This window comes from Berghia stephanieae, chromosome 7, assembly GCF_034508935.2.
Source record: "Berghia stephanieae isolate SIO BIC M18660-M18661 chromosome 7, UCSD_Bste_1.3, whole genome shotgun sequence".
Taxonomy (NCBI): domain Eukaryota; kingdom Metazoa; phylum Mollusca; class Gastropoda; order Nudibranchia; family Aeolidiidae; genus Berghia; species Berghia stephanieae.
Window position 1 is genome coordinate 7137387 of NC_088366.1, and position 70265 is coordinate 7207651.

At 36.8% G+C, this 70265-nt stretch overlaps 2 protein-coding genes across 3 annotated transcripts; both read right to left on the minus strand.

Moving 5' to 3' along the window:
• Positions 1 to 6385: 6385 nt before the first annotated feature.
• LOC144976436 (uncharacterized) lies at positions 6386 to 7757 on the minus strand. The gene has a single exon (XM_078920726.1). The coding sequence runs from the start codon at positions 7755 to 7757 to the stop codon at positions 6516 to 6518; it is 1242 nt and encodes a 413-aa protein (XP_078776852.1). The 3' UTR covers positions 6386 to 6515.
• A 21540-nt stretch (positions 7758 to 29297) lies between these two features.
• Positions 29298 to 56947, minus strand: LOC144976433 (D-aspartate oxidase-like). Of its 2 annotated transcripts, none has more exons than XM_078920723.1 (11): positions 56686 to 56947; positions 46771 to 46990; positions 45018 to 45129; positions 43351 to 43445; positions 42300 to 42365; positions 41823 to 41877; positions 36284 to 36385; positions 35498 to 35559; positions 34017 to 34134; positions 33108 to 33209; positions 29298 to 29551 (listed from the first exon to the last, which is right to left on the minus strand). In XM_078920723.1, the coding sequence occupies exons 2-11, from the start codon at positions 46965 to 46967 to the stop codon at positions 29432 to 29434; spliced, it is 1029 nt and encodes a 342-aa protein (XP_078776849.1). In that variant the 5' UTR covers positions 46968 to 46990; positions 56686 to 56947; the 3' UTR covers positions 29298 to 29431. The 2 variants fall into 2 exon arrangements, with proteins under 2 accessions (XP_078776849.1, XP_078776848.1); XM_078920722.1 differs by lacking the exon at positions 56686 to 56947 and adding an exon at positions 51203 to 51250.
• Between the last annotated feature and the right edge of the window lie 13318 nt (positions 56948 to 70265).

The window sequence follows — 70265 nt, forward strand, 5'->3', positions numbered from 1 at the left end:
AATTTCAAAAGAGAAAAGAGAGAGAGAGAGAGAGAGAGAGAGAGAGAAAAGAGGAAAAGAGAGAGAGAGAGAGAGAGAGAGAGGGAGAGAGAGAGAGAGAGAGAGAGAGAGACCTCGCGTGTGGCGAATCGGTGGCACAAAACTCTCTTCCCAAGTCAGCGGGTCTTAGAGGACCCGCGAGTGGCGAATTAGACGTAAGAAATAAATCTCTATTTAGCTATAGGCGGGTCTAAAAGACCACACATGTGGTGAATAGGGTGCGTTTTAGGGAGTGGCGGTAAAGGTTAATTCCATCTAGATAAAATACTAACTTCTAGCAACGAGTATATAATAATATATAAGGAGTCTCAACTCCGTCGGTTTCTGCACGTTTCTTTTAGAGTGAAGTCCCTTTGTTCTCGCTACTTACTGGAACAAAACAATTCGAAATCACAACTACATGATTAATATTCCATCGCATAGCCCATTCCGATATAATACCGTTTTTAGATGGCGGGTAACAATAGGGTTCAACAGTCATAATACCGTTTTTAGATGGCGGGTAACAATAGGGTTCAACAGTCGTGATGTCACTTCCCTCGTAATGACGGATGGTAACTGGTTCTAAACTATCGGAATAATGGCAAATGTCAGATGCCATTATCTCCATCACCGCACTTAGGAAATACTTCTCCGACAAGTATAAAAGTGTATCCAGAGGAGAAAAAACACTATAAATCTGATCATGTTTTCACTTTTATACATTCTGATCACATGGCATGTAAAAAAGTTCTTGCCAGCATGAAGAATAAAATGTAAGGATTTTCTTTGTTTAGAAGCAAACTGCTGGTTGCTGGGTGGACGTGACTTCAGACTATTGAATCCTATTGCGGTGCTAGAGTTGTGCTTCTTTCCTGTGTGTGCTGATTTGGGAAAACACATCGGAAGTCACACAAAAGCTAGTTTTAAGATAGGAGCAAATAAAGGTTAAAAAATCTTTAACTACATAATTTTCGTCTTTTCACTTCATTGTTTTTATTACCCATTTTACATTTTAAACTTAGAGATAATCTTTTTTTTTCTGAGCTATATCGACGATGCGAAATATCAACAAAAATTGACCTAAAATCTGTCTCTAAGGTAGAGAATTTCAATTCAACGCTGAGATCCAAAACTTAAAAAAAAAAAAAACAACGACAAAAATACAAAAACAAACCAACCGCATAATATAAAATTCTTTCATCTCTTTGTATTTATTAAACGAGTTATTTCTACCGTGCCCAATAACACAACGAGCTTTGGAGTATGTGTTATTGCACGATAAAAATATAACGAGTCTAATAATAATAAATACAAAGAAATGAAAGAATACGTTTGTCCCACTCCTACAAGTAAGATTATTATTTTGTAATTAAATGGTAAGGTATTAGTACTTCTTTTCAGCATAATTATAGTCAGATTTTAAATAAGTGGTGCGTGTTTTTCTTATTTTTTTTTTTCAGCTGTCCCTCAATGCAAAGCTGCAAAAGTTTGTACGACCCTCTGAATCAATTTAATTGTAAAACAATAGGAAAGGATTTCGCTTATAACAGCTATATTAAAATCGATAACTGGTAAAGATCGTAACTCATAGATGATTTACAGTATCAAAATTATGGATTTTCCGCTTATCCATTTTGAAGGAATTCATTAAAATGAAATGTTTGGTTAATTGAAACTTAAACGATATATCGTACAGTATCTGAATATGGAACGAATGGCAATCCTTAACTATCAGGCATCTACACTTTGTTTGTTTGTTTGTTTGTTTTTAAGGGTTTTACGGCGCTTGCAACACATTGTCATATCAACGCCAGTAAAAAGGAAGATAATGGGATAGTGAAAAGTTATAGAATTACAATTAAAGCACCCAAGAAAAGGTAAGACAAAGGGGAATTGGTTCAAATAGGAAATAGATATAGATTCCAAGAGCACACTATCAACGTACTTAGCTTGAGATCACCTAAAAGTCTCATCCAGACACAAGCACAGGTCCCAACTAAGAGGAATACACTCAAATGTTTACCAATCATATAATATAATATGTAAACTAAACATAAAACAATGTGTAATGTCGTCGCCAATTGTAATGTCGTCGCCAAGTGTATTGTACTGATATTGTTTTATCAATAATAATTATTATATTTAAGTCAAACCTCAAGACTCAAGAATCAACACAACAAGATTGTTAGATGATGATCAGAAAAAGGTTCTATTCAACTCAAACCAAAACAATGTGCAGTGTAGCCAGTTTGGCAGTTTACAACTAAACGTTAAATAAATACAACTAAACTTATTAATCGATATATTACATCCCTCCATCCTATGTTGAAGACATAAGGGGTTCATTTATAATTGAATCAAAATCAGAAATTTGCGATTTGGGATTACTGATTACAATACAATGGTGATTTACCATACCAGTAAAAAATCAAAATTTTATTACTTTTTATACAGTGTAACATTGTCCTCCATCCCTGTTAGAAGCATTTACCAGAGTGGTACTCATTTACTGTGAGTGTGAGTGATACAGTAGTGATTTACTACTCATAAATATAGCGTATACATTACAAGTCAAGTTTCTTAGGGGGTTTACGAATCCTTTCAGATCTGCGTAATGGTGGCAGATTAGGGCTGCTAAGCCTTGATTCTTTTTCAGTTGGTCTTGAAATTAATTTGAGATGGATGGTAATCATTTGATTCTTCTACATCAACAGTTATTTTCTCGCATTGATTTTCAGTAAAATCATCAGTAGGATAATTTCTAGTGATAGGTAATTCACTTTGAATGGGAATAGGAATAGACAAGTCATGGTTCTGAATTGGAAAGTCATTTCTGATAGGCATGTATTGCTCATTTACATCAGTAGTAGTAGGACTAGAGTATCTAGCGCTATGGATTTGATCTGCGTGGAATCTCTTGAGAATTCCATTTGAAAGTACTTTATAGGACACGGGTCCTGCTTGCTCAATAATTTTGCCTGGAACATATTTTGGAACATTAGAAGAATGATTTTTAACAACTACATCTTCACCAGTGTTGAACTGTATGAATTTTGATTTCTTATCACGGTGAACTTTTTGTGTATTTTTATTTTTAGTAACATTTGCATGTACAGAATCATGAATTAGGTCAATACGAGTCTTAATTTTTCTGTTCATAAGCAATTCGGCAGGTGTCATTTCAGTTGTAGATTGTGGTGTGGAGCGGTATTTTATGAGGAAACGATTGACACGATCTTGGAGTGTTCCACCTGTCAGTTTTTTCATTGAAGTTTTGAAAATTCCTACTGCTCTTTCAGCAAGCCCATTGGTTGCTGGATGGTACGGTGCTGTTTTGATATGTTTGATGCCATTGAGAGTAAGAAAAGTTTGGAAATCGTGTGAACAAAAGGTAGGTCCATTGTCTGAAACGATAATATCAGGAAGTCCATGAGTAGCAAAAACATTTCTCAGTTTAGAGATGGTGCTTTGCGTCGTATATGTATCCATGATATGGACGTCAATCCATTTTGAATGTGCGTCAATGATTACGAGGAACATTTTTCCTAGGAATGGTCCGGCGAAATCGATGTGGATGCGGTGCCACGGTTTGCTGGGCCAGATCCATTGATGAAGAGGTGTTGATGGTGGTGCGTTGCGCATACTTAAACACTCGAAACAAGATTTTGACACGTTTTCAAGAGCTTTGTCGATGTGAGGCCACCACACATAGCCACGTGCTAGTGCCTTCATACGGACGATTCCGATGTGTTCTTCGTGGAGAAGATCAAGGATGCTTTTGCGGAGTTTTGGAGGTATGAAAACACGAATGCCCCAGAGGAGACACTCATTGTCGATGCTGAGTTCTGCACGACGAACGAAGTAAGGTTGCAGCGATTCATCATCTGAAGATGAATTATATGTTGAAGGCCAGCCATTTAGGCAGTAGTCGTAGACTTTGCTAAGTGTTGGATCCATCTTCGTTTCGAAGGCGATAGTTCTCGTCACTGGTGTTGAGTCGATTACGTTGAAGACATGTAGAACATCCTCGGGTAGTTGCGCTGGTTGCGTTTGTGTACAAGACGGTAATGGTAGTCTGCTGAGACCATCTGCATTGTTTCGATGACCTGGTATGTGTTGTAGAGTGTAGTCATAGGCGCTCAATATAAGTGCCCATCGTTGTATTCTAGAAGACGAATGCTCAGGAATTGGCTTGTGTTCGCCAAACAAACCTAGCAGTGGTTTGTGGTCAGTTTTGATAATGATGTGTCGACCATAGAGAAATTTGTGGAACTTTTTCAAGCCGAAAATGATACTGAGGGCTTCTTTGTCGAGTTGGGAATAATTCCTTTCTGCAGGGTCTAATGATCTCGATGCGTAGGAAATGGGTTTTTCTTCACCGGTGTCAAAAATGTGTGCGATTATTGCAGAAATACCATGCGGTGATGCATCACAAGTCAGAGTTATTTGTTTTGCAGGGTCAAAATGCACGAGAAGTTTGTCAGAAATTAGAGCTTGTTTGGAGTTTTCAAAAGCTGTTTGTTGTGATTTTTCCCAGTGCCAAGGAACGTTTTTCTTCAGGAGTTCATAGAGTGGTGCTAGTTTGTTTGCAAGGTTGGGTAGGAACTTTGAATAATAGTTAACCATGCCCAGATAGGCTCTTAGTTCCTGTAAGTTGTTTGGAATGGGTGCATTTTTAATTGCCTCTATCTTCTCTGGTTGTGGAAGTAAACCATCCTTTGTGAGCTTGTACCCTAAAAAGTTGATTTCATTTTTCATGAACTCACATTTCTTTCTTTTGAGATTTAGTCCTTTTTCTTTGCATCTTTGAAGAACTTTGCTGAGGGTATCTAAATGTTCATCATCTGTTGAACCAGTTAAATACAAATTGTCAAAATAAATCACTGTATTGGGAATGTCTCTGAAAATGTTTTCAATTGTCCTTTGAAAAATTGCTGGACAGGAAGAAATTCCATATGGCAATCGTAACATAGCGTACAGTCCACAGTGAGTGTTAATTGTTGTTAATTTCTGGCTAGCTTTATCCAAGACAAGATTTGTAAATGCATGACTGAAATCAATTGAACTGAATTTTTGTCCATGAGACAGTTGGAAAGCTAAGTCTTCTGGTTTTGGAATTGGGTGATCTTCCTTTGCGATGACTTTGTTTAATGTCACTTTGTAATCACCACAGATTCTAAGTGTTTTGTCATTTTTAATCACTGGTACTATGGGTGTTGCCCATTCTGAATGTTCTACTTTCTTTATGATTTTCTCACGTTCTAAACGATCGAGTTCATCTTCGATTTTCTTCCTCAAGGCAAAAGGTGGGTGCCTTGCCTTTTTAAAAATAGGAGTGTTGTCCCTTAAGTTGATTTTTGTTACGTGGTCCTTGAGTGTTTCTGCATTGTCATTGAAAACTTCAGTATGTTGTTGCAGTATTTTATCGAGGTCATCCCTGGTGTTATTGATGTTGTTGATGCTGTTGTTTCGAATCAGTTGAGGCCAATCCAGTTTTAATTCATGCAGCCAGTCTCGCCCCATCAAGGGTGGACCGTTTCCTTCAACGATGTGCAATGGTAACGTTTTGGTTTGATTTTGATATTTGATTCTTCTTCTTCTTCTTCTTCTTCTTCGTTCCTCTGATGGACATCTATGGCTGCAGTCCGATATCTGCTATGAAGTCTGTGGTCCGCTTTAGGTCCTCAGCCTCACCATAGAGCTTTGTGTTGAGTGTTGTAGGGGTGACCCAGTGGTTCGAACGTTGCACGTTGTATAATGGGCAATCCATAAGCACGTGTAAAGTGGTTTCATGGTCGGTTCCACATGGGCAATAAGGGGTTGTTCCAATACCTAGCTTTGTAAACATATGTCCTCTTAGTCTATTGTGTCCTGTTCGGAGGCGGAATAGAGTGACTTAAGGTCAGGATAAACCCCCAAACAGAAATAATGGTTAAATATTGTTTTAAAAGGCATATAATGATGGAGTATGGTTAGTTATACAGAAAAAATAGCCCTTTACCCAAAATTAATGGGTTTTTTGGCACCAGGGACCCAAAAAATGTCATTTTGGGGGTCCTATGAGCCGAAAAATGACATATTTTGAAATCAAGATTTCTCAAAGAGATTTAAAGATAAGTCAATGAAATTTTGTACATATAAAGTAAATCATAAAAGTAACACTGTGTACTAAAATATTTAATATAAAGTAATTACTTTTGTTTTTAAGGCAATTTCACTCCAAATATGTTTTCGGACAGAAAATATAAGAAATAAAATATTTTTTAAAAATCATAAATCCTTCATTAATAAATTGATGATGTTTATCTTAGAAGAAATGATGTAAAATGAGGCCAGCTATATGTATGCCAAATTTCATAGAGATATCTTTATAACTTTTTGAGAAATCATGATTTAGCTGTGGAGCAAACCGGTGAAAATGACATTCAGAGAAAACGATGAAAAAGCAATAACGAATGACTGTGACAAGATGAAAACCACCCACCTAAGTGAAATTAGTAGGCTCCTCCCTCATAAGACTTATCTTCATTTGTTTCTCTTGCTTTGGCAATGGTTTTCTCTGCCCTTTTCTTCTTTGATGTGGTTTTACTATCCTTTTCCGCAGACTTGATCCTACGTAAATCCATATGTCGAAACGCGCTTTTTTGAAATTCACCTATATCTAGTCCTAACTTCCGAAAAACATCAATCCTTCCCATCTCACCTTCATTGAATACAATAGTTGCATCACTAACAGCAATTTCTAACCTATCCCTGCCAACAAATATTGATTTTGGACATCTATCCCAAACTAAGTGATGGTAGCTTTCATTAGCATTCTGTGTTCCGCCGTGCAAGCACTTGGTCAACAACTCTCCACCTGACAAATCCTCAAAAACACTTTTGATCTCCTCCATCACAAAACTGGGCAACCTATTCTTATCCGATCCATTACACCAATCAAACTCACCACATTTAGCATGCTCTCCATTGCGATGATGCCATATAGCCCATATTGCCTTCTTCATCTTCTCCAAGTCCCCAACATTCTTCCTGATTGCACCTCCGTAATGACCCTGTATCCTCTTCACCGCACTCTTTGTTAATTTTCCAGCACCACCTATACCCTTCACATTCTTGCCATCAACTGCATAAACTTTACCCTTACACTGGCTGATCTTGTCCAATAATCTCTTTCCCATTCTTTTCTGCACATGTCCACAACACTCCAATTTCTCAATGCCAACATCCTCATAGATAGGCGGGTCAGCTTGGGCTACATTCTTGTAACTTTTGGAGTCACCATCTCCAAGGTAACCTTTATACTTAAGATTGTACCTTTCCTCCGACCGCCTAAATATTTTTACCATTCCTGCTGGTTCCATACCGCCTGCTGCTCCAGTGTAGTTTTTTTTACAATCCACCTCATGCCGTTCTTTCAACTTCTCCAACTCCTCGCCAGTTTTCCATGCCTCCAACTTTCCACAAGAATCACAATGATTCGTCATTACTTCCGTATCAATCACCTTTGCCGGTACCTTCTTACTCACTGACAAACAAGTCGCTATACCATTCTTACTTGAGAACCCTCTCCGCTGCCATGAACCATCACAAGACACTGTCACCTCATCTCCCTCCGCTGGGAGGCAGGATTGGATTATTTTGATCAGTACTGATCCGCAACCCATTCCAGCTCGTGTCAGGGTCCACGTAGGGGCATTCTTCCCCGCCCGCCTCCTGGGCAACGGTTGGAGCATTCCGAAAGGAACTTTCTAACCGGCTGATGACACGAGTTTCTATGTGTCTGAGGTGACGGATGAAGGGAGGAATCAACCGCCGTGGCCAGATTGCCCTAGTTCACGCAATAAGCTGTGCTAGCCCCATGACGCTGGTGGGGTGAAGGGAAACTGTCACTCTACAAAGATACCCTCCTGGACTCCCAGCCTAGACACCATTAATGGGTGGACAGAGCTCATAGCCTTGGAAAGCAGTCTGTCTAGGAGAAGGAAAACTCCAACTTCAAACCACCACTGCCTTGTGGATCTGGGAAGACGAAAGGCTATGGAATCACATCCAGAGAATAAAGAACCGCTGAAGTCGGAGTCGCAGAGCCGAAAGGCGCAAATAGTCTGGAGAGGGAAACCAACCCAAAAATTAATGTGACACGCATCCTCCTCACAATGATGGACAACAAAACTGTCGGACGATATGGCGCGAAGTCTGGGGATTCCCGCCGGACGGACCTAGCGTCGAGCCCTGATAAACAGGGTTCACCCAAGCGATCTGGTGGTACCTTGCCCTCCTACTGTGGAACCAGGGTAGGAGATGCAAGGTTACGGACTACTGGAACTATCAAATTGCTACAATGGAATGCAGAAGGGATACAACATAAAAAGACTGCCCTCTCCAAGTTTCTTCAGGATGAGAAGATAGATATTGCCTGCATACAGGAGACACACCTCACAGAAAACATTAGGTGTTCAATAAGGGGATATCAACATTTTAGGAAAGACAGAAAAGAACGGAACAAAGGTGGAGTAATCATCTTCGTCAGAAATGACATAGCGACAAATGAAATAACGACAGATGAATCTGTTGAAATATTAGCTGTAAAAATTACCAAAAACAAATTGCAATACACAATATATAACTGTTACAGCCCACCATCAGAGAATCTGCCAATTGAAAACATAAGAAGTGAAGAAGAACAGTTCATTGTTGTGGGAGACTTCAATAGCCACTCCCCAAGCTGGGGATACAATGACTTAGACAGAAAAGGTGAAACCCTTGAAAATTGGCTTACAGACAGTAAGCTTCAAATTGTCAGAAATGAAGATGACCCAGATACATACTTCTCAAGAGCATGGAAGACAACATCAACCCCAGACCTAACTCTCATATCTGAAGATCTCACCGGAAAAGTCAGTAAACAGATAAAGGAACAACTGGCAGGAAGTGATCATCGTCCCATTCTGGTTGAAATAACTGAAGAACATGCAAAAGACAGAAAGGCACCACCTCCGAGATGGAATTATAAAAAAGCAGACTGGACTCTGTTTTCAAAGTTGACTGATAGTTATACAAAAGAGATAAACTGTAAAACAAGGAATGTAGAAAAATCAGCCAAAGCTTTCACAAAATCAATCATGAAAGCTGCAAAAGAATCAATCCCCAGAGGATCAAGAAAGGACTACTGTCCAGGATGGACTGAAAAATTAGGAAGTCTCAACAGCCAAGTCACTGAACACAGAAAAAAAGCAGAGAGAGAGCCAAATGATGAGAATATGGAAATTTACAAAGAGGCTGAAAAAACTCTCAGGAAAGAAACAATAAAAGCAAAACAGGAAGCATGGCATGAAAAAACCAGACAACTTGACTACGACAGAGACGGAAGAAAATTATGGAACCTAACCAAAGCTCTAAGTGGACAAGAAAACAGATATGCTGCACCATCAGTAGAAGATGATCAGGGGAGGATTCTCAACAAAAAACAAGCAGCAAACTGTTTTATGAAGCAGTACTCAAGTGTTGGGAGTATACAGATTAGAAAAGAACGAAAACGAGAAGTCCACAAAGAATTGAGAAAACACAAGGATACACCCAAAGAATCTACAGATGATGTCATGTTCAGTTCGATTAAAAAAGAAGAAGTAGAAATTGCCTTGAAATCTCTAAAAACGAACAAATCACCAGGTCCAGATGATGTTACTAATGACATGTTGAAACACCTAGGAACCCTCACAAAGAGGAAAATGAAACAACTGTTCAATGCAAGTTGGAAACAGGGTAAACTTCCACTCAAATGGAAACAGGCAACCATGATACCAATTAAGAAGGATGGCAAGCCAAAAAATAAAACCGAAAGCTACCGGCCAATAAGTTTGACAAGCTGCTTGGGTAAACTGATGGAGAGAATTGTTAATCGCCGTCTCCAATGGTATTTAGAAAGCAATAAGTTGATATCAGATGAACAGGCTGGTTTCAGACAATTACGCTGCACAGAGGACCAGATAACATACATCTCGCAGCTGATCGAAAATGGTTACCAAGAAAAAAAACACACAGTCACAGTTTGGGTGGATATGGAAAAGGCATTTGACAAAGTCTGGACAAAAGGACTACTTCTCAAACTTAAGAAAGCCAACGTTTCACACAACATGTTTGCATGGATTAAAGATTACCCCCAAAAATCGAAAAGCAAGAGTCCAATCTCAAAACTCTAAAAGCAAGCTAACGAACATGACAAATGGAGTACCACAAGGCGGGGTTCTCTCACCAACCCTCTTTGTCGTTTTTATCAATGACATCTGCGAAACCAAATGCAGAGGAGTAAAAGCAGCCATGTATGCAGATGACCTTGCACTGATATGCACTGAAAGAAATATTGGTACTGCAAAGGCCAGGATACAGATGACTCTTGATGCTTTGAGCAAATGGACAAAAGACTGGGGTATGAGAGTAAATGCTGATAAAACCACATACACAACATTCAGCTTATCAACCAAAAAGCAATCTATGCGATTAACTTTAGATGGAAAGATTCTGAGAGAAGACCTTATGCCTAAGTATCTAGGAGTGAAATTTGACCCTCGACTCACTTGGAAACATCAAATAGATGAAAGTCAACAGAAAGGGTACAAGAGAATGCAGCTTCTCCGAAAACTTGCTGGAACGCAATGGGGAGCAAACTCAAACGTCCTGAAGAAGACATATCTTGGATATGTAAGACCTGCAATAGACTATGCCATATCGGCATGGGGAACGTGCTCACAGGCTCAATTTCAAAAGGTTGAAAAAATCCAAAACCAATGCCTACGCGTGATCACTGGAGCAATGAAAACAACACCAATTCACAAGATGGAAACCCACACAGGAATAAAACCTCTCAAAGAACAACGAAATTTAAAAATAGTGACACAATTCTCAAAGATAAAATTCATGGAATCCCAACCACTGCATCCAAGTACAATGGAAAAGAAAGAGAATCGACTCAAAAGGGAAAACTTCATCGCCTTGGGACAAAAACTAGAGAGCGAATATAAAGTGACACCAAAGGAAGATATTGCCCAAATCAATGTCCCAAATCTCAAACCACCACCGTGGAAAAAGAAACAAAAATCCATAACCATCAACAAGAAAAACATTCGAAGCAATAATGACAATGCTCAAACCCTAAAGATGATCGATAAAAAATACCCAATGACCAACTGGATAAGAGTTTATACAGATGGCTCAGTTTCCGGCCCCCTCATGAATGGAGGTGCTGGTGCACTCATACACTGGACAGATAAAACAGAAACAAAAATATCTGTATCAGTGGGTTCAATGTGCACAAGTACTAAAACTGAAGAAAAAGCCATCCTCAATGCAACAAAAGAACTATCCAGAGATCACAGAATATACGGGAAAAATGTGGTTTACTTGACAGACTCTGATGATGCTCTCCGGTCTATTGAAAATTACCAGGACTCTGAAGCCGCACACACTGTGGAGGCCCTTGAGGGCTTATCTGATAAAACAGGAAAAATTGTGCTGCAGTGGATTCCAAGTCATGTAGGTATATATGGAAATGAAATTGCCGATCAACTGGCCAAAGAAGGAGCCCAGAAGGAACAACCGAAGTCGTCAATCACTTACCATCAGCAAAAGAAAATAATAAAGCTAAAAATAGACAAAGAAAGGAATGACACACACCTAGAACACAACAAGCAGGATCCAATCCATGCCATTCAGCGAAGTAGCCAAGTCACTCTATTCCGCCTCCGAACAGGACACAATAGACTAAGAGGACATATGTTTACAAAGCTAGGTATTGGAACAACCCCTTATTGCCCATGTGGAACCGACCATGAAACCACTTTACATGTGCTTATGGATTGCCCATTATACAACGTGCAACGTTCGAACCACTGGGTCACCCCTACAACACTCAACACAAAGCTCTATGGTGAGGCTGAGGACCTAAAGCGGACCACAGACTTCATAGCAGATATCGGACTGCAGCCATAGATGTCCATCAGAGGAACGAAGAAGAAGAAGAAGAATCTCCCTCCGCTGCTCTCAACTCCTCTGCCGCTCTCTTCATACTCTCCTTTGCCACCGATGCTGACGCAGCCCTTATCTTCTCTCTAAAAATGCAAGATCTTGTCACTGACACGGGTGGTGGCATGTCCATTGCACCTAAAAACCGCCTGCCCTTTTTATCATGACACCCAACACCATACATAGCTGCCTGAAACCTCAGATTAACATTTTCAGTTTGTCCCAAGTCTGTCACCTGTTCTTTACAAAACGCACAACTCACCGTCATCTCACTGCTTATGCCAGTCAACTTTTCAACAACAACAAATGTCTCTCCTACCTCAGCTTTATATAAACACACAGGACAGGCTAACCTCTGGATGCATGACACAATAAGTTTCTTTCTAAACAATCTGTACCCCTCATAATCACTATTATTATTATCATCACCTACTTGACCTCCTCTCTCCTCACTCTCTTCATCTAAACATTCAGTAAGTTTCATGAATGATGCTGATTTACTTTCATCAACTTCTTCTACTTCTATCATTCTTTTGTCTACAGTCTCAACTTTATCATCTTCAACTGCCCTCCGACGATTCTCAACTGTCTCAACATCATCGTCATCATCACAACCACTTCTACTCCCACTCGCCTTTGCTTTCGTGTACCTATTGCCATGAAATTTTCTCTTCTTGGGTCGATATTTATTTGCTTTGGATTTCTTTCCTTCCATAATGAAATATGAATGAGAATAATCAAGTAAAATAGCACAGAATAATAATAGAATGATTCAAAACATGTGTGATTCACAGAAAAGAATAGAAAATGAAAGTAACTCGCTTTGTTTTCATTCTGAGCAGAAGTGAAAGTGGTGGTTTGGATGAAATGAAAGCAGCGTTCTGATTGGCTGATATTTTTCTCTTCAAAGAGATTTAGACCAATGAAATTTCTTCTTATATATCTTTTTTTTCTCTCATTGGCTTTGAAAGATCGGAATGTAGCCAGAAAAATTTGCAGTTTTTTGGTGAAAAAAGTGTGAAAATCGGCAAATTAGAAGCTGAGAAATGAATTTTTCAATAAACTAAGCTCTAGTAACCATGGACAACAAACAAACACATACAATTTATAAAAATTAAAATAAAATATTTCTAATAAATTTTTTACGATGTTTTTCACATGAAAAGATGCAGAAAAGGTTGAAGTTTTATATTGAGCAAAAAAAAAAATTACCTCAGATTTTTTTTTTTTTGGCTAGTTCAGGGGGTTTATCCTGACCTTAACATCTCACATTTCCCAAACACATGAACGTTTTCACCAGTGTACGTTTGTAGTTGAATTTCTGAAAGGGAAAAGTTATGATCATTGAAATGTTTATCGAATTCTTGCTTCGTTATGACAGATCTGCTGCTGCCCCGGTGTCTAGCTGAAAGGTGATATTTTGTTCATTGCATTGTAGATCAACCGTGATTGGCTTACTGGTTTTACTTCTAATCGTTTGAGATTTCTGAGTCAGCTTCAGGATGCAGATAATATGATTCATTGGTATTGAGTTTTTCCAAATTGTGACATCTGTTTTGATTTTGATTATGCTGTAGCCTACGTTGTCGATGTTGCCCTTGTGTATTTTGCTGATGTTGAGGTTGCCACTGTTGCTGTTGTTGTTGACGTTGTTGTTGCCGATGTTGACGAAATTTTTGTTGTTCAAACGGACGACGTTGCGTTTGATTTGAAGGTCGATGGTTGAAGTTTTGTTGTTTTCGTTGTAAACAACATTTTGCCAAGTGTCCCGTTTTATGGCAGAAATGGCATTCGGCGTTGATAAATTTGCACCTTACACCTCGGTGGTCGTTACAACGCATGCAGTACTTGTGTTGATTTTGTTGAGTTCGAATGAGGTTTACTGTTTGTGGGAGGTTTTCGTTTAAACCCTTTGCTCCCTCGTACGATAGTTTTATGGCTTGACCGATTTCGATAGCTCGTTGCAATGTTAGATTTGGTTCAGCGAGTAGTTTTCTTTGGATTGTCTCATCGTTGATTGATCTGACTAGTTTTTCACACAGCCGATCTTCCACCTGATCACCAAACTGACAGTATTGTGACAGCTTTCTTAGTGCGGCCACAAAATCACCTATTGACTCTTCCTTCCTTCTAATTCTTTCTCAAATTCTGTCCTTGCTACGAATTTCTGCGGTTTTGGCTCAAAATGATTTTGAAGTACTTGTCTTATCTCTTCGAATGTTCGGTCGGAAATGGAATTTGGTGTTACTAAATCTCTCAGTAAATTAAATGTTTTTGGGCCTATCACTGAGATAAAGACTGCTTTCTTTTTGTTTTCGTCAATAATTTCATTTGCAATAAAGAAATAGTTTAATCTCTCCAGGTACTCCTCAAAGTAACAAACAAAGCTGAGGGTCAAACTGTTCAATCTGCCCGAAACCGAAGGAATTCATGATGATAAAATTAACATAAAGTTGAGAAAGTCGGTGATTTTCAGAGTTCACCTCGTCGCCAATTGTAATGTCGTCGCCAAGTGTATTGTACTGATATTGTTTTATCATTATCAATAATAATAATTATATTTAAGTAGTCAAACCTCAAGACTCAAGAAACAACACAGCAAGATTGTTAGATGATAATCGGAAAAATGTTCTATTCAACTCAAACCAAAACAATGTGCAGTGTAACCAGTTTGGCAGTTTACAACGTTAAATAAATACAACTAAACTTATTAATCGATATATATCATGGAGCTCTTACATACCGGACATAGAATACGCAGTGAAACCTCGTTTTGTCAAGGCTCAAGATTTCTACTTTCTCTTTCTCATCCAATGTTATCAGACATGGCATGTTTTGATGAGAGTCTGTTAAATTTGATTTTTTTTCCCTTTTTAGAATGATTTCTATGAAATGATTCTTATTTCCACAGCATTCTAACATTTCAGGATTAATTTGTTTGTGATTTCCAACAGGATTTAATATAAAATGGGAAGGAAGTGCTCAGTCGTAAATTGTCGAAGTGGATATCGTCCCACTCGCGATAATCCACCATCCGCATCAGATGAAAAGATTTCTGTTTATCGTTTTCCAACTGACGATGAAACAAAAAGGCTTTGGATTTCACGTCTGCCTAATGTATTGAAATTTGAGGATGTGACTGTAATGTTTTGATTAAAGGAATGACAAGCTGAAGGTTTAGTATGAAACTCAAAGCAACATGTTTATTTCTTAGTCCGATAAAAAGTGTTGCGTAACCAGAATACAGTTCCAACGGTAGCAGTCTCAATATAAGGGACTTAACCAAGTTAAATTGTACTTGTTAATATACTCAGTTGCAACCCTTAGTCCATGACATCTCCCTTGTTTTCAAATGAAATAGAAATTTTAAAAATAAAATAAAAAAAAAAAAATAAATAAAACGGGATAGAGTACATCATAATAATAATGATGATAATAATAATAATAATAATAATAATAATAATAATAATAATAATAATAATAATAATAATAATAATAAGTAGCGATAAGTGTTCTCATTTGGTTGACACACTATATTGTTCGTTTTGTTCTATACATAGTCATCAAAACGGCTTGGTCTCCTGGTCGTGCGAATTGGGCGAGATTTTGTTTGTTGTTCATTAGGAGTTTTAGTTTGAGCAGTAGGCTCTTTTGAGTTTGAGGCAGATGGGGATTCAATTTGGGACAGGTCTTTGTAGAGAGGGGAATAGCGATAGTTTTCTGATATTCCTCTGGGGCAACGGCGGAAGAGGCAGGTATTTCTCTGATGTGTTGTCTGTTCCTTCGGAAGTTGGTCCCGTTCGCGTCTTCGAGAACATATGATCTGGGATCATTCTGAATTTGGCGCATAACAGTTGCAGGGAGCCATTTATGTGTCTCAGGGTGTAAAACTCGTACAGGTTGTCCTGGGTAGAGGTGTGAGAAAGGGGTTGTACGGGCGGTCTTGTCGAAATAGAACTTTTGTTGAGCTTGACGTTGTTTCAGGTTGTTGTAGATGTCATCTTGGTTGTGTATAGTATTGGATCTTTGTTTTGATGGGATTGTTGTCTTAATTTGTCGACCCATAAGTAGTTGTGCCGGGCTGCCCAAAGACGGGGTGATGGGGGTGGACCTCCAGTGCAGAAGGGCAATATATTGGGATCTGTTTTGGCCTGCATAGCCTTTTTGATAATGTTTTTGACAGTTTGGATTTGTCTCTCAATGAAACCATTTCCTTGTGGTCTGTGGGGGGATGATGTGACGTGTGTGAATTGCCACGAATCGGCGAATTCTTTGTACATTTGACTCGCAAAGTGTGGGCCATTGTCGCTTATAACCTTTTCAGGTATTCCGTATTCGGCAAATATATTTTTTGTGATATTTACTATTGAACTACTAGGTGCGGGTTGAGGAAGTTTTCGGATGATCGGAAATTTTGAGTGATAATCGGCTATGATGAGGTACTGTTGGCTTTTAATCTCAAAAATATCTGTACCAAGGGTACACCAAGGTCGTAGGGGAATGTCATGAGGTTCGAGTGGTTCGGACGTTTGGGCATTTTGATGTTCTTGGCAGGTTTGACAGTTATCAATTATTGCGTCAATATCTTTGTGAATGCCTATCCAGTAGACGGTGACGTTTGCAAGAAGTTTAGTTTTTACCTTGCCAAGGTGGGCGGTATGTAGCTGTTGGAGAGTTTCTTGTTTTTGACTGGTAGGAATCATAATGCATTGACCTTTGAGAATAAGACCATTTTCAGCAGACATTTGGTCACGTATGCTCCAGTAGGGACGGAGATCTGATGTCAGTTCTGATTGTTTGTCTGGCCAACCGTTGATGATGCAATCTTTGAGGCCCTGAAGGACAGGGTCCTTTTGTGTTTCTTCTCTGATGATTGTTGAACGATCATTTGACATGTATACTATATCAACCCTCATGTCGAGGTCGATGTTGTTTTGATTATATTTGTTTGGAAGACGACTGAGCCCATCTGCTAGTTTGTTTTCTGATCCGGGTCGATGTGACAATGTGAAGTTGTATCCATTCAGGGAAATAAGCATTCTTTGAAGACGAGGCGGTGCAGCAGTGATTGATTTGTTGACAATCATTTGTAATGGTTTATGATCAGTGATGATTTTGAAAAAACGTCCGTAAAGAAAGGTATGGAATCGTTGGACTCCGAATACAACGGCAAGAAGTTCACGTTCGATGCATGCATAGTTACTTTTGCTAGCAAAAGCAATTGGTTTTAGTTGGTTGTTTTCATCAGGTTGGAGTAAGGCTGCACCAATGCCACGAAGGCTGGCGTCACAATGTAGTTCTACTGGTTTGGCAGGATCATAGTATTGAAGGAGGGAGTTTACTGATACTTCACGTTTTAGGTCTTCAAAGGCTTGTTTGTGGTGTCTTTCCCAAAGAAAAATAGAATCTTGTTTTAAAAGATCTCTGAGGGTAGCTGTTTTCTGGCTGAAGTCATGTATAAATTTGGATAGGTATGTTGCGAACCCAATAAAGTGTTGTAGTTCTGTTTTTGATGTTGGCTCTGGCATATTTTCTAGGTCTTTGATTTTCAATGGATCTGGTTTAAGCCCATTACTGGTATATATATGTCCGAAAAATGGTACCTCAGACTGTTTGATTTGACATTTGCTCGAATTTAATACAAGGCCTTCTTCATTTGCGATTTCCATGAACTTGATCAGGTTTTTGTCATGCTCTTCTTCTGTCTTTCCATAAACAATGATATCGTCAGCTATCCCGCATGCATTTTGGCATCTTTGTAGTATTCTATCCATTTCCATTTGAAAAATATCTTGGCTTACTGATAAGCCAAAAGGAAGGCGTTGGAAACAGTATCTTCCAAAAGGGGTTTGGAATGTGGTGAGAGGTTGGCTCTCAGGATGAAGTTTTACAGACCAGTATCCAGATTTAGCATCCAACTTTGAAAAGTACTTTGCACCTGCGAACTCGTGATTGAGTTCCTCCACAGTAGGAATTCTATGGTGTGGTCTCAGAAGCGCTCTGTTTAGGTGTTTTGGGTCAAGGCAGGTTCTCAGACTGCCATCTTGTTTTGTTACATAGGTCAATGAGCTTACCCAACTGGTTGGTTCCTCTATTCGACGTATCACGTTTTGTTCACACATATTGTCGAGCTCCAGTTTGATTTTTTCTTTTAGAGCGATGGGGACTTTTCGAGGGGGGTCGATGCGGGCAGGTACATTTGGGTCAATAGTTAGTTTGTGTTCAGTTTTGAACTCGCCGATGCGGTCAAATTGCGAGGGGTACAGCGCTTTCAGGTCGTGGATGTTTCTTATTGTAGTGTTTTTGTTTTTCGTAGCATGGAGGGGGCAGTGGAGGGTGATGATTTTGAATTCTTCGCAGCTCGGGAGACCGAGTATCGCTGGTCCAGCAACATCTACTATGTAGAATTGGGTGTTTATCCATTTTGATTGTCTGTGCTGGCATGGTATGTTTGTGGTGCCGAAGCACTTGATTTCTGTTCCATTGTAAGCAGTGAGGTTTGTGTTTGTATGTTTTAATGTCCCTGCCACCGGTTTCCCTTTGCTGTCAATGTATTTTGGATACATTTGTCTATAAATTCTGAGAGGTAGTTGTTGGCCTGTGCTCCTGTGTCCAATTTTAGTTGTAAATCATGGATACCTGGAATATCTGAAAGTTCGATTTGTAGTATTGTGAATGCTTCGTTCCTACCGCGTTGTTTCGTTTTGATTTCTGAAAATGAGAAGGAATGTAGTTGTGAATTCATGTCATCTGTTTCTGATTCTGCACCGGATTCGTCTCTTTCTATTGTGTGCATATTGTTTTGCGGTTGTCTTCGGTAACTACGTTGTTGTGGGTTAGTTTGTTGTTGATATTTAGTTGTTAGGCAAAGTTTTGCCCAATGTCCAAGTTTTCCACAAGCGCCACATGTCGATTTGGCAGCTGGGCACTGTCCCCTGTTGAAGGGGTGATCTCGGCCACAGTTTTTGCAAACCGACCGTTGTACTGGTTTGTTATGGATGGGTCGTTGTGCTGATTTGTTACGTGGTGGATGGATAATATCGATTGATTTCTGGTTCGTGGTTGGATGCTCGATTGCTTTCAGTGCAGTTAGATGTTGTAGGGAAGCTTCGTGCGATCTTCCGAGTTGCAGAGCCTCATCTAAAGTATACGTTTGGGGTTTGGTGAGGAGTTCTTTTTGGAAATCAGCAATAGGTGTTGCCGCAATTATTATCTCGATTAGTCTGTTTTGCAATTCATTGTTTGTAAATTTACATTTGTTTGCGATTTGCTTGGCTCTATTGACAAAATCATCCAATGATTCTTCAGTTTGTTTTCGTAAGGTAGAGAGTTTTAGACGATTGATTCGAAAGTTATCAGCGGGATCGAGCTGTCTTGCAAATCTTTCCCAGATTATCTCTGGGTTTGACTTCTCTTGCTCGGTAAGATTCCAGCTGTTGAATCTGGTGAGACCTTCCTGTCCTGATGCTAGGAGTATTGTTGCCACTTTTTCCTCGTTTTTGAGCTTGGAATTAATTATGAAGTAAAGCTCCATTCTCTGTTTAAATAGTCTGAAAGCATCTGACAAATTGGGGGCACCCCAGTCCATTGTTGGAGGTTTATCGGCCATGACGAACAATCAGTTGAATGCCGGTTTGAGGATAGAAGTCAGTACTTCTGACTCGGTAGACCACGGGTGAAAAAATGAAAATAAAATGCTTGGTGGGAAAATACTAAAGTCTTAGAAATTTAGAAATACTTATCAAATGGGGAATGAAGATTCGCTGCCCCCATGTAATGTTTTGATTAAAGGAATGACAAGCTGAAGGTTTAGTATGAAACTCAAAGCAACATGTTTATTTCTTAGTCCGATAAAAAGTGTTGCGTAACCAGAATACAGTTCCAACGGTAGCAGTCTCAATTTAAGGGACTTAACCAAGTTAAATTGTACTTGTTAATATACTCAGTTGCAACCCTTAGTCCATGACAGTGACTGATAACATGGGCGTGTGTTCTTTACATTGGCCGAAAGACACTGAAATGATTCGAACCGTCGGAAGAGCCTTTCGACCTGCTAATCCACCTTCTATTTTCCCTAACGTTCCAAAATCTTGTATCCCTCTACAGGCTGGCAGACATACTTGTCGTACTACAGACAGAGCAACAGCAGAGTCAAGAGCTGTTGTTATTGATGAAATGGCTGAATTTCGTGCAAGAGATTCGCTTGATGGAAAGGATTTTCATGAACGCTTTATTGACATGCTTCTTGGCCATCCTGTAGGAGGAGTTGTTGGATTTGAAAAGGCAAGAAGGCTCTACACTTTCTGTAGTATACGTAGAGATGGTCCAATCTGTGATTTTTCTATGTTTTTAATATATTATCTTCCTCAGGTTCTCTGGCTTTATCATTGGAATGCTACAAGGGCGTCAGAAAAAGAAAGAATTATCCAGACTTTATTTCTAGTGACAAGCAAGTGAAGTGTTGGAGTAGGCTTGATGCATTGATTAAGTATGTCATTTCCAATGATGAAGATGTTCCACAGGTGAAATTTCTACAACGTAATGTTCACATTCTTAATGCCTCTAAAAATAAACGCATTTACTCCACAGAGGACCTTTTTACTGCTTTTCGTTGGTATTCATTGTCTCGTTCTCTATATTCTCTATTTATGATCCAGTTCACCTGTTAAAGAACATACGTAATAATTGGATTTCAGAAAGAACTGGTACCATTGCTTTTTCACCTTTAGATAGTCCTGACCCCACAGACAAGAAGATGGCTAAATGGTCTGATTTGATCGCACTATATGATCATGAAACATCTGAATTTTCATTGCGCATGTCTAAATTAAATAATGTTTGTCTTAGGCTTTCTAACATCGAAAAGCAGAAAGTTTCTCTTGTTCTTGATGTCTTTTCAGAAAAAACAAGTGCAGCCCTCAAGTCTTCATCAGCTTCGACACAGTCATGGAAAGATACGGCTATATTCATTGATAATGTGATATGTTTATGGAAAGTTTTCAATACAAAAGATCCTCTCCGACAGACTCGACTTCGAGATCCTGATATGGCAGTAATCAGGGATGAGGAGCATCACCAGCTGGATATTCTGAACTCATGGGCAGATATCGCATTACGTCTTACTCCCCTTTCTAATCCTCGTATGCATTCTCTTACAGCAGATACAGCCAAGGCTTTCTTCTGGACCTGCAAGTGCTTTATTGATTTGGCAAATTTTCAATTGTTCTCAGATAACAGTCTCCATCATGATTATGTCGCTCTTGGTTTTTTTCAACAGGATGATATTGAAAGCCATTTTGGTCACTTACGCAGATCAGCAGGGTGTAACTATTACATTTCAGTAGAGAATGCCTCACATACCAATACCATTGATCGTGCCAAGCTCATGCTGGAGAGCATGACAACAGATGTTGATTACAGTGGAGCACCGCATGCTTGTAATTTATGTGACCTTCCATTTTCTGACAATGATATTTTGCTTTTAGATTCACTTCCAGACTTTCCTAGTAAACTGTCAACTGATGAGACAATGCCTTTTTTATATTGTAGGTTATATTGCATCGAAACACCCTGATCTCCAAGGCAACATGTCATCGTTTCCCACTGAGACTACTTCTTTTACAGCAACGCTTTCTCGTGGTGGTTTGAGCTGTCCTTTAGAAGGGCTTTTTCAATTTGTTCTCTTGTGTTTTGGATTTTTCAGACAGACAGTGGAGCTATCATGTAGGCGTAGATACCTCAATTTATTCAAAGAATTTCCTCGTTTTTTCAGATTGGACTGTTCCATACCAGACGCTGCAATTTCAAGACTCGTTAATATTTTGCTAAAGAATTATTGCAGGGAAAATGTTGAGGAAAGAAATGTTGAGCGGAGTGCAAGGAAGATAAGAAAGCTGACATCAACATAAGACATCGTTATCAAGCATCCTTTCTCCCCCCCCCCCCCCCCCCCCCCCCCCCTGCCCCAATGTTAAATTTTTATGTCCATGAATGTGAATATTAATTCTCGAATTTCAGAGACACTCTCAAATAATTTTCTTCTTATATCCTCAGAATCGCCAATATTACTTATAGGGCCATGTATGTATTTCTATGTATTTATTTATTTAAAAAAAAAAAAAAAAAAAAAAAAAAAAAAAAAAAAAAAAAAACCTTAATGCGGCCACATTTTGATTGTGACGGTCACAAGCCCGTTAAACGCAGAGTGAGGTACAAATTGTATCATGAAATGGAATCATCTGGATTATTCTTCCAATGGATTAAGATTATGGTGTGTTTCTTATTTGGATTTTCTGAGGATTAATTTGTGGTTGTGATATTCATGGCATGTAAGTAGACACCCTTAGATTTGGATATTTTTCACTTTCTTTTTCTTACTAGACTACTTGTCAAGTTGTATTCCAACAATGTGAATAATAGCATTTCTATCCCTCACTACTATTACTCTTAAGTTAATAGACTTAGATTAAAAGTACATGTCAGTGCTAATGGAGAATATGAACTAACAACTAATAACAATGAAATATGAAATAGATATAGTCTTCTTAGAAATAAGTAGTAATCATGTCATGATAATCATCCTTATTATTATTATTATTATTATTATTATTATTATTATTATTATTATTATCTTATATATAATAATAAATAAAATAATAAAATAATAATAATAAATAATAATAATAATAATAATAATAATAGTAGATCTTTATTGTCCATAAATATGGCAATGTGTCATAGAACTAGAAATATTCAGATTTTATGGGGTTTCTTCTTGATATTTCGTACTGTTTACAAAATAATAACTATCAATTTGAATTGCCCTTAATTAACCCATCTGTGATTTAAGCAATTATAATCAAGGTTAGCTATCATCAGAGTAATATGTATTTAAACTAGAATCATGAAAAATATAATTTCTCAATAAAAATAGTTGTAGAGAGGCACTTTTAAAAAGCGTTTTAAACGTTTCGTAATTCGTACAGATTCATTGAGGCCCAGTTTTTAGGCCCCCAATAGAATCGATTCTCTTCCGGGCTATGTGACCTACTGTCTGTTCACCTAGATATATATACAAATATTATGCATTGCATAACAGAGAGATGATTTACAAGGAAAAAAATATCATCTCCCAAAACTATAACTATACATTCGACTATTTCCCTCCCAGCCAAGGAACTCCGGCAAGGATCAGGACAAAACAAAGTAATCTCATTCCAAGACAATGACAGGATACAATTGGAAAACGGGTATGGGGGGATAGAAGACACAGCATGTACCTCCCTGCCCACCCTGGGAGGTCAGGATCCCCACCCAGCATCTATATTTTATAACTATCAATACACATTACTAATGAAAATTCAAATGATAGTGAACATTAAGCGTTTCGAACATTATTTTGATTGCTAAATTAATAGAAATAGCTTGTGTTTATGGAGCGTTCACATATTACGTCATCAGCTAGGGGGGGAGGGGGGGTCTACCAAATGTTGACATGTGTTGACATGGGGGAGGGGGGGGGGGTCAGACCCAAGATGATGTCATCAAAACATAGGCAAATTAGGCCTATTTTATTAAATGCAAGAGCTTCAAAAATGGCATTCCAAATAAATTAGCAAAAAGGTGAAAAATTAATTAAACTTCAATTTCAAGAAACAGATGATTGGAAGATAAAACACATTCGTCAATCCCAATATCTGCTGCAAATAGTGAAATGCAGTGACAACTCATGCTGCAAACCTTGGCGTACTAACTATTCATCTTTTTTTCCAGAGCGTTTTCTGCCACCACCTGTACCACTTGCTTCATGTGATGATGGTTTGGAGATAGGCAATACTGGAAGATTTGGAAGCCTATTTCAAAGTTTGTTCCTTTCAAAACAGCTAAAGATAAATTGCTATGATGAGTATTGCCCATCTCTCAAGAAACAAGATGGGAAAGGGGTATCACTTCTCAAAAGGCGAACTTGCCCTAAATGTTCGTTGTATCACTCCTCGATCACAGCAATGAAAGACCATTCACGAAAATGCGACATACAAGAAGAACAGCAAATGGGAGAAAGTGATGACGATGAAGATGAAATTGATGATACTATTTATAGTACATTGCCAGAGGTCCAAGGCAGAAACATTTTTGAATCAATTAATTTTATGTTTGGAAATTGAAACAGTAATTCATTCCACTAAAAGACTAATATGCTATAAAATAATTTACCTCCTATACTATTTTAAATTACACTTTCTGAAATTATTTTAATAGCACCTGCACCAAGTAGCCTAATTTAAATAATGTTTGTTAGATTTCATCTTTGCAAATTTAAATTTTATGTCCCCATTGTATCGTAAAACATAAATTATCAACAGTTTCTGAAATTAATAAAATGTCTGAATGTGTTTTATCAAACGTTGATAATCAATGTTTATGGTTTGAAAATTGTGAAATTAAAGTTATCTTTTAGTTTTTATTAAATTAGATGACGTCATCATCTGTTGGGGGGGGGGGGGGGGGGGGGGGGGGGGGGGGGGGGGGGGGGGGTCAGGTCAATGATGACAAGTGATGACTTGGGGGGAGGGGGGGGGTCTAAAAAGGGCAAATTTTTGATGACGTAATATGTGAACGCTCCGTTATGCCTAAGAGGATTACATAAATTTAATGTAGTCTGGTCAAGAGTAGAACTTCATCAATTTTCATCAATTTATTACTCAGTGTTTCTACAAATAGGTACATGTGTTCAGAAATAACAACTACAACAACAACACCAACACTACCAACAACAACAAAGACATAATGGAGACATCAATCATCACATTCTGATGACTATGATAAGGAAAAAGAGAAATGAAACGACTATGGAAAGATTTCGTGGCATCACTCTATCCAATGAAATGTAATTTCCTCCAGTTTGCGAAGGTTGGAGCATGCCTTTTCCAGTCTTCCCTTGTTATATCATTGATTGCCTTGTTGGTGAGAGTATATTTGATGTTCCACCCCTCAATCTTTCTCTTTACTTGGGTCCAAATGAGCTTGAATGGATTGTGTTCACAGTCAACCTCGTGATGGTCAGAATAATATGTAGTGCTGTCTCATTGGAGCCATGAAATCATATCAGTTTTTATAGTTTAAACGAGCTTTTATATAGCGCAATATCCACTTAATGTGCTCAAAGCGCTTTACAAGGGGTCCCTGGTCAACAGCAAAATTTAACATGTAGGACGAGACATGATGCCTGTTAGGCGATATTACAATTTTTCGGACAAAGACAACGCTGTTAACGGCCAGGTACTCATTTTACACCTGAGTACGGTGAGAGAATGTGAGTAAAGAGTCTTTTCCAAGGATGCAACTATGCGTCGAGTGAGGCTCGAATCCAGGACCTTCCGATCCGAAAGCGAGTGTCATACCACTAGACCACATACCCGCATAGTTGCCGAAGTTGGAGCCTTGAAGTGATCATCATAGGCCACCGAACGGTAGTGTTATCCAATGCAAGACAGCTGGGTGTTTCGAGGAAAGGCAGCAAACGGTTCTTTAGCCAGTCTTCAAACACCTCTGCATTGACCCCATAATGATAGTCATTACCTTCCAGATGATGCAGAAAAGAAAAAAAATGGTACGCAGTCTTCTAAATAGCCAGTATCTTCACCACTTTCAAGGATATCAATATCAATGGCCAGAACCCATGAGACTTTTTCTACCCGAATTATCAGACGTCCATTCCTTTGTCGGATGCATGTTTACGGTCACCCAGCTCCATACATATTTGGATGATATCCATTTCAAAGTTGTCTTGAATCCTTTTCCTATCACGTCGTTCCACAATGGTGATCTCTCTGTCGTATCTCTATAACCATCTTCTCTTTTCGTTTCGTATTGTACTGTATAGTTTAAAAGATTATATTATGTTTTAAAAGCCTATATATGCTCTGTGAAACTTTCATGCATACATGGAATTTTTCAAAGTTATATAAACAGCATTCATTGCTAATTTGAAAATATTGAGTATATAATCAGTATTTCAAAGGATTTAAAGCTAGAGATTTCATATCGGTAATTGTGACATGATGTATAATATGCAATAAATATGCAATAACATGCATGATATAGCATAACATAACATATGGTATAGGGCAAAATAGGATAAAATCCCTCGAATGCCCTTAATATTGATATGCAATAAATCATAAATTCAAAATTTAAGGCAAACTACATAAGTTGTAATTTTATAGCAGTTAAAGCGAATTGTTTTAATTCGGAAACAAGTATGACGTGAACTCATAATCACTAGCCGGAACTACGTGTCAACACGAGATTTTTTTTGGAAAAGCGATGAATTCATCTCATACTTTGTGGTGTGTAACTTTACATTTTGACAGTGTAAAATCTCGAATTTTATGACAGCGGTTTTAAAGTAGAGTAGCTTTTTTTATAGGTCTTAAAGATGAAAACTTTTTTTATATATAACATCAACACGGTCCAAAATCTAGATTCAGTTAAGACAAATTCATTCAAATGTTGACACAAATTTCTACCCCTTTCGATAGAGGGGCAGCTGAGAAAACCCAGAAAAATACGCGCCATTAATAAAAAAAATCTGACAAAAGTATCTTTCTCCTTCTGCTTGAATGACAATTTGACCCAAAACTAAAAACATTGGATTTGTATTCATGCGCACCAAAATATTATTTATAATTGCCAATCAGCTGCCTTTTACATCTAATTTCACACCAATAAAATGTGCAAAAATATTCTGCAATCGTTGAATTAAAATTTCATTCAACGCATTCAAAGTATAATTCAAAAATTATGTATTTACTAAGAAATGATAGGGTTTTCCAATGAGAGGGGTGAATAATACATATTCTTTTCTTTTAATTTACAATATACGATATCTAAAAGTCAATATCAATATCTGAAAATAAAAATAAAATCACAAACGAAATCCTAACACTAACAGTAGTGAGAGATCAATCGGCAAGTGAAGATGAAGCCACACAAGAACCTCCTCATCCTAAAGTTGTTGTTTTTTTTTAGCTTTTATTTAGGACAATATCCACTAAACGTGCTCAAAGCACTTTACAAGGGGTCCCTAGCCAACAGCAAATTTAACATTTAGGACGGGATATGACACCTGTTAGGCGATACTACAATTTGAATCGAACAGAGACAACGCTGTTAATGGCCAGGTACTCACTTTACACCTGAGTACGGTGAGAGAATGTGAGTAAAGAGCAAGGCTCGAACCCAGGACCTTCCAATCCGAAAGCGAGTGTCATACCACAAGATCGCATAGCTGCATAAAAGTATCACGTCACATAGTCAAGAAGGACAAAAGGGAGAAATAAAGTCAAAATCTTTGGCGTGTGTTTCAGACGGACTTTGTTTTCTTATTTTTTAGGTATGAATTTGGTGTGCAAGTGCTGTTGAGATGATAATGTTACTGTATTCTAAACAATTTGTAGTTAATACATGTATGTATGACTTCTCTTTAAAAGCAATTTTCTCATTAAAAAAAAAAAAAATTGTCCCCCCCCCCCTTGATTTGTGAATAACTTTGGCCCTAATTAAGATAATTACAAAATTCAAACTGCATTTGTTCCAGAAATGATGCCTCCAATCAAATATATAATAATATAGGATTAATTTTTTTTTTTGTCGGACATCCGACGGGTTTTACCAGAATACAACAAATATTACCCCAAAAGACAATGTTCAATAAAGAAAAAAACTCAATGTACATCTTAATATAAATAAATAATAAATATCACTTCTAAATAATAATAAATATCTCTTCTAAATAAATAATAAATATCACTTCTAAATAAATAATAAATATCACTTCTAAATAAATAATAAATATCTCTTCTAAATAATAATAAATATCACTTCTAAATAAATAATAAATATCACTTCTAAATAAATAATAAATATCACTTCTAAATAAATAATAAATATCACTTCTAAATAAATAATAAATACACTTCTAAATAATAATAAATATCACTTCTAAATAAATAATAAATATCACTTCTAAATAAATAATAAATATCACTTCTAAATAAATAATAAATATCACTTCTAAATAAATAATAAATATCACTTCTAAATAATAATAAATATCTCTTCTAAATAAATAATCAATCACTTCCAAATAAATAATAAATATCACTTCTAAATAAATAATAAATATCACTTCTAAATAAATAATAAATATCACTTCTAAATGAATAATAAATATCACTTCTAAATAAATAATAAATATCACTTCTAAATAAATAATAAATAAAAATAATAATAAAAATAATAATAAAAATTGCTTTATTCATCCAATAGGGGAAATTCGTCTCTAGGGTCTATTCTAAGATAAGACTGGAATATCCCAGGCATCAGCCACAATGCAGCGCCGCAAATTGAGCTAGGGCGAGGTAACTTCTTCAAGGGTGCACAGCGCAACGGCGAGTGATCGAACTGGGTACCTTTCAGGTATGAAGCAAAGACTGTACCGCTGAGCCACGCTGCCCCATTTATTATTCTATTTGCGTATAACCATGATGATGTCATGCTCTATGCACTTTAACTCACTCGACCCTCACACCGACTATATCCGTAGTATACCTGGGGTTACTTTTACCCCATGCCTATTTATTACATTTTTGTGAGACAAATTATAGGCATAGTATCAAAGCTAATGTTCTTAATTTTTACACGTTAATGGTAGTTGAATAAAACTATCAATGCTATGAACATGAACAAGCTCATTTTAAATACATTTTTTCCAATTTTGAAAAGTCGCAAAAATCTGTAGAATTGAGTGAGTTAAATTGTCAGTAATGATATGACATTAAATCAAGCATTTGTAATTATAATCTTATAACACACATACTATCAACTGACACATAAAAATAAAACTGAGGTAGTTCAATAAAATAAAAGGCTCTATGCAAGATATCTTGACCAACAGCAACACGTAACACATAGAATGAGACCTGACGCCTGCTACACATTTTTTGGGGGACACAGACAACGCTGTTAACGGTCAGGTACTCATTTTACACCTGAAGTATGGTGAGAGAATGTGAGTAAAGAGCCTTTTCCAAGGACTCAACTATGTGCTGAGCAAGGCTCGAACCCAGGACCTTCCGATCCGAAAGCAAGTGGCATACCACAAGACCACATAGCCGCACATTGTACATATATAAATAAATGAATAAATTTATTATGATTTTAAAATAATAAATTTAAAAACAAATTTTAAAAATGGGCTTTTTATAAGTATTTCAATCAGTATAAATTATATAGAAAAAATGTCATCACAGACAGATTATTCCAATTAAGCATGTGATCAGACAAAGCTGCATTCCAAAAACCGGCTTCTACTGTATTGTCGTCATCATTATAAGGCAGCTTTAGGGACCATCCTACTCAAGGCATCTTTAGCCAGCTTGGCTACATGAATTCCCATACCCCAACTCAGGGTGATGCCGTGTCCCCCGTGACCATAGTTATGGATTACCTGGAATTCAAATTAACCAAGGTAAGAATTAATCAATAGATAACGAAATAAATTCATTGTACATATATAAATGAATAAATTAAATTATGATTAATTTTTTTTTTAATTTTGAAAAAGTATTTCAATATCCACTAAATTTGCTCAAAGTGCTTTACAGTGCTTAATATATTGCATAATACCAATACAAAACTATGATCCTGTTATTTTTACACTTTGCTTGCGTTTGACCGATAGACGGAGACATTTTCCTCCTTTTTGACAAATTGCTATTATTATCACTGAATAAAAAACACTCACCAAAACCCCTACATCATCTCTACCACCACTACTATTACAACCACCACTACATCATCATCCCTACCAACACTACTACTCCAAATAACACCACATCATCCCTACCACCAGTACAATTACAACCACCACCACCACCACACAATTATCTCTAAAAGTAGTAGTAGTAGTAGTAGTAGTAGTAGTAGTAGTAGTAGTAGCAGTAGTAGTATTATCATTAAACACTGCAGATTTTTAAAAATTACGCCCAATCGGCACCATACGAACCCGAGGCATTCCATGAAGGAATATAGATAATTCATCAAACAGGATGTTTGATGACAACAAAAATCACCCATGTTGTCCAAGTGAACAAATTGGGGGTTAATAACCTTGCCCAAGGAAAAAAAGTGCCTGAAGCGGGGCTCAATCCCGGGACCTTCTGGATCACAGTGCAACAATGCAACAATGCCTTAACCACGAAGCCACTTCAGCCCCCCCCCCCCCCCCCATTATTATATACTCATGATCAAAAATAAGTATACACATTTAACTGATCAACTGCCAAAATATATTTATAGATATAATTAGGTATGGCAAACCCTCTTATCGAGTCATGGCTTTATTGGCAAACCGAGAATTTTAACTCAAATCGTCTCTCTCTTTTTCTCATTTTCAGTCCGTCAAATAAAACGTTTTTGGTATCAAATTAAATCTCAAATCTTCATCTTTAAAAAAACGTTCATGCTTTTTTCATATGATTTGCCGTTATTTCATGGCTTTGAGTTGAAGAAGAGGAGTAAACTTCGATTTTGGAACCGGCGCTCCGCTACTCGATCACCGTAACTGACGGTTGTCTTTTCTCTCCGCTCGGCTGGTCGCGTCAGCGCTATTAATAGTAACGTCAATGGCTGCATCCGAAAGAAAATTGAACAAGCTTTCATTCGATACCAGATTCGCATTTTTATGATTTTTTTCAAAGGTTGAAGTTTCAAGTTAAAAACTTTAAATTGATAAAAAAATTGAGAAAAATTTGAAAATTTGGACGATTCTGGTGTCAAAAGAAAGTTTAAAATCTCAGCTTTAAAATGATGTATACGAAAGCAAGATTAATAGCTTTGCGTTCACCAGCCAACTGAAAACGAAACTACAACTACAACATTTGCCGTATTCACTTCACTCATATGCCGGCTCAGGCAAGGGGCACAATCGCTGATATTTCGTAACTTTGCGTTGAAATTGACAATTTTGGCTTTGTCAGCTACTTTAGGGGCAAATTATTTCTATTTTACTTAGAGTTGAGCTCAGAAAAAAAATACACATATTGTTTATAAAAAGATGTGTATTGTTAGAAAGTTACAGAGGTCTGGTTTGAATATTTATGAAAATACGGCATTTTGAAAACGGACAAAAGGTTGCCTTCAAAGAAGGACAAATTTTGGCGATTTTCTACAAATTTCGAAATAACATATCTTTTTTAATTTTTAACCAATTTTAATAATTTTTATACCATTTTAATCAGGAAAAAAAGTTCTACCTGTTGAATGCAACTTAAAGACAACAATTATATAATCTAAATTTGGGTTTTCCGTACCTAATATAATTTAAACTCATACTTCAAATATCAAATCTGTATGGTTGTATCTGTATGATTGGCGCTGAAGAAACCAATGGTCTGGTTGTATTTCAGCGGCATCCTCATTGGGCGCTGGCCCATGTCAGTCGGGCCTTGAAATCGTTTAGGTGTGGTGCCATGATGACCAGTTCATCCAGCCCATTCCACTCCGAGATAGTTCTAATGAAGAAAGAATTTCTGTAGTTTGTGTTCTTGTCTGTGGGATTTTGAAGCACTTCGAATTGTTTGTGGTGCATCTGTCAATGGGGTTTTCGGTTATGCGGTTGGCGAAAGTGAGTGCTTGGATTGTTCTTATGTTTGGTCGTGGCGTGGAAAAGGAGTCTGCCTTTATTGATGGTATTTGATCTGTTATTATCTTGAACATGAATGACAGACGGGTTTCTTTTCTTCTTTGTTGGAGGCTGATGAGATTTCTTTCTTCTAACATTTTTGTCATGCATCCTGGGGTTCTACACTTATAGTTCCCAGTTATGAACCGGGCGCCTTGTCTCTGGACTCTCTCAAGTTTTTGAATATCCTCTTTCCTGTAGGGGTCCCAGGCAACTGCTCCGTATTCCAATTGTGATCTCACAAGTGCGAGGTAGGCGTTTTGTTTGCATGACGTTGGGGCGTGGCTAAGATTTCGGCGGAGAAACGCGAGGGTGCAGCTTGCCTTTTGGGTTATTTTGTTAATGTGTTTCCCCCATTTCAAGTCCTTTGAGAAGGTGATGCCAAGGTATGGGTTATCGTCGACTTGTTTCAGGACGGTGTTGTTTAACTTGTAAGTCTCATTGTACTTTTTAGCTGTGCTGAGGATGTAGCATTTGTTTGCGTTAAATTTAATTCCCCAATTATTAGCCCACTGTTCGAGACTATTCAAGTCCTCTTGTAGCAATTTTTGATCATTTGCAGATTTTATTGGTCGGTATATTAGACAGTCATTGGCGAATAACTAATCTGAGATTTTACTCGTAGAGGTAGGTCATTGATGAAACAAAGAAATAGTATGGGTCCTAGCACCGTTCCCTGTGGTACTCAAGATATGACTGGACTCGATTTAAATGACCCTCATCTTGGCAAAAACTCTCAAACTTGGGATTTTAACTTTTAATAATCTGATGATGTGGCCCGGAGACTTTTATCTGTGAGTCCTTCATATTCTAGTATGATACAGACCGCATTTGTCAGCTGTCTTAGGACAAAGCGGTATTCTTGAACCCCTATACAAAACAACCCGTAACAGAATGTTTTGCAGTTTGGTTTAACTGATGGATTAACCAGACCTACCTGCTGTTAGAATAAATAGACCTTTTATATAGCGCATAGCGCAATATCCACTAAACGTGCTCAAAGCACTTTACAAGGGTTCCCTGGCCAACAGCAACATTCAACTTCCACGATGGGACATGATGCCTGTTAGGCGATATTTCGATTCTTTCAAACAGAGACAATGCTGTTAACAGCCAGGTATTCATTTTACACTTGACTATGATGAGAGCATGTGAGTAAAGATCCTTTTCCAAGGACTCAACTATGCGCCGAGCACAGCTCAAACCCAGGACCTTCCAACCTAAAGCAAGTGTCATACCACAAGACTACATAGCCCCACAGAAATAAGAATCTTCCATTCAAGATGGGATTCGATTTCAAACTACAGCATTCAAAACCTACCGTCAGTTTTCTGTTTTCTCCCAGGTCCAGTACCTCTGCCTCTACCCTGGGTTTTGACCTCCCAGGCCTTGAATGGGCCCACTCACCCACCATCTCGGCACCCTAGACAATAACAATAACAAATAAAATCATTCAAAGTGAATACTAACAGAAGCATTTACATCTCTTGGGCAATATCCACTAAACATGCTCAAAGCTTTACATTCACGACACCTACATTAAATGGTGTAATAACCCATTCACGACATCTACATTAAAAGGTGTAATAATTCATGACACCTATATTAAATGGTGTAATAACCCATTCACGACACCTACATTAAATGGTGTAATAACCCATTCACGACACCTACATTAAAAGGTGTAATAATTCACGACACTTACATTAAATGGTGTAATAACCCATTCACGACACCTACATTACATGGTGTAATAACCCATTCACGACACCTACATTAAATGGTGTAATAATCCATTCACGACACCTACATTAAATGGTGTAATAACCCATTCACGACACCTACATTAAATGGTGTAATAACCCATTCACAACACCTACATTAAATGGTGTAATAACCCATTCACGACACCTACATTAAATGGTGTAATAACCCATTCACGACACCTACATTACATGGTGTAATAACCCATTCACGACACCTACATTAAATGGTGTAATAACCCATTCACGACAGCTACATTAAATGGTGTAATAACCCATTCACAACACCTACATTAAATGGTGTAATAACCCATTCACAACACCTACATTAAATGGTGCAATAACCCATTCACGACACCTACATTAAATGGTGTAATAACCCATTCACGACACCTACATTACATGGTGTAATAACCCATTCAAGACACCTACATTAAATGGTGTAATAACCCATTCACGACACCTACCTTCAATCTTGGATACAAGGCTTGGGCTTTTCTCAATAATTCTTTGGTCACCTCTGGGTCTACATTTTGATTCCCATCGCCGTGGATTCGTATCCCTCCAATATTCAACTTGTCAGTACTGCATGAGCAGGAAAAAACAAAACAAATAAACCAGATACATTTCACTCTGTCTAGTTGTGTGATCCCCCATCCTAAAATGGTATTATTTGATGATGATGATGATGATGATGATGATGATGATGATGATGATGATGATGATGATGATGATGATGATGATGATGATGATGATGATGATGATGATGATGATGATGATGGATGATGATGATGATGATGATGATGGCGATGATGGTGGTGATGAGCCAACAGCAACACATAATATGTAAGACGAGACACAATGCTCGTAAGACGAAATTACAATTTTTTCTGATAGAGAAGACAACATTGTAAATGTTACTTATTATACACCTGACTATGGTGAGATAATATGAATAAAGAGCCTTTTCTAAACTTAACACCACTTAGAGCAGGACTAGAACCCAGGATATTCTAATCCGAAGACGAGTGTTGTTTTTTTTTTCGTTTTTTTAAAAGCGCTTTCAACACATTGAGGTCATACCAGCGCCAGTAAAAAAGGAATAAAATGGGAAAGTAAAAACTTCTAGAATTACAATTAAAGCACCCAAGAAATGGTAAGAAAAAGGGTAATTAGTTCAAACAGGAAACAGATGTAGATCCCAAGAGCACACTATCAAAGTACTTAGTTTGAGACCACCTAAAAGTCTCACATAGACACAAGCACAGGTCCCCACTAAGAGGAATATACTCATATGTTTACAAAGTATTATATATAACACAAAAAAATTAATACAATTCTTAACAGAGAGATGATTTACAAGATAAAAAATATCATCTCCCAAAGCTCTTAACTATACATTTGACTGTTTCCCTCCCAGCTAGGGCCAGGACAAAACTAAGTAATCTCATTCCAAGACAAAGAAAGAAAGCAAGTAGGAAAACAGATATCGGGAGATAGAAGACACAGTAAGTACCTCCCTATCCACTATGGGAGGCCAGGAACCTCAGCCAGGAAGACGAATGTCATACCATGTGCGGCTATGTGGTCTTGTGGTATGACACTCGCTTTCGGATTGGAAGGTCCTGGGTTCAAGCCTCAGGCTCGGTGCATAGTTGAGTCCTTGGAAAAGACTCTTTACTCACATTCTCTCACCGCACTCAGGTGTAAAATGAGTACCTGGCCGTTAACAGCATTGTAATATCGCCTAATAGGCGTTATGTCCCATCCTACATGTTAAATGTTGCTGTTGACCAGGGACCCCTTGTAAAGCGCTTTGAGATCATTTAGTGGATATTGCGCTCTATAAAAGCTCAATACCACAAGACCACATATCCGCTTAGCCAGTCTTATGGCAACAATCAAACGTACAAGCTGTTCTAAGTGAAATTGGGTTTATTTCACTCACTGTGGAATCATATAGTTATCTGTGTCAAAGTAATGAAAGTGTCTGAACCACGGGGCTTTTACCTGTCGGAAGAAAAGAAAAAAATGTATGTAGATTGTTGAGATGAGTGATTGGCTGTGAAATTAACATTTTTAAAAACGAATAAAACAAAGACTGCTGAAATAAAATTGTTCTTCTATAACAATAGAAGTTTGACTTTGTTTACAAAACGTACTGTTCTGTATCTGTCAATGAATAAATTGTTAATCTACCGGTATTTCGTTCTACTACCTCCATCCATCGAGAGAGTGTCTGCTCATCCTTCTTTCACCCATCACACTCCAGTGGCACAACCACATTCAACTCTCATTATCTCACAATCATTTTTAACAACTACATCTGCTGGGATTTTACCTTGTTTTAAACCCAAAAAGCCCAAGGAATTGGAGTTCATCTTAGTTTCTGTAGCCCTACATGGACTGCAGAAATTTCTCGCTACACTTTAGATAGGACTCTAGTCCATTACAAAGTACTTTCCACCAGATCTAACCGCCCAGCAACTGCTGGCCCGGACAAGGGGGTTCCAAAAAAAAAAAATCTTGACTGCACCGAGCTCAACAGTGGTCCGTTAGTTTGTGAAGGAAGTAGTCTACCAACTGAACTATTGGAACAATCTGTGATGTTACGTAATTCACCTTTATATAAATCATTAGGATAGAGTAGCGTCTTTGCAATACTTTATACTTCAGAGGTTAGATCAACAGGTCACCGATAAATTAATTTACACACGACATCAACTTTGCTTACCATCGCCAACTGGCCACGAGTGGGAAAACATTCTGAATCATTCAGGAAAGTCTTAGCTCTCAGTCCACAACAGTTGATGATTAGTTGGTATTCTCCGTACAACTGGAAGGAAAAATAAAACACTGGCCACTCTGTCATCTGCATTTTTTGCGGCCGCAAATATCAGGGCGATCCGCAAATTTTCCAAAATTGGCAAATCGTGGCAAATTTTGGGAAAATTGGCAAATCGCGTGGCAAACTTTGGTGGAAAAAAAGAAGCAAAAACAAAATAACGAAAAAAAAAAAGTGCGAAACTTGAGAAATGTTGCAGCTTTGCCTGGGCCCAAACCAAGGGAAGCTACACTCTACGGATAATGATCCTTTAAAATCTTTGTAACAAAGCTATTCACAGTCATTTCATATCTCAAGTCAAATTAATCGAGTCACTTACACTTCCAACTTCAGTCATGGATCATTTCTTCAAAAAATCTTTAAATAAGGAGCCAAAGTGCGACAAATTTTTGGGCAAATTTTGGTCTTTTTGGAAAATTTCTTGGCATATTTTGGGGGTTTTTTGGCAAATTTTAGGTCCCAATTTGGCAAAAAATGCAGATGACAGGCCAGTTGATTAACCCTTTCCTTACCAGCCATTTTCAGAATTTTCCCCAAAATTCCACATCCACCCAATACCAAAAATAGTCTTTTCTTACGCAAACAGAAAAACAACAAATACATTCTATGCATAATATTATTGATCAGCAAAATGAACCCTACAAGACAGTGTCACGTTTTTATATTGTATCGTATCGTATCGTTTAAAAGCTAATAGGTTATAAAAACCTTTAAATGTTCTGTGTAAGCTTCATGCATAGATACAATTGATCAATTATTTAATTAGTATACAATGTCAAGTAATTGATGATATTGAGAATTAAATTTCTAATACATAAACAAGTCATGTTCAATATTCATAGTATAATTTACTCTCTTTACATTCATGTGGTATGTCAAACTTGTACATTCAAGAGTTTCAAATAATTGTTACACAAAATGGCATTCTTTAAATTATTAATTGAATTAGAATTTTTTGTCTCAAACTTTAGATTATTCCAAATTGTCACAGTCCTTTGAATTAGATTATTTTCCCTTATAGAGGAATTGAATCTTTCAACAAATATCTTAAACCTATCTCCCTTAATGTTTGTAACATGCGAATAATTTAAAAAATCATTATAATATATATTGTAAGAACCATGCTCGAGTCTATATATAGGAATAAGATCACCTCTTATTCTACAATATTTTAGTGAAGGCAAATTTAGATACTTTAATCTTTCTAAATAGGATAGATGTCGAATGTCAGGCAAAAGTCTCATAGCGCGTCTTTGTATGTTCTCAATGTTAACAAACTGTCGCTTAAATAAATACTATTTCCACACTCTAGACAAGGTCTTATGACAGACTTATAAAGGACGACTTTTACTGTATAACATGGAAATATGGCCTGGGAAGAATTGAAACATTATGAAGTGGAATGAGCATGGTAAACGTGTGGAAATGCCCTGTAGAATTGTTCATATTTTATTCATTTTGAAAACCTATGAGTGTAAGTCGACAGGCACTTATTTTCAGATCTGATAATCCAAATTGCTACGGTCTCATTACGGTAATGGGAATACTCTCAAACCATTACAGTATTGTACATTATAACACTGTTAAAATCGAACCCATAATTCCACTTGCAACATGTTTAGATCATATCAGCGCCAGTAAAATGGATGAAAATGGGATAGTAAAAACATTCTAGATGTACGATTAAAAGGACTTGAGGAAAAATGTAAGACAAAGGGGAATGGTTCAAATAGGGAAAAGATGTAGATTTCAAGAGCACACTATCAGTGTACTTAGTTTGAGATCACCTAAAAGTCTCACCAAACACCAGGACAAAGTCACCACTAAATGTTTACAAATCGTATGTTAAGAATAAAACAAATTAACAGTACTTAACAGAGAGATGAGTTACTAGGAAAACCAATATCATCTCCCAAAACTATTTATACATTTGACTGTTTCCCTCTCAGCCAGGGTATCCAGCCAAGGCCAGGACAAAACCAAGTAATCTCATTCCATGACAAAGACAGAAAGCATGGTGGAAAACAGATATAGGGAGATAGAAGAAGACACAGTAAGTGCCACCCTGCCCACAATGGGAGGTCAGGAACCCCACCCGGTAATTCCGTTCGGTAATCAGACCATCTAATGTCATGTGTCTGTAGGTGTAAGCTAGAGTCTCACCCTTTCACACACAGGTTGTGTCAGTATGTTTTGGTTTTTGTTTTGTTTCTCTGACTCCCCGCTACACCTAGCGATAAATTAGTGAGTGGATCAATCACACTCTGGCAGAAAGTACATGGCAACCAATTGGTGTCTTATCTATTAGGTAACAAACAATATTTTTTTTTGGTTAAACTCTGGGCCCAGGAGGTATATGGCACTAATGGACTGACCCCTTTTACTGATCAACTGTTTATTGATTTATCTTTATTTTTATTAATTAGTAAAAAGCCCGCAATTTCACGGGGAAAGAACTATTTTCATTCGATATTGTACCCACCATCATTTAATGAGGGCAGATTGGTAAACAACGTTGTCTGTATAACTTGGTACATCCTCTGTTGATTTTTAATAATAGGAAAAACAAACACCCTAGCACCTTTGCTAAGACTTATGGCTAACCGAACCCTAATAAAAAAAAATCCTCCGATCTCGAGCTAACCCATCGGACTGCTTTGCACTACTTTTCAATACTTCAAAAATCAAAATGGCGGCCCAGAATCGAAATAATGATCAAATTAGGATATTTTAAACTTTCACAAAGCTATAAAGGTTTGTTCTAGAGTTTTTTAAATGCTTCTATATGATGACAAATTGAATAAATAAACACCTGACAAAGGATCAACGGTGAAAATACAAATTTAAAGAATACTGGGGATGAGGAGCTTTCGGAATGTCTCCCCGATCCTGGGATCGAGAACATACCTTACAGTACAGTAGTACAGTACTCTGGTGATCATGTTTTGATTGTTGATTGGTAAAATTGAGAGTTTGCCCATAATTCAAAACTAAGTAATATACACTGCGTAATATACACTGATCTAACTTACATGAAAGAAAATGGGTGTCTTGACCACTTTAATCCTGAGGTCAAATGAAAATCTGAAGCAGACGCAAACAGTATCAAGTATTCCATCATAATAATATGATACAAGGGGTACGATCTATGTTACATTTCCATGTGCTCGAGGTCATTGGTCGCATTGCAAAGTGTGCTCAAAATGACCCACATAGTGAAAATTGTTCACATTTTAAGAATAACCGTTACAATTGGTCATTTTGCTCAGCATGATACATGGGTATGTTTACAACACTCATAAACAAAGCAGCATGTTTAGAAACATTGAGAAAACTCCAATAGTTATACAGCAAAAATTAATGTGATCGATGTATAGGTTGGATGAAAACATGAATATAGATCGCTCCCATTGACAGTTTGCCGATAACGTTTAACTAAATATTTCCCAGGGCAATAATTATCGCATCGATGGCATAAAAACGACAGTAATATTAGCAGTAATATTAGTTGATGTTGTTAATCGGTGAAACTTATTTAAATTTTCTGTAAATCCGAATACCTTAATGTGATCAAGTGAATAATATCATTATGAATGCCACGATTTGCTGAAAAAAGCCAATTGGACAGCTCCTCACTCAGGAATTTCTGTATTGATGTTTATATAGGACAGATAGAGTTGAGGGTGTGGCCATAAGTAAAACCTGGGTATTATCCACCCGAAACCATCACATTGAAAGCATCACAGGAGCAATAATAATACTTGATGTCATAAATAGATGAAAACTGTTGAAAACTTTGTGTAGATCTGAAATCCTTAAAGTAATTAAGTGAATAAATAATTGAACGTAAGCTTCAATTCAATTACAAAAACAGATCAAATGAACATTTCGGGTTTCCCCTTTATCAACAAAACAGGATGAATGAAACACCACAGATTACTTCCTAATGCTGTCACGAATGATTTATATTTATACCGACATCCCTTATTTATTATTTTTTGTATTTATTTTCCAACAACAGTCTACACATTTTTATATTTCACTTTCTAAACTGCATTACACAGTTCCTTCCCGCCTCCCCTCTTTTCACTTAATTAATTGCGCACCTTTTAGAAATATCTAGGATTCTATTTTAATTCGTGCTTCCTTACAAAGGAGCATACTATTTCCTGCCATCCAATGTTTTGTTTATTCATCTTAACTACGCCACTACCACATTATCTCATTCATCTGTGGTGTTTCATTCATCCTGTTTTGTTGATAAAGGGGAAACCCGAAACATTCATTTGATCTGTTTTTGTAATTAAATTGAAGCTTACATTCAATTTCACATTATTATTTATTTCTTCGAGCTTCGAGCAGAAACATTTACATTTAGTGAATCCATTATTTCGAATGCAACGATTTGCGTAAAAACGCCAAACTGACAACTTTTTACAGTGTCGAAATTGGTTGTTTTTGAGAGTGTTAGTGTCGTCGGTACGTATTTTATGATATCTGTTTGACTCAACAAACTTTCAAACTGACTTTAAAGTATAAAAGGAAATCAAGATATCTGTTTATCTATCTGTAAAAAATACATTTCTAATTATCAAATCTTTAAGTAGAGTTTTATAATGCCGTATAATGTTTTTTATTGACTCAAATAAGCACAATGTTCTCCACAAGGTTATATTTTTATAAGAAAGGATTCATTCATATATTTATATATTATTTTCTTCATTTTTTGTGTTTTTTTTAAATAATTTTTTTTTAAAATTCTGTCGTTCATTCATTGTTTCATTTGTTAATCTAGTTGAAAAGTGGTTTTCCAAAACTCCCTAATTCTCTTTTTCCCACCATTTTGATTTGTTTGTTTGTTTGTTGCTTTAGGTCTCTTCCAACACAATTGAGGTTATATGAGAGACCGCTGAAACAAAAAAACAAGCAATCTAACAAAAATAGTACAAATGTAAATCAAAATCATAACCTAAAGATATCATAAGCTAAATTATAAATAACCAAGAACAAACAGGCAGAAGATTTACAGAAAAAAAATATCCCCTGTCAAAAATACAATCACAAACCAAAGAAGCAGGATAGGCTAGTAAAGAGAAGAAGAAACGCCATCACTATCGGATCGTACACCCATGCGAACATCATAGGTATATGATTCAAGGGTGATGCTCCCATCCAAGCACCCGCCCACCATTTTGAGATATTGAGGATTATTTCCCCTAAAATTTCTCATTCGGTCTATTATTTTATCATGATTAAACAAATCACACAAATATTGTGACAATTTTGTACCAAATGATGCTTAAAATAAAGTTTACGTTTTCAATTTATCTAATGGAGGAAAAATCTCAAAAAGTAGAAAAATCGATTTAACGAGTTTTGGAAAACTAGCCTTCAATTTTACAAAACCATTTTTGAAAATAGAATTTACCTCCTCTAACTTATGGACTGTTCGTTTTTGTATCTGTCCTCCTTTGGCTTCAAATCTGTAAAGAATATTGTCAAAGACACGACCCATTAGATTGCCAGGACTGATGTCAACATTGACTGGAGTCCGGAATAAAACAAAACAAACTGTAAATAGGATGATGATGATGATAATGAACATTATTATGTTCATTATAATTTTAGTTATCATCATCACCATCTTCATCATCATCATCATCATCATCATCATCATCATCATGTCATCATCATCATCATGTCATCGTCGTCATCATCATCATCATCATCATCATCATCATCATCATCATCATCATCATCATCATCATCATCATAATAATAATGATTATCATCATCATCATCATCATCATCATCATCATCATCATCATCATCTTCCTCATTGCAAGTATGATTGTGGGAGGAAAACCATGATATTATATAATTATAAGAATAAATAAAATCTTACTGTTTCTTCAGCCAGGGTATGTAGATTTGTAGCTGGGAGACCACAGATGTATAAAAGTAGGTGTATCTGAAAATGAGTAGATAAAGACAAAACATTACATATAGATATATATATATATATATATATATATATATATATATATATATATATATATATATATATATATATATATATATATATATATATATATATAATATATATACATGATACCTGTTAGGCGATATTACATTATTTTTCTGGTGAGAGAATATGAGTAAAGAGCCTTCTCCAAGGACTCAACTATGCACCAAGTGAGGCTCGAAGCCAGAATCTTCCGATCCGTAAGCGAGTGTCATAACACTAGACCACATAGCGCCATATATATATATATATATATATATATATATATATATATATAATATATATATATCGGGTGGCTTTGACAAACTGTCCCCGATTCAGAGGTTCAGAGGTCTCCCACTTCGATTATATCTTCCCTTCATCGTTTAAATTCTTAAGGCAAAAAGATGAGATATTTACATTTATCTTATCAAAATTTTCATTTAAATTAATGAAAGTCTAATACTTTACACAACAATCAAAATCAGGATTCAAAATTGAGAGATTTTGATAGCGCATGATTTCTTAAGTAATGTTCAAATGCATTCATGGCTTATAACCACAATACCTGATGCCATTGATATCTGAGTGCAGGCGGCCACAACAAAAGACAATAAAGACATAAATACAATACTAAATTCCAGATAGACGACAGAGATAATTGGTAGGTCTTGTCTTGTAGAAAAATCTTGGAAATGATCTCTGTCGTGTATATATATATTATATATATATATATATATATATATATATATATATATATATATATATATATATATATATATATATATCTGGAATTTAGTAATGTATTTATTTCTTTATTGTCTTTTGTTGTTAACTGAAGAAGGGTTTTGAGTCTGAAACGTTACGTGTTTGGCGTTTTATTCTTTTTGTAAGCCGTTCTATTCATTTTTGTAAATTATTATAAACCATGTTAATTACTTATTGGACCTACTTGAATTTCTCAGGGATTTTCATTCTCCGTAATTCATCCTCGGACACACGACGAAAATCAGGGATGCATTCCTTGATCATTGCATAGACTTCATCCTTTGGCGAAGCAAGTTAAAAGTGAAGAATTTTTTTTTTAAGTATAGCAATATATGTATATATATATATATATATATATATATATATGTTTCTTTTTGTTGTTTTTTTCAATTATTTTATTTTACTCATTTAATATGCTCTGTATTGTTAATTGGATGAGTAATAAAATTAATTAGGGGGTCCCGACACAACAGTTGGTAGAGTACTCGCTTCACACACAAAGGGACCAAGATCGATCCTGGGTGCACTCGAGATTTTTTTATGACCCCCCCCCTCCCCCTGTCCACCTCGCAATTATTGAGTAGCGGAGTCTGTTACATTTGGCGGAAAGTACTTTGCAATAGACTAGCGTCCTATCCAAAGGATAGCAAGCAATTGCTAGTGTCCGTTACACGCTATAGAAACTGAGATAAATTCCGGCTCCATGGGCCAAATGGCTCTGAAGGACTACTAACTCTTCTCATTGCGGGAGAATGTGTAAAACTCTCCATTTTGTCGCTCTGCTTGGAGCGAGATGAGCAAAAGTCATGAGCATTTATATTGCGCAATATCCACTAAACATGCTCAAAGTCCCAAGCCAACAGCAACACTTAACATATTGGACGAGACAAGACTTGTAAAATCTGTTAGGCTATAATAGAATTTTTTTTCCAATAGATATAAACGCTGTTAATGCCCAGGTACTCATTTTACATGTGAGTAAAGAGTCTTTTCCAAGGACTCAACTACATGCTGCCTAGAGTGGGACTTTAATCCAAGACCTTCCGATCAGAAGGCGATGTCATACCATAAGACCACATATAGAATCGGAATTCTGCACACGTCATTTCCTTGACAACTTGTATGACAGCTAAAATCAGATTTTGAAGACATTTGTTGTAGAATCGTTATTCCACTAATAGCGTTCACAAGTCGGTAGACCACCGTTATTAGTAGTTAACAAAACAAATGCCACCTAGCTAAGTCTAGTCGTATGACACTCGCCTTTTTATACAAAGGTCTTGGGTTCGAGTCATGCTTTGAGTGGTGCATACTTGAGTCCATGGAAAAGGCTCTTTCCTCACATTCTCTCACCGTATTTGGGTGTAAATTAAGTAGGTACCTGGCCATGAACAGCATTGAGTCTCTGTCGGAAAAATAATTGTAGTATCTTCTACCAGGCATCATGGCTTGTCCTACATGTTAAGTGTTGCTGTTGACTAGGGACTCCTTGTAAAGTGCTTTGAGCAAATTTATTGGATATAAATATATAAATTCCCTTTATTCATCCCTAAAGGGAAATTTTTCTTTAGGATCTATTCCAAGGGAAGACTGAAATAACCCCCCAAGCATCAGCCGCAGTGCAGAGCTGCTCTGCAAAGTGAGCAAAGGCCAGGTGACTTGCTCAAGGCCACACAGCACGACGTGTAGTCGAACTCGGTACCTTTCGGGTACGAAGCAAAGACTGTATTGCTGAGTCACGCTCTAATAAATGCTCGATTTTTAAAATTTTTAAATCATTTTTTCTTGCATGTACTGCTAATCACATCTCCTCCGAGAATGCCTATAGAATAGTAGAGATTAAAATCCTACCATAGGCTGCCTGTGTGAGACATATCCTGGCACCATCATCTGTCCCGATACCTTGGCGTGTTCTGACATGGCCAGACTGGAGAAATGGTTCCAGGAATCTCGAATACATTGCCTGAAAAATAGATGCAAGTCTTTAGTCATACATGGTGAAACTGGAGAAATGGTTCCAGGAATCTCGAATACATTGCCTGAAAAATAGATGCAAGTCTTTAGACATACATGGTGAGACTGGAGAAATGGTTCCAGGAATCTCGAATACATTGCCTGAAAAATAGATGCAAGTCTTTAGACATACATGGTGAGACTGGAGAAATGGTTCCAGGAATCTCGAATACATTGCCTGAAAAATAGATGCAAGTCTTTAAACATACATGGTGAGACTTCAATAGCAATATGTAATAAAGAAAGTTCCTATATCACCATCATCATTATCATATCATCATCATCATCATATCATCATCATCATCATCATCATCATCATCATCATTATCATATCATCATCATCATCATATCATCATCATCATCATATCATCATCATAATTTTCATGATCATCACATCAACTGTTTCATTATCATCATCATCATCATCATCATCATCATCATCATCATCATCATCATCATCATCATCATCATCATCATCATCATCATCGTCATCATATCATCATCATCATATCATCATCATAATCATCATCATCACCATCATCATTATCATATCATCATCATCATCATCATATCATCATCATCATCATCATCATCATCATCATCGTCATCATCATATCATCATCATCATCATCATCACCATCATCATTATCATATCATCATCATCATCATATCATCATCATCATCATCATCATCATCATCATCATCATATCATCATCATCATCATATCATCATCATCATCATCATCATCATCATCATCATCATCATCATATCATCATCATCATCATCATCACCATCATCATTATCATATCATCATCATCATCATATCATCATCATCATTTTCATAATCATCACATCAACTGTTTCATTATCATCATCATCATCATCATCATCATCATCATCATCATCATCATCATCATCATCTCCAACACCACCACCCCCACCATCACCACCACCATTTTTATACAATACACTACTGTACTATATAAGAAAAAAAAATATCCATACATGATAACGTGATCACAAAAATTACTCGTATGTTTGAATAGAAAATGTTATCTATCAGTTCATACATCAGCAAGGCAAAGGACTCGATCTTGGTGAAGTTGTCATCAAAGAAATTAAAACACCCACTTCAAACACAAGATGATTTCTCACAATACTTACCAAAGAAATTAAGGAGCAGGCACCAGTGTGTAAGATAAAGAACTGAACAAGTGTTTATGAAAGGTGCCAGACAAAGCAAGAAAGAAACACAATACTTACCAAATTAAGAAATTAAGGAGCAGGCACCAGTTTGTAAGATAAAGAACTGAACAAGAGTGTATGAAAGGTGCCAGACAAAGCAAGAAAGAAACACAATACTTACCAAATTAAGAAATTCAGGAGCAGGCACCAGTGTGTAAGATAAAGAACTGAACAAGTGTGTATGAAAGGTGCCAGACAAAGCAATAACGAAAAATACAAGAAAAAAACAAACCATCCCCAAAAAATCAGTCGACCTCGACTGGGGATCGAACGTCAGACCTTGTGATTACCAATCAGACGTGTTATACTATACTACCTACGCATCTAACAACTGGCAGAGACTTACTCAATCATTTGTTTTTCTTCCCTTGTCACGTGATTGTCCATCATGGGTCGAAACAGCCCTCCCGCCCCGTAGCTGACCAGCTGGTGCTCGAACTGGTCAGCAATGATGGTCACTCTGGCCTTGGGGAGAGCTCGTTGGACATTGACTGCAGAGCTGTAGCCCATGATACCTGCTCCGATGACCGCCACATTGACCATGGTTGGAACTGTACACAACTTTCCTGTTTTGCAGAAATATTTTTTTTTAAATAACAAAATAAAAATTCCCTTTATTCATCCCATAAGGAAAATTTTTCTCAAGGGTCTATTCCAAGGGAAGACTGGAATAACCCAGGCGTCAGCCGCAATGCAGCGCCGCAAATTGAGATAGAGCGAGGTGACTAGCTCAAGGCCATACAACGCAGCGGCGGGTGATCGAACTCGGGACCTTTCGGGTATGAAGCAAAGACCGTACCTCTGCTGAGCCATGCTGACTCCAATAATAAAGTATAATCCTAATAAAGAATGAAAAAAATCTAGGTACTTAAGGTTTACTTGAGCTTATCATTTTTCAGGATAAAATTACTTGAAGTACTGTGTACTTAAGTGTACTTGGTAGATAATAAATTTCGAAGTGACATCACTGCAGTACTCTGGGGGAAAAAAACATGTTTTAAAATTTGGCCAGAAAACTCGTCCTTCAAATATCACGAAGTCCCAGGTTTGAGGGTTGTTTGTTTTGTTTGTTTTTTGTTTTGTTTGTTTTGGATTTGTTTGTTTTTTGTTTTGTTTTGTTTTGTATTTTTAAATTGATCGATATTTGAAGGACGAGTTTTCTGGCCAAATTTTCAAATATTATGGGTTTTCCCAGAGTACGGCAGACTAATCTGTGGTCTGTAAAAAGTAATAAACACAAAATGAACAACACCTTCAAGAAAGAAAAAAAAATTATTTTTTTTTTTTTAACATCAAAATATTTCTCTGTCGTCGATCGTTTTTTGTTGGGGTTTTTTTGTTTGTTTTTTTTAATTATTTTTGAGTAATGTATTTAAGTTTTCATTGCTTTTTGTTGATGTTGTTGTTGTTGCTGTTGTTGTTTTTATTAGCTGTAGAAGGGTTTTGAGCCTGAAACGTCCCGTGTTTGGTACTTTTCCATTAAAAAAAAAACAAACATTTTTTTAAGCTATCAAATTCATTTTTGTTTATGACTTTTTACGTGAATATCTGGTCATGTCTTTGGAGTGACATCCTATTAATTTGCCAGTCTGGATAACCCAAATTGTTATGGGCCGACGTGCACTTATTTGCAGGTCCGATAACCCAATTCCTTATGGGCACATTGTTATAGGTAATGGAAATTTCCACACACACACACCAAAAAAAAAAAAAAAATGACGCAAAATATTGTCCATAATACAACGATGTTAAACTAGGCCCATAATACGGATGTTCGGATGTCAGACCTGCATATAAGTAAACGTCGTTATGGACTTATCGGTGTAACGGACATATTCAATATTCTAAAACTAACGCAAAATATTGTCCATTACAAAACAATGCTAAGACGAAAACAAACAAACAAACAAAACAAACCAATGCTGAGACAAGCTCATAATTTCGTTCGGCTATCAGCGACGCGTACATATATGCAGGTCTGATATCCTAATGCAATTATGGGCCTAGTTTAACATTGTTGTAATGGACAATATTTAGCGTCATTAAAAAAAAATTCCATTACAACAATGAGCCCATAACAAAATAGGTTATCAGACCTGCAAATAAACACACGTCAGTTATCAGAGATGCAAACATGTCAACAGAGTACCTGCTCTAACCTGACATAACACTTTCAGACAAAGTATTACATAATTTCAAATCAATAAACAACTATAGGGAGGCCTTCCGAAAGGGAAACAACCCAAATATACCCTCAACTATCCTTAAAAATAAAAAATTTAAATTAAAAAAAAAAAAAAATACTTAACACTATCTAACCCAAATTAATAGGAAAAACAAACACCATAAGACCAACGTGTACACATATTTGTAGTTCTGACTGTGGTTCTGGCATCCGAACACACTTATGGGCCTAGTTTACCATTGTATTGTTGTGATGGACAACATTTTGTGTCATTTTAAACGATTTTCCAATACAACAATGAGCCCATAAGGAATTGGATTATCAGACCTGCAAATAAGTGCTCGTCGCCTAGGATCTTTACTGCCTAAGACTTATAACTAACTCTAAAAGAGAAAAAAAAAATCAAAACCTCGAGCTGACCTTAATAGAAAAAAATCACAGTTTAGTGGTTTAATAGGATTCAACAGTCGTGACGCCACTTCCCTCGTAATGACGCATAGTACCTTAGTAACTGGTTCTAAACTATTGGAACAATGGCGGACGCCCTTATGAAATACTTTTCCGACGAGCATAACAGTGTATCCAAAGGATAAAAGCATTATAAATCTGATCATGTTTTGACTTTTATACATTCTGATCAAGTTAAAAAGTTCTAGCAATCATGAAGAATAAAAAGTACCGATCATCTTTGTTTAGAACCAAGCTGCTGGTTACTGGGCTGACCTGACATCAGACTATTGAATCCTATTAGATAGCAAGAAACGATCAAAATTACGGTGGCAAAATTTTTGTAGAGGGCGTTTCCGCTTGGCATGTTCCGTACGCAGAGTTATGTAAACCGTGCTGCTCGAAGCTCGAAGAAATAAATACATTTATAACAATGCAAAATTGAATGTAAGGTTCAATTTAATATACGAAAACAGATGAATGGACTTTTCGGGTTTTCCCTTTATCAACAAAACAGGATGATGTTATTTATTCCGTATGCAGAGGAGTGATAGATAAATATGTGCCTACTGTTCATGTTTATTTACAACGTGTGTGTCCGTGTTCAATAGAGCAGCACCAAAATGTACAGCAAATGCCTCATATTAAACCCTGTAATCTTTTTTTAAAAATGAATGGAATGATTTTTTAAATATGAATGATTTTAAATAAAGGAGGTATCTAGGCCGACATGAACTTATTTTCACGCCTGATACAGAATTCCTTATGGGCTCACTGTTGTAATGGAAATATTTAGAAAATGACGCATAATTTTGTCCATTACAGTGGAGGAGGAGGAGGAGGAGGAGGAGGAGGAGGAGGAGGAGGAGGAGGAGGAGGAGAGGATCCCCATCCGAAGAAGAAGAAGAAGAAGAAGAAGAAAAGAAGAAGAAGAAGAAGAAGAAGAAGAAGAAAAGAAGAGATATGTTGTGCGCTGAAATACTACCAGGGTTGCCAGTTTGGCATTTTAAATGCCAGATTCCAAAAATCTGGCATTTTTGAAAACCGTTTGGCATTAGAAAAATCATTTGGCATTTGGCATTTTCTTTCTTGTATATTATACTTCAAATGACACCTTTTCTTAATAAAAAAATTACCCAACAGGAAATTTAGTATAATTTAAAAAAAAAGAAAAAAAGAAAGAAAAGAAAACACGCAAGCCACCAGGATATGATAGTAAATTGTCTATCAAAAGTGAGTAGTTTTCTTAGTGGGGGTGGGAGTCAACAGACTTTGGCATTTTTTTGAGTGTTTTGGCATTTTTTTTAGTCTTCCCCTGGCATTTTGTTGAAAAATAATCTGGCAACCGTGAATACTACACACCTTGTGTCAAAACGACGTTCCTGTCGCATTAAAAGCAAAAAAGTTATTCCAATTTGAAGAAATATCTTAACTAAACGGTTACACATTTATGGAAATAAGACTATCGTAACTTGACTTAAGATAGTCTTACAACCAGGTTTTAATTTTCCCTTCAAATTTATGATTTGGAATGTCTGATAGCTATCTGAATTTTTCGATTTTTTATTGAGTCCCAGAGAAACATTGTGCCTTCGGGCTCATGGATACATTGAATCTTTGGAGCACAATGATCCATGCGAGGATCTGTAGATCCATCAACTACAGACGACGATGAAGAGGAAGAAGAAGAAGAAGAAGAAGAAGAAGAAGAAGAAGAAGAAGAAGAAGAAGAAGAAGAAGAAGAAGAAGAAGAAGAAGAAGAAGAAGAAGAAGAAGAAGAAGAAGAGGAAGAAAGAAGAAGAAGAAGAAGAAGAAGAAGAAGAAGAAGAAGAAGAAGAAGAAGAAGAAGAAGAAGAAGAAGAAGAAGAAGAAGAAGAAGAAGAAGAAGAAGAAGAAGAAGAAGAAGAAGAAGAAGAACAAGAACAAGAACAAGAAAAAGAAGAACAAGAACAAGAAGAAGAAGAAGAAGAAGAAGAACAAGAACAAGAAGAAGAAGAACAAGAACAAGAACAAGAACAAGAAGAACAAGAAGAAGAACAAGAAGAAGAAGAAGAAGAAGAAGAAGAAGAAGAAGAAGAAGAAGAAGAAGAAGAAGAAGAAGAAGAAGAAGAAGAAGAATATATGTTATTATGGCAACTAAGCTTACTTGTTATCAATGTCGCCTCCGTGACAATAACCATTCTACAAAGGGCCAGTTAAGCACACCTACATTTGAAAGGGCAACCAGCCCCTTATCAGCGGTGCATTGTATAAACTTGCACCTGAGACAGATATAATCTTGACGGCGACATGTCCCTATATTATTACGAGGAAGAAGGGTGCAAAACTATCGTGAGTCAAGTTACGATAGTTTAGCAGCACTGAGAGACATGTTGTGCGCTGAAATACTACACACCTTGTGTCAAAACGATGTTCCTGTCGCATTAAAAGCAAAAAAGTTATTCCAATTTGAAGAAATATCTTAACTAAACGGTTACACATTTATGGAAATAAGACTCGTAACTTGAATTAAGATAGTCTTACAACCAGGTTTTAATTTTCCCTTCAAATTTATGATTTGGAATGTCTGATAGCTATCTGAATTTTTCGATTTTTTATTGAGTCCCAGAGAAACATTGTGCCTTCGGGCTCATGGATACATTGAATCTTTGGAGCACAATGATCCATGCGAGGATCTGTAGATCCATCAACTACAGACGAAGAAGAAGAAGAAGAAGAAGAAGAAGAAGAAGAAGAAGAAGAAGAAGAAGAAGAAGAAGAAGAAGAAGAAGTGCGGCTATGTGGTCAAGTGGCATGATACTCGCTTTCGGATTGGAACGTCCTGACTTCGAGCCTCGCTCGGCGCATTGTTGAGTCCTTGTCTCTGTCCAGAAAAAAAATTGTAATATCGCCTGAGAGGCGTCATGTCTCGGTCGCGTTCTACATGTTACGTATTGCTATTGGTCAGGGACCCCCTGTAAAGCGCTTTGAGCACATTTATTGGATTTCGCGGTATATAAAAACTCAATTAAGAAGGAAGAAGAAGAAGAAGAAGAAGAAGAAGAAGAAGAAGAAGAAGAAGAAGAAGAAGAAGAAGAAGAAGAAGAAGAAGAAGAAGAAGAAGAAGAAGAAGAAGGAGGAGGAGGAGGAGGAGGAGGAGGAGGAGGAGGAGGAGGAGGAGGAGGAGGAGGAGGAGAAAATGGTGACGATGATGATGATGAGGAGGAGGAGGAGGAGGAGGAGGAGGAGGAGAATAACAAATGAGGGGGAAAAGGAGAAATGAAACTGGTATGGAAGAAGAGAAGGCAGTGACGAGGAGGAGGAGGAGTAGGAAAAGGAGGGTAGGGGGAAAGAAGAAGAGGACAAAAGATAAAAAGAGGAGGGGTGGGGAGAGGGAGAGGGAGAAGGAGGAGGAAGAGGAATAGAAAAGAAGTAAAAAAAAATATAAAAAGTTGGGAAGAGAAGGAGCGAGTATGAGAAGCGGAAAAGTAATTTAAAGAAAAAGACTACCTTTTTTTACAGGTCCTGCCCAGTGGTGACATGCAATTATGATTGTTACTAGGCCGTTTCTAGTATTAAATACTGGTATAAACTCCAGAGTAACCAACCCGATGGGTCTTAGACCTTGTTTCAGGCATCCTAACTCATAATCTCTTTGTCTATTAAATGGTGACAATGCCACAAAAACTATCGTAACTCTGAGTTACAATAGTTTTAGTTCTGTTCTATAGGGAATGAGATTAGCGGAAGAGTAGCGTCCCATAGTCTGTGACGTCACCCGCGGAAAAGTTATTAGAGAGAGAACGTCATGTTGGTTGTGCGCATGCGTCTCTCGTCCTCGCTTCCGGTGAAAGCGGCTTGAGACACTTCAAAACCAAATTGACGTTCTATCTGTTAGGCGACGTCCAATCAAGGGACGCTGCTCTTCCGCTAATCTCATTCCCTATCCTCCTCAAAATATCCTATCTCAACAAACGATAGTCTTGCTTCCAATAAAAATACTTTCAAACTATCGTAACTTTAATAACTCATAATCCAAGCAATATATTGTTTCAAAAATGCCACCATCATCATCATCATCATCATCATCATCATCATCATCATCATCATCATCATCATCATCATCATCATCATCAATAAAAAGTAAAATATTTTAAATTCTTGTTTATTTAAATAATTTAATGTGATTAGATATGTTAATTTTGTTCAAAGGAGTAATCATCTTTTGGTTTGTGTTCTGTCTTGGGAAGATTAGAACCTTGAATCTAAAGGGGGGATAATAGACCTGCTGTTTCTAATAGCACCCGGATTATAGACTGAATGTTACAGTGCAGCCCTCTGTTATTGTATTCTGGCGTACTCTGCGCTTGGCTAAGAAACTCACATCATTGCCATCCGGAAGTATAACGGACCAACACACAAAACTATGTTTAACCATGAACTTTTATAGTCTGAAAAAATACAGTTTAGTGAGAAGTACTCATAAACGCGGGTGGCAAAAAACAATAACAAAGACCCGAGTGACGTCAACTTTGAACTATCTATAGAGTTTAGTGAGAATTACTCACAAACATGGATGGCAAAAAAAAACAATAACTAAGACCTGAGTGACGTCATCTTCGTTCTATCTATAAATATGAGTTTAGAAATATAATTTGTGTGTTGTATCGACATTTCATTTAGACACAGATAAAAGTGTAGAATTGGAAAATTTCATAATACATAGGCGTGACAGAGATAGCTCAATGACAGGAAAACAAAAAGGCGGTGGTATTTGTGTGTATGTCAACAAAAACTGGTGCAAAAGCTGTGAAAAGGACATCGAGCTCATTTCCCTCTATCTTAGACCCCACTATTTACCTCGGGAATTCCCACTTATTTATGTCATTGCTGTGTACGTCCCTCCTGATGCGAATGCTAACACAGCTTTACAGGTAATTGAGGAGGAATCATTAAATTTTTTAAGAAAATATCCTGATGCCCCGTAATAATTCTTGGTGATTTCAATCACTGCCTATCTATAGATAGAATGCGCTTGGCCAAGGAGTTCACAACATTGCCATCCGGAAGTATAACGGACCAACACACAAACTCTGTGTAACCATGAACTTTTATGGTCTGGTTAATACAGTTTAGTGAGAACAACTCACAAACGCGGATGGCAAAAACAATAACAAAGGCCTGATGACTCATCTGCATACTATCTATATATTCATGTTACTGTAGTATTGTATATTTTGTATCAACAGATATTATATATATATATATATATATATATTAATATATATTATATATATATAATATATATATATATATATATATATATTTATATCTACCTATCTCTTTCCACTAATTTCACGGTAGCGACAGTTGTAGAAGTGGTTTTAAATGTAGCACTTGTACTTGTAGTAGTAGTAGTAGTAGTAGTAGTAGTAGTAGTAGTAGTAGTAGTAGTAGTAGTAGTAGTAGTAGTAGCAGTAGTAAAAGTAGTAGTAGTTGTTGTAGTTGTTGTGATTGTTTTAGTTGTTTTTGTTGTTTTATAATATTATAATCATCATCATCATCATCATCATCATCATCATCATTATCATCATCATCATCATCATCGCCATCACCATCATCATTATGACATGGGTTGTTTTAAAATGCATCATTGTCGTTGAATGATGAGTGTAGTTCAATGTGTAGGGTAGGGTGCTTATTTACAACGGCTGTCTGAGACGATCGTTCACAAGACAATATTTTTTTTCATTTCTGTTCCATCTGGTACCCACATATGCATAGGTGAGTCCTTGGAAAAGGCTCTTTACTCACATTCTCTGATCTTACTCTGGTATAGATAGTATGCGTTTGGCTAAGAAGCTCATAACATTGCCATCCGGAAGTATAACGGACCAACACACAAAACTGTGTGTATCCATGAAAGTTTATAGTCGGGTTAATACAGTTCAGTGAGCATTATTCATAAACGCGGATGGCAAAAAACAATAACAATGACCTGAGTGACGTCATCTTCGAACTATCTATAAAATGAGTAGATGGCCGTTAACAGCGTTGTCTCTGTAGGAGTTTTTTTTTTTTTTTTTTTTTGTAACATCGCCTAACATGCGTCATGTCTCCTCCTAAAAATGGTACGTGTTGCTGATAGAATGCGCTTGGCCAAGGAGTTCACAACATTGCCATCCGGAAGTATAAAGGACCAACACACAAACTCTGTGTAACCATGAACTTTTATAGTCTGGTTAATACAGTTTAGTGAGAACAACTCACAAACGCGGATGGCAAAAACAATAACAAAGGCCTGAGTGACGTCATCTGCATACTATCTATAAACGTTTAAGGTTACACACAGTTTTGTGTTGGTTCCTTATACTTCCGGATGGCAATGTTACGAGCTTCTTAACCAAACGCATACTATCTATACCACCAAATGGGTGACTAGTTAACGCACGATTTTCTCAATCATATTATTATAAACGTTTCAATTTACAACAAAGTTTTCTGTGTTGATTATAATATTCATTAAGTGGTAGAACAGTGGGTATTTTAATAAGACACTTACCATCGATAGTTAAAACCTGTGGAGTTTGCCAATCGCTATCATTGTATATATTATGACGATTGTCCGAGAGGCGTGGTTATCTAAGTGTCTATTGATAGAATGCGCTTGGCCAAAGAGTTCACAACATTGCCATCCGGAAGTATAACGGACCAACACACAAACTCTGTGTACCCATGAACTTTTATAGTCTGGTTAATACAGTTTAGTGAGAACAACTCACAAACGCGGATGGCAAAAACAATAACAAAGGCGTGAGTGACGTCATCTTCGAACTGTCTATTGAATGGAGATGACTACTTATTATTATTACTTATCCATGTGCTCGAGTAATTCTTTAACTGGAGCATCAAACTAGAGCATTTATATTGCGCAATATTCACTAAACGTGCTCAAAGCGCTTTACAAGGGGTTCCTGGCCAACAGCAACACTTAACATGTAGGACGCCTGTTAGGTGATATCACAATTTATTTTAGGACAGAGACACCGGTGTTAACGGCCGGGTACTTATGTTACACCTGAGCACGGTGAGAAAGTGAGTAAAGAGCCTTTTCCAAGGGCTCAACTAGGCGTCGAGCGAGGTTCGAACCCAGGACCTTCCGGTCCGAAAGCGAGTGTCATACCACTAGACCACATAGCAGCACATTGTTCACACTGCAAAGTGTGCTCGAAATGACCAAAGCTACATAGAGAAAAGTGTTCACATTTTTCGGAAAATCAATTATCACAACAGGTCATTTTGTTCAGCATGACTCATGGGTATGTTTACACATTTCATAAACAAAGAACCTTGTTTATATTTATGGAGACATATCCAACTACTGGACAACAACAAATCGTGTGATCAATGACTCGGTTGGAAGAAAATTGAATACAGATCGCACCCATTAGAAAGTAAGTTTAAATTTAAAGTGTTCGCCTGTAATTAATCAGAACGGAAGGAATGACTGACACAGAAAGTCGGTACTAACGCAAACTCGGGGACCCAAATAATATGGGGGTTTTGGAAGGGGGAAAAAAAGTTTTCCCCCTCCCAAACCCTCAAAATTATTTGGGTCCCCGAGTTTGCGGTAGTACCAGAAAGTCTTACCTCCGTAATTGAGTTTGAGATGTGTAGTCAGTAAGGGTTATCCAAAACACAATGTGTACTACGACTACCTATCAAACAACTGATACCAGACGTGATTCGTCATCGCCATAGGATGAATGAGATTTCGGACAGTGACCGACCTTCCAAGTTAAAAAGAAAAAGTGGGACACATTTAATTTCAGAGAAAATGTGACCGATAATAATATGGGCTACTAGGCTACTGTATGCTTTAAGCGGAACACAGTACACACATACACACACCGATCAGGTCGCCGAGTCACTGGCAGTGTGCTGGGTCGAGTTTGAAACGATCAAATCGAGCGGGTTTTCGATCGAGTCCTCTAAAATCGAGTCGGTTTCGGGCGGGTTTCGAGTCAGTGACGTCATCGAGCAGTGATTCGTTTGAAAAAAAAAAAATACTAGCATCTCGTTTGCCACAGATAACTTCACATACCCCTCCCTCTCTTATATTATGTCTGTGGCTGGCTTGACTGCAGCTGGTTATGATGGGAGCTGCCAGATGGCCAAGTTCAAAATTGGTTACTAAGAAACGCTTTTCTATTATTATTCATTTAAAAAAAAAATCTTTTATTTAAAAAAAAAAATGAAAAGATAAGTTTATCCAACTGTAGTCGATTCTTTTGTTAATCAAAACCAATGAGTTTTTCAAGGGAGTCAGAATGCTTGTGGTGTTTGGCTATTTGGGGTCTATTTGACTACTTGGGCAAGAAGAAATCTGGCTGTCTGGCAGCCTTGATTATGATCGTTCGTCGCATCACACACACACACACACACACACATGCACACACACATACACACACACACACACACACACACACACACACGCCATCAAACAGTTGTTGATGGTGAAGGGTTGAGACCCCCCCCCCCCCCCTCCCACCACCATCATCCCGCTGTCACCTTAAACATTTCATATTTATGTCGCGCCAAAAGTTGTCGGCCGCCCCCACCTCCCATAACTTGTCACTGGTCGTCATCGCCTCTTGTGTGTGCGGGAAAAGGTCGTGCCTTTCATTTCATTATTTGAAAAATAAATGAACAAGAATGGTGTGTTTTTATTAGGTAGGTAGATAATAATAATATTTAGCAGGTTCCACACCCAGACACACACGGATTGCCCGGACACGATGATAACGATGCCGACGACAATGGATGACGATGATGATGATGATGATGATGATTATCATGTTTCTGTTTAAAAAATGAAATACTTTAGCAGGTTCCACCCCCACCCCCCACACGGATAGACCGGACCCGAAGATGATGATTGTGTATTGCTGGCTGTTACGGCGTGATGAGGATGATGATGACGATGGCGCAGATGGTGATTATTTGTTCGGTCGCTCAGTGGTACGGTGTCTCTTGTCAGAAAATCAAGCCTTGTCAATGGCCGAATGAGTAACAGTGATTGTTGAAAATTGTGATCCAGACGTTAAGTCCGTGTGTAAGGCACTTGACTCAGGTGTGAATGTATTCTTATCTTATAAGCAATGACGGGTATTGTAAAGAGCTTTAATACAAAAAGACTCCAAACAGCGATCGGTACCTACTGTACGAAATGGATGTATGGTCGATATGGCGTGCCGGAGGAATAAATTAAATTAAATATTGTGAAATTCATTGAGCATGGTAAATCATTGGAAATGCGCTTTGAACTAATACACCTGCTAGACAACTCCGATTCCAATATAAACGACTGATTAATGTTCCCATTTATAAACTACAATTAGCTGAAAATCTTTCTTTGTCGGGACTCCAAAAGTATGGAACGAATTAGACAAAGAAATCAAAGGGGTCTTTTAGGAGCACTGATTGATTTTAGATTGATTATTACATTGAAATGTGTTGATATTTATTTTATTCATTATTATTAGGATGGTGGTGGTGGTGGTGATGATGATGATCCCGCTGATATGATGGTGATGATAAATAAATTAAACATAATTCCCTTTATTCATCCCATACGGGAGATTCGTCTTTCGGGTCTATTCTAAGGGAAGACTGGAATAACCCAAGCGACAACCGCAGTGCAGCGCCGCAAATTTAGTTAGGGCAAGGTGACTTGCTCAAGACCACTCAGCGGCGCGTGATCGAACTCGGTACCTTTCGAGTGCCAACCAAAGACCATACCGCTGCCCCTGATGATGATGATGATGATGATGATGATGATGATGATGATGATGATGATGATGATGATGATGATGATGATGATGGGAACTAACAAAGAATACACAGGCATCTAAACTTGAAACATTCCATATTCAAAGTTAATGTTTTACTTTAAAACATTGAGCTTTACAATATCCACTAAATGTGATCAAAGCGCTTTGTAAAGGGGTCCCTGGTCAACAGCAACATTTAATATGTAGGACGGGACATGCCGCCTGTTAGGCGATATTACAATTTTTCAGACAAAGACAACGCTGTTAACGGCCAGGTACTCATTTTACACCTGAGTACGGTGAGAGAATGTGAGTAAAGAGCCTTGTCCAAAGACTCAACTATGCACCGAGCGCGAGGCTCGAACCCAGGACTTTCCGATCCGAACGCGGGTGTCATACCACTAGACCATTATAATGCGCTAGACCCATGGCCGACTAGAGTACTATAGGTACGTCATGACTAGACCACATAGCCGCACTACTGTAGGAGTGTTCATTGATAGATGGATGCGTGTGTGTCATAGAAATAGCCTTAGTGTGTGTGTGTGTGTGTGTGTGTGTGTGTGTGTGTGTGTGTGTGATAGTCAAACTTGAGTAGGTTTAGTGAAGACTTGTTACACACGCATGATACACCTATACCAATTTCCCTGCCACCCAGACACACTAATATCTGACAATGAGTGAGGGCTGTGGAAGAACCACAGACTACCGTGTGCAAACGTTGGCGATTGGTATCGGATGGCAAACTGTGATCGTTTGAATTTGAAATGATTCGAAACACTCGTTACCCCTCCGCTCGCTCGGATCCTGATCGTCTCAAGCTCGTCTCACGTGTCAAGATCGTCTCAAGCTCGTCTCAAGCTCACAACCCTCTTGATCGTTTTAGTAACTCGATCGTTTTACTGACTCGCTCTTCCGGCATTGAGATCGGACGCTGACTCGCTGACGCTGACTCGGTCGTCGATCGAGTAAAAGCGATCAAATAACCCAACACTACAAGCAACACACTAACGAAAGCTTGTTTTAACCCGATGTTGCTTTACAGCTTCACTCATACAAATCGTGTTCCGTGTTTCAAGAATTTCTGTAATTATAATCAATCTACATTCTTGGAAATTCTTTTTTCGAAGTCGTTTGAATTAATCCAAAGTGCGTGCAGTTTCATTTCGATCGAAGTGACTATTCTCATCCCCCTAGTCTAGGATGCTAGTCTTCATAATAGTAGTCCACAATTGTTGTATGTTTAATACAAAGGTTGTAATGCAGTAATTTGTTAAGTTTCTTGTCACAAGTTGCACAATTTAAAAAAAATCAATCAAATCCAAATCGCAAAAAACCGGCGACGTTTTTTTCGGTAATCCAATCGGCCGGGGGGGGGGGGGGGGGGGGGGGGGGGGGGGGATGAGAATTGAGGTAGCCTTCATCGATATTGATTCATTTCTTTTGTTGGTAAACAAAAAGTGTGTAGCGTGTACTAAGTTCTATGCAGTGTGACAGGAAGTGGAAAGTTGAAAAAAAAAAAAAAAAAAAAAAAAAAAAAAATATATATATATATATATATATATATATATATATATATATATATATATATATATATATATATATATATATATATATTTCCAAGAAATATAAGATGAAATCATCTTTATATATTATATATATATATATATATATATATATATATATATATATATATATATCCAAGAAATATAAGATGAAATCATCTTTATATATATTATATATATAAAGATGATTTCATCTTATATTTCTTGGTAATTCTCTCACTCGCGCACACACAAATACACACACACACACACACACACATACACATAGAGAGAGAGAGAGAGAGAGAGAGAGAGAGAGAGAGAGAGAGAGAGAGAGAGAGAGAGAGAGAGAGAGAGAGAGAGAGAGATTCATAAACTTTATCAAGATACTACTACTACAAACATTTTGGTCTAAAAACATTTCATTGCATAGATTTTGGATAGAAAGTATTCATTTCATACATTTTTACACGCATACTTTTATTTTATAAATTTTGGTCAAAAAATGTTTTTACTTCACTCATTTTGACCACAAAACTTTTAATTTTTATTTATTTATTTTTTATTTATTTTTTCACCAGACACTATTTTGATAAAAAAAAAAAAAAAAACTTTAGTTTCATACATTTTTGTCATACAGTTTGTATTTCATAAACTTTGACCTGAAAATGATTACTTCCCAAATGTTGGTAAGAAAACTTTAACTTCACATTTTTAGCCAACAATGTTTTACTTCAAATGTTTTAGTTAGAAAAATTTTTGCTATCAAGCTTATATCTTATTAATTTTAGCTTTAAAAAAAATCAATTACATCACACACATTTTGGCTTTGAAAAAAAATTAATTTCTTAGGTTCAATTGATACATTCTGTCCTGAAAACGTTTATTTAATAAATTTTGACCGTCTTGTAAATCGCCATTAGGTATTACTACGCATTTGACATATGTTTTTGTATATTACACTATCGACTAAAAGACTGCACGTCTACGTCTTACACATTGGGTGTTACTGATTATTTGGGTTATCATCTTACAAAAATATAGCAGCTGTTAGGACAGCGTTTCACTGGGATAAAATATATTATCTGCTCAGATCGATAAAATTTGAGGAAAAAACACCAGCTGTTATCTAAAAGTGTTGTGGTATCAAATATCTAAAAACTTCGACAATGTTACTGGAGAAGTACAGTAAATATAGGGTCAAACCCTGAAAATGTGCGTTAAAAACGTTCATGGTTTAATGTCATAAATAGAGATAATGTATACCTGGTTCATAAAATTTACTATTCATACACAAAATTTTTGTTACATTTTCAATTAGGTTATGTCTTGGTATGATAACCATAATATAGGACATGAAGTGATGGAATTGTCTTTTCATTTTTTTTCATCAAAATCTATTTCACGAAGTGAGTAACTTGGCAAGGAAATGTTATTGTATTAAGTAATTGATCAATCAATATTGTGTATTGTAATGATTGTTGTGTTTCATTTATTTATTTCTTGCTGCGAAAAAAAATTCAAGTCCATGATACAAAACACGAAACCCGCCGCATGTTGAAAATGACGGGTACAAGTATTATGTCAGACAAGAATATTTTTTATTAAAAAGCAGCCAATTTAAATAAGTCCGTGTGTTTAAAGTTTTTGGAGTTTTACAAAAGCTTTTGTCATCAATTCTTTTTAGTTTTGATTCAGATGTAAATTTTTCATGAACCCAATCAAAGTGTTTCCAAAAATGATATTGGGTAAAGAGAATATGACTGTAAAACATGATATTGGGTTTAACTTGTGTGGACACATGGACATTGCTTATCGGTCGTATTTCTATTTAATTGATCCTACGTGAAATTTCAATGAAAACATTCACCTCCTATTGCACCCATCTACTAGTCGTATTCACATAGTGAAGAGGTTTTAATTTGTCGATGGATAGATTGTCTAATTTACCATACCAAAACGTCTTGATTTCGAATTCATGTTCTAATCTCTATACCGGAGGTTTCTACAATATCAACATTGTCTACGGGGATTGTATTAAGTGTATGACGTCATCTCATTTATTTTAACAGACCAAGACAAGAACGAGACCTACTTTAATTGCATTAAATAAAATTCTCCGTCGTCTTATTTAAAAAAATAAAGCAAATGGCATTTAAGACGGAAATTACAAACTACAAGACCCGCTTTAGAAAAATAACCCAAGAAAAAACAACAACACAACCATACATGATAATTCTTCCATCCCAGTACAGTAAATCACTGGAAAAACTACATAATTCTTTAAAATTGATTGTTTGAGACAAGGGTGACAGCAAACAGACACTTTGTTGCTAAATTCACCAAATAACCATGTGTCGATTTCATATGGTGATCCCTTTCGTTGATAAGTGGTAAGGCGTTTAACTATTAAACAAAACTTCTCATGATTAAATCTGTATAGAGATATTACACCTATTTTAAGTCAGTTTGAACCCATGATTATTAAAAAAATATATATCAACATTGATTACCGCGTGACATCGTGTTATTTCGGACATTTTCGTACTTAAGATTCACAGACATCAATAAATCAGGACAATGCAACTACTAACGTGTCTGTGATTACGGTTTATTAAGTCCAAATCATAATTTGTTAATTCGAAAAATAGTCGTTTGGTATCATCGATTCTAAAATCCATTTTCAAAGAGAGGAGGGGAATACGAAGAAAAGGGATTTGACTGACATGGTATCTACTTTAATCTGTTTTTCTATTAACAATAATATGAATCGAATAAAACTGTTCATCATAATTTCAGTGTTGAGTTCACTTCTTGAAACGAAACGAATGTATTTGTTACACCCTGCACTATCTTTGATTTATCTCTTCTTCGTTTGGTGGGTAAATTATCTTTACGGTGGCATCATTGGACACGCGTGATAATTATTTTTTAATGAACATTTGTATATATCAAGATCTTTTTTAGTTAAATAATGGAATATTATTTTTGATGCTAGAAGTTTTAATTTCATGGTGCGGTGGTAATGGTGAGGTTACACAAAATAAAATGAGATATTTAGAATGTAGTGTCCAATGAGGCGAGATAATCAAAATTACAGTCACAGTTACTTAAGTTGATAGTATATTATTTTTTATTTCTATAACGTTTTCGCGAACTCTTGTGATGAATGACTAAATAACTCGAACTAATTATTTAGAGCAGCTGTATTCCATTTATTGAATTAGACTGTAAAATATGAAGAAGGGGGGGGGGGGGGGTTACATTTGGAGATGATCGTTGTTAACAAATCATCATTGTCAATTGGGTGATAACACGAACGGAATATAGATGTACCAATAAGACGTGACGAGTGAACGAAGGTTATTCCCCTGCCGTCTGTTTTTACGAGTATCGAGTGTGTCATAAGACAAGGATAGCAAGAAAACAACGAAGTGTTTTGCTCACGACCATAATGTGTCGTATTCACACACCGATTCTTTATTGAACAAATTGTAAGGCGTCTTTCTATCGCACGAAAATGTCTCAAGTTCAAATCCGAATAGAGATGCGAGATCTATTATGAGTAATTTTGAACCTATGATTATTATTATTCTAAAATATATCAACATTGTTTAAAGTGAGTGTTATTAACTTATGTGACGGTGCATCTTCGTATCTATTCACAGACGTTACATTAGGACAATGACATTAAAACATGGACTTTTTGTTATCTATTTTTTAAATCTTATCAATATAGCTATCGCACATCTAAGACGGAAATAATTAAAAGTGTGTAAAACACACAACAATAATACAATCAACACAAGGATTAGATATATCTTATACTATAGCACAATTACACTATAATAAAATAATCATAATACATATTAAAGAAATTAACAACGGTTTCTCCTGCGCATGTATGTTAAGAAATAATTACAAAGTGTGTAAAACACACAATAATACAATTTTAAAAATAACTACAAAGTGTGTAAAACACACGACAATAATAAAATTAACACACGTTTTACATATATATCTAATACTATAACAAACTTACACACTACTATAATACAATGATAATACATATTTTACAATTTAATAACGGTTTCTCCTACGCATGTATATTAACGACATTAATAATTACAAAGTGTGTAAAACACACAATAATACAATTAAAAATAACTGCAAAGTGTGTACAACACACAACAATAATACAATTGACACACCTATTACACACGTGTAATACTATAACACACTTACACACTATTGTTATAAACTGCTGATCATGCAATTTTTAATTTAACAATTTAACAAGGGTTTCTCATGCTTTTTATATTACTACTTGCCTGTGGTGTTGTACTGATTTGACTCGTGACTGTTATTCAATTGTTTTATCTCTAAATTTGACTGACTGGAGTTCAGTGGTATATCAGATGACTTTATAAGACAATGACTGAATGTGTATTCTTGGAAGAAAGGAGATGATTCTATATAACCTATATGGACAGTTTGTTCGTTTTGAATGTAATAATCGATAAGGAGAAAGAGGTCGCTACTTAGAATAAACTATATACATGTACCCTCATAATTTTGAATCCTCTTTTGTCCACATCTGTGTCCGTCTGTTTGAGCAAATCATTTACTTTAACCGTACCAGTACTTAGTGTTAGTTGTAATTGATGATTGATACTACAATATTTGTATTATGTCCAGTAGCTTTGTTGGGTGATTGAATTTTGTCTTGTAAAGAGGTCATACTTAATAGGCAGATTGATAGTAAATTGAGAGATTGAAATAATACATAATATTGGTTTTTAGTTTTTACTGGTCAATAAAATATTATCCTCATGAGTTATTTACCACATAAAGACATAAAACATATCAGTTTACTGTTATGACCAACACAACCGTTTGAGAGGAATCGTAGTGGTAGAAAAATATACAGAATAAACAAAACGATGAATAAATCAAGAAAATCAACTGCCATTATGATTATAATGCACAGGAACATAGATGCATAAATGTACTTTTGATATTTATTAAAACTCTTGAGATACTGCCTCTGAGTTTTGAATAACAATTTTTTTTTATTTAAGTGCACCATAATTTACAAGAAACTTAAAATTAGATCCACAATTTGTGATATATAAAGAAAACGATTAACCGCAGGAATATCAAATTTTCACTGATGTTTAGAAAGACAACTGATTTTTCGAATTAAAATAATAAAGTGAAAGAGTCTGTAATTGTTTTCCCGCTATACAGACATATTATAAGACCATAAATATCCATAATTGCCCCCATTGGACACGGCACTGCCTGATACCAGTTGAACTCCAATGACCTCAAGCACAGTAGCTAGCTGGGAGAGTTATTGGTCCCTTGGGAGTTCCAACTAAAATAGCGCTGATTCTACGCAATGGGGCGCACACAATGTGACAGTCCAAACAGTCGTAACTATAACTCAGTAAACAATGGCAAAGGTTGTTCAAGTAAGCGAACGACACAGGTAATACAATCGATGGTATGCGTTTACGTAAATTATTCACCTGTTTGAAACGTAACCTTCGTTACTGTTCTCCCGTATAGGCTTCGGTAATATCAAATTAAGAAGTTAAAGAGCAGGCACTGGTGTAATATAAAGAACCGAACTAGTGTGTATGTAATGGCGGCACGTCTGGCCGGTAATCAGAAGGTCTTGAGATTCGATCCACAGTTGAGGTCGATTGATATTTTGGGATGATTTGTTTCCTTGTATTTGTCTTCCTTACTTTGTCACCTTTGCCACCTTTCATACTACACACTTGTTCAGTTCTTTAGCCTTCGTTAACTTATTGATACATACTATGCGTTTAGGTAAAACACTCACAAGATTCGCCCAGCCGTGTAACATACCGATAAAACAAAAACCTTGGACGTTTATTGTCTGATCAAATATCTCAAATCTCGGACTTCAAAGACGATCTCGCGGGGATCCCAGGTTTGAGATATTTTGCCAAGTTGAGGGTCATTTAAATCGATGGGTATTTGAAGGACGAGTTTTCTGGCCAGATTTTCAAATACGTGTCCTTCCAGAGTCCGGCCAGTTTCAGGTTAAAATAATACGACTTGAAGCGCCAGGTTTAATCTGACGGTCTGTCACATCTTGATCAAGATCCTATGGCCGAATACTATCTCTCTGAGAGTTAGAACGGTGGAATCTCTGGGGGGTCTCATTGAAAGAAAGAGATGGCAAATGGTTGGGGGCCAGCGCACACACAGCTTCGGTGCATATCTTTCGTAGACCTGACGGATCACCGACATCTTCTCCTCCTCCTCCTCTTCCTTCTTCTTCTTCTTCTTCTTCTTCTTCTTCTTCTTCTTCTTCTTCTTCTTCTTCTTCTTCTTCTTCTTCTTCTTCTTCTTCTTTTTCTCATGTGTGCGACTATGTGGCCTTGTGGTATGAAACTCGCTTTCGGATCGGAAGATCCTGGGTTTGAACCTCGCTGGGCGCATACTTGAAAAGACTCTTTACTCACATTCTCTCACCGTACTCATGTGTAAAATGAGTACATGGCCGTTAACAGCGTTGTCTCTGTCGAAAAAAAACCCAATCCGGAACAAACTCGGGTTTGTATCCGAAACGTCCATTTTTTGTAATGACCCGATACACTTTATAACTATAACAAGTGGTCCCATTGGTTGAACTATTGAATACAACTCACGATTTGTTTTCTTTTGTGACCAAAGACTGACATTTTGACGTCATTTTTTCGGTCAGTGTCAGGCAAAAGTTAACGATAGCTGCGAAGTCAGGCTAAAAGTTCACGATGGCCACGGTCAAGCACAGTGACTTCCATTGAGCGCCTCCCATGTTAACCGCCGAAGACACGTATTTAAAAATATGGCCAGAAAACTCATCCCCATTTATTAGGACGAGATTTCTGGCCAATTTTTTAAAAATGTGTAGGGTTTGTTTTTGTTTTTGTTTTTGTTTTTTTTTGGGTTTTTTTCTTTTATTTTCTTTTTTTTTTCTTTCTTTGGGGGGGGGGGGGGGGGTTCAGAGTAATGTAGAGTTCCTATCAATTTCTCACAGTAAATTAAACGGTAATAAAGATGCACTTATTTGCAGGTCTGATAACCCAATACATTATGGGGCTCATTGTTGTAATGGAAATCTAAAAAAAATAAATGAAACACAATAACATTGCCCGTTACAACAATGTTAAACTAGGCCCACAATAATTGCGTTCAAGTGTCAGACCTGCATATATGTACACGTCGTAGTCAGTTAAATGTTTTGTCAAGAACTAAAATTGACGGGAAAAACAAAAAAAACTTCATCAGAAACAATACTGTTGCATTTTCCCCAATGCTTCGCAATACTCTACGCGTTTCACAATGAAAGACTCAAATAACCAGTTAAATTGATGCCATGCGTTTTGATAAAATACTCACAACACCCGCCTGTCAAATGAACACTTACCAACATAAACAACGGTGTGTCGTAAAAAAAAAAAAAACAAACAAACAACAAAAAAAAAAAAAAACATAAAACGTTTAACGTTTATTATAGTATTGATTGATTTAATTTAATGAATGAAAACTATCTAATCACTATCAGGCTGTTTGAAAACGATAAGAAAGAGCTGAGTGGCGTCATCATCTTCGTTCCTTCTAAAAGCTTATCCTGGTGGTAGTGGCAGTGGTCTCGGGGGTAGAAAGGTGTTGGAATTTTGTGCTTTAAGTCCGGGGCGTTGTCCTTCCAAAACTCCCGCCCCGCCCACTGATTCATTTAATTTACTGAATGAAAACTAATCACTAACAACAGGCTGTCTAAAAATGGTAAGAAGAAAGAGCTGAGTGACGTCATCATCTTCGGTCCTTCTAAAAAAAGCTTATCCTGGTGGTGGCAGTGGTCTCGGGGGCGGAAAGAGGGCGGGATTGGTTGCTGGTGTTTGTGGCAAAATGATTACGTCCGGTTGTGTGGTCGCTCCAAGGGCACCTGTCCCGCCCCCCATTAACAAGAGTGGAAGAAGCAACTGGAGAAGGTTCATGCTGCTACCACCCCCACCCCCACCACCACCTCCTCCTCCTCCACCACCATGATGGCGATGGTGAAATGCTTTCATGAACCATTTACTAGACGAGGCAAATTGGACACAGGGTGTTGAGAGCAAAACAATGAAAAACACACAAGTAACGGTGACACGTTTTGAATTCATGCTGACCTTTAAGAAATATTAATAATAACAATAATATATTGTTTTTAATTTGTAAACAAGTTTATTATTATTTTTTTGGAAATTATCCAACTCGACTCCAAGGGTGCGACGCGTCTAATATTGAATCAAATATGGACACATTAAATGAACGATAAATTAAACCATTTCCAACCATCAGTGATGGGGTTTCAGTTTGAAGAATCGAGCATTTGAAAAACCTGTCAATTTTCCCACTTATATACTACCATGCGTTGTGGAAAGAAAAACAAAAATCCTTTATCTTCTTTGTATGTACTCAATTTGTCATTACGTCAGTCAAACGGTTGGAATTTGTTGACAAAACGTCTCTGTCTTCATGTTGACCAAACGGTTATTATTTCATTTACCGATAGATGGGGATGACCTCCTGCTTGTCATAATAACAATATTATTTCAAACCTGAGTTTTCTGCGAAGTCTCAGGGTTGGACTCATTTGACGTTGAGATGAACCGGAATCAATGGAAATGTGACGTCAACATTAACTGGCCAAAATATTAAGAACGGTATTCTGTCATTGAATGGCAAAGCAAAGAATCAATGTTTTAAAAAATCCCAACTATTTCGTTTCGTTTAGTTTCTCTCTAAACATTTCGTTTTTTCAATAATGTTGAGTTTCGTTTTTCAATAATGTTTAATTTTACTTATTCACTCATGTCAGCGATCAGTTTCATTCACCTCAGTCTTTTTATCTTCTTCTTCTTCTTCTTCTTCTTCTTCTTCTTCTTCTTCTTCTTCTTCTTCTTCTTCTTCTTCTTCTTTATTTTTCATCTTTTCACTGATGAACGAATTATATTACGACTTTCCTCAACAATGAAAATGTACGCAAAGTCACTTTTTCTTTTTTAGGGAAAACAACAGATGATGTTTTATCAATGATCACGTACAGACATCAGGAAAGTAACGGTAAAAAAAAAGAAAAAGAAAAAATAAAGAAGAAAGGGAATTAAAAGAGAAAACTCCCCGAAAAAGGAAAATACCAAATAGTTTCACGTGACAACAGCAGTGACAGATGATTTTATAACGGCGTGTATACATACATACATACATACATACATACATACATACATATATATATATATATATATATATATATATATATATATATATATATATATATATATATATATATATATATATATATATATATATATATATGCAGGTCTGACATCCGAACCTATTAATTATGGGCCAAGTTTAACATTGTTGTAATGGACAATATTTTGCGTCTTTTATTTTATTTTTGAGATGTCCATTACAACAGTGAACCTATAAGGAATTGGGTTATCAGACCTGCAAATAATTGCACGTCGTTTTATAACAATTCATGACCATTCGACACTTAGTAGATAACCACGCCTCTCGGACAGTCGTCATAATGTAAACAATGACATTGATTGGTAAACATAGCAAACTACACAGGCTTTAATATTGATGGTATGTGTTTAAATAAAATATCCACTGTTCTACCGCTTGATCAATAGAACCAACATAGGAAATTATGTGTAAACTTTAACGTTTAGATATAGTATGATCGAGAAAATCGTGTGAAAACTAGTCACCCATTTGGCGGTATAAAACAATAACAATGATCAGATGGAGGTCGATTTCATTCACGTTATCGTTT

What these genes read in the sequence shown, in the direction of transcription:
- LOC144976436 (XM_078920726.1), bottom strand. Translation starts at nt 7,757, where the DNA reads ATGCTCCAACCGTTGCCCAGGAGGCGGGCGGGGAAGAATGCCCCTACG.
- LOC144976433 (XM_078920722.1), bottom strand. Translation starts at nt 51,236, where the DNA reads ATGGTTATTGTCACGGAGGCGACATTGATAACAA. An exon ending in GATAACTATATGATTCCACA is followed by an intron (nt 34,135 to 35,497) that starts GTGAGTGAAATA and finishes CTGCTCATGCAG; the next exon opens with TACTGACAAGTTGAATATTG. An exon ending in CCTTGTATCCAAGATTGAAG is followed by an intron (nt 33,210 to 34,016) that starts GTAGGTGTCGTG and finishes GTTATTGTCTAG; the next exon opens with GGTGCCGAGATGGTGGGTGA.